General features: G+C 41.4%; 1 protein-coding gene across 1 annotated transcript; it reads left to right on the top strand.

Annotated features, from left to right (window-relative positions):
- The first annotated feature begins 16,611 nt into the window (after positions 1 to 16,611).
- On the top strand, positions 16,612 to 50,258 carry LOC122006095 (boron transporter 4-like). Its single transcript, XM_042561446.1, has 14 exons — positions 16,612 to 16,715; positions 16,778 to 16,860; positions 16,938 to 17,130; positions 17,218 to 17,356; positions 17,439 to 17,604; positions 17,692 to 17,858; positions 27,020 to 27,193; positions 27,285 to 27,380; positions 27,469 to 27,585; positions 27,656 to 27,978; positions 28,230 to 28,506; positions 28,597 to 28,731; positions 32,275 to 32,300; positions 50,114 to 50,258. Exons 1-14 carry the CDS (start codon positions 16,612 to 16,614, stop codon positions 50,256 to 50,258), a joined length of 2,145 nt encoding a protein of 714 aa, XP_042417380.1.
- The last annotated feature ends 13,973 nt before the right edge of the window (positions 50,259 to 64,231 follow it).

Raw genomic sequence — 64,231 nt, 5'->3', positions numbered from 1 at the left:
CATTTTCTTTATACCTTTCTGCAGTCCAGGTGGCCGTCCATGCACTCCATATCTCGGTTGGCACATACCCCGACTTATTCTATCCAACACATTCCTATTTGTCTTCTAAGTGTACTGAACTCGAGTTCAGGCAAGGGTTTTGTGAAAATGTCAGCTAGGTTTGATTTGGACTCAACATAGTTAAGTCCTATTTTACCTCTAGCCACATGATCCCTTACAAAATGGTGTTTCACCTCTATGTGTTTAGTTCTAGAGTGGTGAATCAGATTTTTGGTTAGATTGATTGAACTTATGTTATCAATAAAAAATTTTGTATCTTGATATTCTAGGTGATAGTCTTTTAGCGTATGCATCATCCACAAAAGTTGAGAAGCACATTCTCCTAGAGCTATGTATTCAGCTTCAGTAGTGGATAGAGCACCGCAGTGTTGCTTCTGCTTGACCAACTTACTAGGCACTGACCTAGAATTTGGCAGCTACCACTTGTGCTTTTTCTATCTAGTTTGCACCCGGCATAGTCTGAATCAGAATAGCCACAAAGGTCAAAGGTGCAGGTTCTAGGGTACCAGAGTCCCACATTTAGGGTGCCCTTAATGTACCTAAGTATTCTTTTAGCATATGTTAGATGTGACTCTTTTGCACAGGATTGGTATCTTGCGCACACACCTACTGCAAATAGTATGTCGGGTCGACTTGCAGTTAGGTAGAGTAAGCTGCATATTAAGCTTCTATAGTGTTTTGGATTTACTGATTTTCCTTCTGGGTCAGCATCAATGTTGATATTAGTTGCCATTGGTGTATTTATAATTTTTGAATTTTCCATGCCAAATTTTTTAATTAATTCCTTGGCATATTTGGTTTGGTATATGTAAATTCCATCCTTTGTTTGTTTAATTTGTAGACCTAAGAAAAAGTTAAGTTCCCCTACTAAACTCATTTCAAACTCACTTTCCATTAAGTTTATAAATTCTTTTAAAAATTTTGAGTTTGTTGATCTAAATATTATATCATCTACATAAATTTGGGCTATGAAGATGTCTTTTTCTAACGTTTTCACAAAAAGGGTTGGATCTAATTGTCCTTGGTGGAATCCTTTTTCTAAAAGATAATTAGACAGTCGTTCATACCAAGCCCTAGGTGCTTGTTTTAGTCCATATAGGGCCTTTTTTTAATCTAAGGACATGGTTTGGATGCTCTAAGTCTTCAAATCCAGGGAGTTGGCTAACATACACTTCTTCTTTAATGAACCCGTTTAGGAAGACGGATTTTACATCCATTTGGTAGAGCTTGAATCCTTTGTGTGCTGCATAGGCCAGCAACATCCTAATAGATTTAAGTCTAGCTACAGGAGCGTAGGTCTCATCATAGTCTAACCCTTCTACTTGATTAAACCCTTTAGCTACTAATCTTGCTTTGTTTCTAACTATTTCACCTTGATCGTTTAGTTTGTTTCTGAAAATCCATTTAGTATCAATTATAGTTTTGTCAGTGAGTTTTGGTACTAAATCCCAGACTTGGTTTCTTTCAAATTGGGCTAATTCTTCATGCATTGCCAGTGTCCAGTCTAGATCAGGTAAAGCTTCGTCTACAGTTTTAGGTTCAATTCCAGATATCAAGGCTATTTGGCTACTGTTTCTGTAGGATGACCTAGTTCTAACTCCTAGAGATGGGACACCCAGAATTTGGTCAGGTGGGTGAGAAGTGTAGGATCGAAAAGAATTTAGATATCTCCACAATGACATGATATTGTCCACTTTGGGTCTAAGCCCTCATGGTTTTGCTCTTGGACTCTACCCAAAAGGCCTCATGCCAATAGAGATATCTTTTTCTTATAAACCCATGATATTTTCCATGTGTTTTCAATATGGGACTATGTTTGCAACCTTGCAACCCCAACAAGAAGTACTTACTCTTGTTGGTCTTATATTTGGGTCAGTAGTTGGTTCTTCTGGTTTATTTGTCTTAGGTTGAATTTCATCATCTTCTATAATTCTTGGGTTAATGTCAACATTTTCATTTATCTTAGGTAGATTATTTTCTTCATCAAAGATTACATTAGTTGTTTCTTCAACTTTTAAGGTATTTTGATTATAGACTCTATGTCACGCCCCAGAGGAGTCTCTGTTCGAAGAAATTTCGGCAGCATCTCCCCTGTACGGCGGACAATATGAAACTTTCTACATATCACATATACATCAGCCACAGGCGGCTGGAATGATAACAAAAAAAAAAAAAACAAACACCACGCAGTTTATAAAGATATTCAGCCTCTGGCTGTCACAACCACGCAGTTAATAATAGTAAACAACAACAATAGGACTCTGACTCGAAATCCACCCTACTCCACTACACTCGTAAAGCTCAAATCCAACGAACTCACCTCTTCTGCCGTCCCGGCAGGCACGTAGTAGAATGAAATCCAATATCATATCAAAAATCCATCAAAAGGTACCACTCCATACAATATCCATAGTAAAAATCCAAAGACAATGCTAAAACAAAGTCTGATATAGAAAAAAAACAAAATAAAACAAATAACGAACTGGTAGAGAACTAGCTCTACGTGCAGATGGGGGGCCAGCGACTGGAACTGCTCCGGACAGCCTCAACCTGAAAATATCAACAATGGAGGCGGGGTGAGTCCAACACTCAGCAGGTACAACTGATATGCATAATAAAACAAATAACAGACAACACTAATCATGCGTACAGTCTCCTGAATACGAGAAGGAATAAATGCAACTGAAACGAAATCAGAAGATAACTGTACTAACCGGAATCAAGGTACAAAGGTAACAGGTCGTCAGACCGAAGAAAATCATAATCCTGTATGCATGTCAATCAAATGCATCCATATAAATGCAGCATATAAGTGCAACAATCACAAACAATAAAATGCAAATAATGCATATGGTGACCGTGCACTCGGACATCACTGCTCCTGACAGTGACTGAGTGGACGGTATGCTGTCGGAGTACTCCTGTCCTCTGGCCCCAAATCATAAATGGGGGAGCTCAATGCTCTCATCTCCCGGTACACAACGACGGGGAGGAAAAATCTCTGCCGGCTACCACGCTGAGTCTCCTGACCAACGGAGCCAAACAGAGTCCACCATCTGCCGGCTACCACGCTGCTACCCTAAATGCCAACGGAGCCAAACAGAGCGGAACTGACTGCCGGCTACTACGCTGAGTCACCTGACCAACGGAGCCAAACAGCAGAACCGCCACACTCCAACCAGATATACAACTAATCCATGGGTGGTGTGTGCAGTACATGTAACTGGCGATGAGCTCAACCAAAGTGGAGCCGACAATCGCACAGCATGCAATCATGATGCATGACACTAAAAACATGGCATAGTCCATATAACTAGATACAAGTGTGTACCACTGGAAGAAGTATCAAATAGAAGGTACACCAATCAAATAGGGTATCAAATAAACCCTAGATCCAGAACATATCATAGCATGTGGTTGGTTCACTACCTAAAGCATATGTGATCAGGTAGATATCATGCAGTGCAGCATAAATAAACAAACAAACATGTAACTAATCATGTAGCGACCAACCGAAACAAACAGATAACACAATTATTGTTATATGTTAAACATATTATCATGCATATCAAAAGACATAAGTCAAAGTACCCGCCTCCAATAAAGTGGTCCAATCCGGTAATCAAAATACTCGTCGAGATACCGTCCCGAATCAAAGTCCTGTGTCGAACATATAGATATATTTTATTTAGCTACAATTCAAATGAATTTAAATAGCTTAATAAAATCCACGAAACTAATATCAGGGAAAGCCCTAATTAACATCACCAATTGCCTACCCAAAATTAATTCTAACCATTGACTAAGGTTAATGGTCTTAACCCTAATCGTTCCATTAGATTCATTTAAAACCCAACTCAATCTACAATAAGGATCCGCCATCAATGTATCATCCTATAACCAAATTATGTATGTATCATTTCATACCTAAACAACATGTATCAAAAGCGTGCCAACTCAATCCATAAACTAAACCCTTACCTTACTGCCGCTGGACCAAGATGCTGCTGGAAAACAAAACTTATTGCTAACAAAGATAAATTGCTGCGGTAAATCAAAGGGTTGCTTAACCACAGTCGCTATGGCTCAATAACAAGGATCGTTGCTGCTGAAGCTTTAAAAGTTTTGCTGCTAAAATCCACTTCACTGATTCTGTCCAGAACAGAATCAAGAACGATCAACCATTAGTTGAGAATGATTTACACTATTCGAATCAAGAACAGAAAATGGAAAATTCGACATTCCAAACTTACCTCAACCGGAACCTAGGACACCGAAGAAGGCTCGGCCAAATTTAAACCAGACACGGCACAATAAAGGAAGAAATGGTGCTCTGCCGTGGGGAGAAAGGGAGGCTCGGTCGCCGGCACAGAGAATCGGAGAGGGGCGATGGCGCTAGGTTAAACCTAGTGGCCGGCGAGGTCTCGGGAAGAAGAAAAGAGGGAGTCGTGGTGGCCGGCGGATCGAGAGCGGCGGCCACAGCGGCTTCGGCAGGGCTCAACGGCGGCCGGCGGATCGTGTGCGGCGGCTAAACCGTGCGGCGTCGGTTAGGGCTCGAGAGGGTGCGGCGGCGTCGGGGAAATAGGGAAGAGATGCGGGGGATGGCTCGGGTTCGGCGACAAAAGAAAACGAAAGAAATAAAGAAAATAAAAAGGAAAAAGATATATATAAATATAATCTTTTCCTCGCTTAAATCGGGTAGCCTAAACAGGCTTTTCCGGACCCCGCTTTTATCCCCGTCAACTCGTTCGTACGAGCTCCGAAAAATTTCTGAAAAATCTCCAAAAATTCCGGAAAATTCCCTTATTAATAATCGTCATTTTTTCGGTATTTTACACTCTATAGGCTCTACTGGTTGTAGAGTACCCTAAAAATATTCCTTGGACTGATTTGGGTGTAAATTTTCCTAAGTAATCTTTAGTGTTTAAAATGTGAACTTTACATCCAAAGACTTTTAGATAGTTTAAATTTGGAATTTTATTATAGTATATCTCATAGGGGGTTTTATTGTGTAATTTGTTAATTAAAATTCTATTTTGAATGTAGTTTGCTGTATTTATGGCTTCAACCCAGAATTGATGATTTAAGTTATACTCGTTTAACATGGTTCTAGCGGCCTCCTGTAGAGTTCAATTTTTTCATTCCACTAGACTGTTCTATTGAGGGGTTCTGGGGCATGAAAATTCATGTTTGTATCCATTAATCTTACAAAATTGGGTAAACCTATGATTTTCAAACTCACCCCCATGATCACTTCTTATTCTTTTAATTTTGGTGTCTTTTTCATTTTCTATTAACTTGCAAAAATTATCAAAAACTTCAAAGGTTTCATCTTTTATTTTTAGAAATTTCACCCAAGTGAACCTAGAGTAATCATCAATTATAACTAAGCAGTACTGGTTCTTGCTTAGTGACTTGGCTCCATGTGAATCAAATAGGTCTAAATGTAGGAGCTCACGTAAGGAGTTAGTTCTATCTAGGTTGGTTGACTTATGTGTTGATTTGGTTTGCTTACCTTGCTGGCAAGCTTGACAAACTATATTTTCTAAGTTCCTTAATTTGGGTAGCCCTCTAACTAAGCCATTTTGACTCATTTTTGAAATGAGTTTACAATGAGTGTGACCCAGTCTTTTGTGCCACAGGTTGGTTTCCTTTTGTTGTGTCAAAAAGCACTTTATTGAGGTTATGGGTAGGTCAATTGTGTAGATGTTATTTTTCCTAAATCCCTTAAGTATAACTTCGGGGTTATCAATATTTTTAACTAAACACCCAGAATTATTAAAAACAACCAAGTAGCCACTATCACACAACTGACTAATACTTAGTAAGTTAAAGTTAAAGTTTTCAACTAATAAAATGTTTCGAATAATGAAATCGGAACTAAGTTTGATATTACTTTTTCTGATTACCTTACGTCTACCGTCGTTGTCAAATGCAACTGATCCTAGGTTCTTGAATTTGAGCTTAGTGAACTTCAACTTATTTCCAGTCATAAGTCTGGAGCATTCACTATCCAACATCCATTGATCCAATTCCTACACATAAGGTATTTGAATTGGATTCCTTTTGATGGATCAAAAGATAGTTTGATTGAAATAAGCTCTCTAATTTCCATCTCACCCATTCTAGTTTAGCAATCAGTTATTCCTATGGGTGATTGTGAGATGGTTGAATTTGTTTTAAGTAAATTTTTGGAAAATGATTAAGTTTGAATTACTTAAAGTTTGAAAATGTTACGTTAATTAAATTTCAAAAGTAATTAAGTTAATTGAATTTTGAAAAAGTATTAAGTTAATTAAACTTGCAGATGATCAAGTTAATTTAAATTTAACAAAATGTTAATTCAATTTAGTATTAATTTAATTTTAATTTAATTTATTTTTAATTTATAATTTAATTTTGATTTAATTAAATTTTAACTTTAATTTTGATTTAATTTAATTTTAATTTTAATTTTAATTTAATTTAATTTTGATTTAATTTAATTTAATTTTAATTTTAATTTAATTTTAATTTATAATTTAATTTTAATTTATAATTTAATTTTGATTTAATTTAAATTTAAATTTAATTTATAATTTATAATTTAATTTTGATTTATAATTTAATTTAATTTTAATTTTATCCTTAGTCATCTCACCCGATCTAAATTTTCAATCAGGGAATCCTATAAGGTTGTGAGATGAATTAGGTTCAATTTTAAGGTTTGGTTTAACTTTGTATTAGATTTAGGTTTAGCTTTGGGTTCAATAAATAGGCATTATTCGGAAAAACTTCTGGGCTATGGTGAGTCACCTGGACATCATTAAAGTAACCATGCCTTCGAAGTTTTCCAAATAGTCCTACCCATTGAACTTAGTACAAAACCTTGGTCTAACTAGTTAGGATCCATAATGGGTAGCTTCGGTCAGTTCCACTTAGCAAAATGCACTAGGTCGAAGCCATATCTTCCTAGACATGCGATGACTAAGCTTCTCTAATGTACTATGATCCAATACTTCACCAGTACCGTGAGTCAAGTTAAACCTAGCCCTTTTTATTCTAATCTTAATTACCCTGCCGGGTAGTCTACTCTTGGTTACCCTTGTCGGGTAGATTAAGTTTTGGAGGTGTCAGCTATTCTGGAGCCTTCCCTTGGATTTTTAAGATTTTGTAAGAATTTAATTTATAAATTTGATTTAAATTTAGAATTAATCTGAATTTTTTTGTTTGAATTTAATTTGATTTAATTTGAATTTTAAAAAGGGCAAAACACAACCACCCTTGTAATTTGTAATCTTGTAATTGACACAAAACATTATTAGGCAAAACACTAATTAAAATATCTATTACCTGTAACAACCACCCTTCTCACTGCTATACTACTCTCTAAGGGTGGCCGTTACTTAACTACTGACTCTACTTAACCGGTATGATCGAAACCACGAGGAGTCCTTACCGAAAAATTTCGACAGAGTTTCCCTTGTACCGGTGACCATAAACCAAGATACAAACATAGTATACATCAGCCACAGGTGGCTGAAATATATATCAAACACTCACGCAGTTAAATAAGTGACAAACATCAAAATATCTACTTATTAAACGGAACTCATCTCCATGCAATCTAAAACAAAAATAATCTCAAATGACATGAACTTAAAATACAACTTCAAATGTTTACTAATTACTAAAATGCGGAAACTTAAAAATGTCCCAAGTCTCTCCCATAGTCCTGGCATCACACATCGTCGAACACCTCCTTGTCGCCTTCTTTTGCTAAAACTTTTCCTTTCCTGTATCTGCAGTAAGAGGAAATGCAAACTATAAGCGAATGCTTAGTAAGCGCTATCTAACTCACAAAAACTCGAATATACATGTAAACATACCGAAACCCAAGAACTGAAAACTCTAAGGAAACTACTACACATGCTCATCTAATAGCAAAAGAATAATGCATACTGGAATGCTAAACATGTAAAGCTAATCAGAATAACATGCTAGCTGAAGGAAAAACTAAAACTTGCTGAGTTTTAAACACTTTCTAAATCTTATTTCACTTGCTTAAAAACTTATTCTTTCTTTTCTACTTGTTTAAAACTTATACTTTAATACTTCAAAATAATAATCAACTTTCTTCTTGGGCCCAGGCGTAGTACCATCTTATGCGCGTTCCCTAATAGGTTGGGGTAGCGAGCCACCAATCCTAAAAGAGCAGACCTCGGTTTACCAGGGCCAAGACCTCGGAATTTGACACCTGGATTTGTTTAACAACAACCTCGGAAGTCGGGTACTAGCTTCTTAAAAAGTAAAATACTTGTTATCTTTTATTACTTCTATTATATAATGCCTCGACATTTTAATAAGCACCTTGTGTGCCAAAATCCCTAAAGTCTCGACTTTGGGATCTACTTAAGGCCTTAGCCTTTCTCTTTCTTTTCTTTATCTTTCTTATACTTTGCTTAAACTCAAAATACTGTTAGGGTATTTTTCCATATGCATCTATAAGTAAAATCAACTAGGTAACACACAATCATGCATATTTAAGGGAAATCTAAAGCCTTGTTCTACAATGCTATCCATAAACTATCTATTAGCAAATCTGCACTACTAAAGAAACTAAATACTTAAAGCAAATCTACACTACAATGCTTAACAAAATTCTGTACTGCAATGCTTAACAGAAATCTGCATTGCAATGTTAAATAAAAATCTACACACTAATGCTTAATAAAATCTGCACACTAATACTTAATAAAAATCTGCACTAAAATTCTGCACTACAAGGAGATTTCAACTGCATTAAAATTCTGCACTTCAAGGAGATCTAAACTGCACTAAAATTCTCACATGGAAATTATAAACCTAGAATTTCAGATTCTAGTAACCGGCTGAGACCAAATGGAATCCTTGATATTGACACATCCAAGTACTTTAATTCTGAACATCAATTATACCATTAAACTTATGGTCAGAAATGAATTCTCAGTATAAAATCTATATTGATCAACATATAAATCTCTTTTCTCATCTTCTAAACTAAACTTCTACTCTGAAGTTACTACTTGCATATCTAAATTACTCACATACTTCTCACCTATTAATTTCATTACATCAATTCAAATCATCTTTAGTCTTAATACATGATACTCACTAAAACAACATATTACATATGCTCATCTTCACTCTTTCATCCACACTTCTGCACTAAAGAGATTACACTACCTACTTCATCATAAAATAAACCAAAATCACTGCCGGATCAACCTCCAATTAGCCTAATAAACCAATACTTAATCCAAGTCATTCTATGTTCATTGCCTAATAGCAGAACAAAGGAAAACTAAAAGCTTAAAGAAAAATCTAACTATATACTTGGAATAAAAGGCAGTTCGTTGCATAGATATACATATAAACTAAAACTGAAAATCTACATCTGAAATATTTTCATGAAATCTGAAACTAACATGCTAAACTTAAAACTATAACTGCAGGTTAAAGGATCACTAACAAAGAATCTAGTAGCATGTTAAACAATTGATAACAAAAGGGTCTAATTAAGCCACAGTAAACAAACAAAAGAAACCGAAGTGCTACTAATAAGTAGTAATTGTCACTGAAAACCTAAATTCGAATCTATTCTTCGTGCTTACTGCCTAGAACAACAAAAGACCGAAATCCAGCTACAAAGCTTGAGGTAACTACCCACATACTTGAACTTTATCATTCATGATCCTTCTTTGGAACTCACGGCAGCAAACCCATCACAATAACGTTCACAGTATAATTTGAAAACAAGAAGAAGCAAGGTCCAAAACCTAATCCAAACAAAAGCCCCTTCCATCTTCTTTAAAAACTCACGACAGAGGAAAAAGGAAACCAAATCCTTTGTATATCACAATTCTGTACAATTCATTCCGAAAACTCAAAGAAAACACTAAATCAACTCGAAACTACTCTTACCGCAGGTGAGTAGCAACTTACCTTTGTTTCCTTGACTCACAGCCGAAGGAGAAACCTTCTAGTGCTTCTAGGGTTCGGATAACTTGAAATCTCCGGCCCTTTTTCGTGCCAACAGCTCCTTCTTGACGAGGAATCGTGATGGCGTGGAGAAAATCCCTCGGAAAACCTTGGTCGACTGCCGAAAAACAAAGCCCTAGCTCAGCTTCGTTTCCGCTCGAGCAGAAACGCCGCCGTCGCACGCGAGGAAGGAGAAGGGAAAAGCTAGGGCACGAAAAAATAATCAAGCCCTAAGTTCTCCTCTTATAACTCAATATTCTGTTAATTTCTTTAAATAAATTTGCTACCCTTTTCTAAACAGGGCCGCGTGAACGCTTGGTCGACCGCGCATGGGTTAAGGCTTGGCTCGTGGGTTCAAATCTCGATTGCAACCCTTTTCCTTCCTATTATTTCCTGTTATTAACTTCTACTACATAAATACATTTCATTCTTCTTTTAATTAGTAACGCTCGCTGGAACACTTGGTCAGCCGGATTCGCTTAAGAGTTGGCTTGGCCGGAGGTAACGGGTTCGAATCTCGGCTTGGACATTTTTTTGTCGAAACTTCTTTCGTTTAGTAAAAATACCAAACGACCTCCAAAAATTGCATAAAAATACTCTAAAAATTTCTAAAAATCTCTAGAATATTTCTATAGCATTTTAAATATTTTTAAATTACTTTGGGTTGTTACATTACCCTTGTGTTTGCTTCTGAGTTTTGAGAAAATTGTCTCAGTGCGATTCAGTTGTCGAAATCGTTGCTTCCAATGATGCATTCCATCATTTGCCTCCAGGAATTGAAGTAGACTTGATTGTACAGCGGAGGGTCGTAGATACTTCTCCCTTCTTGATAAGATGTCAACATTCTTGCAAGAAAGAAAATAACAAACCGATTTCTAAGACTTTCGTCTTGGGATTAGTAGTGCTTGAAAAAAAAATTCTAAAAGAAAATAATTTGAAGAAAAGAAAAGTTTTAAAAAATGCTTTGAAAAACGGTTAAGTTATTTCAGAGCTAACGAGACTCTGATACCAATTGATAGATCGTTTGAAGCGATAGAGGGGGGGGTGAATATCGCGTTTTTTAAAACTAATCTTTTCGTATTTTGAAACCAAAGTCGTGCAGCGGAAATAAGAAAAAGAGACAAGGTATACTTCGTTCGGAGCCTAACTCGACTCCTACTCGAAGGCCCGCAGTCCTTGACCGCACCGATGGGCAAAGCACTAAAATCCTTCTTTCCGAAGTACTCGGAAAGAAGTGAATCGTACAACGGAGCAAGATAGTAACACCCTACTATCTTGCTTAAATGAAATTACAATGCAGGCTAAAATTAAATATACCGACAAGTAATTTAAAGACGAAGCTCGGTCGGTACTATCTGGTGAAGTAGCTTGCAGTGTTGATGGAGCTGTGTTGCACGAGCAGTTCTGCAGAGTAGCACCAGAATTGATTAGAAAAAGATTGTTTTTGGCCTCTGACTTTGAGCCTCAATTTATAGGTATGATGACTGTTCGGTCGACCGATCCCTCTATTCGGTTGACCGAACCAGCTCCGATTCCTTCCAGCTGGAGTCTGATGTTGGCTCGATATTCTGCATTAACTGGACTTCAAAGGTTCAGTCGACCGATCCCTCTGTTCGGTCGACCGAACAGGCTCCTTCCCTGTTCGTCGAGATTTGCCATGATCTGCATTTACTGCACCTTTAATATTGATGGTTCGGTCGACCGATCCTCAGGTTCGGTCGACCGATCAGTGTAGTTTCCTTCTGCATCTGATCGTTGCTGATTAAACTGATCTGTGCTGAGTCATCTTGGTTCGGTCGACCGATCCTCTGGTTCGGTCGACCGATCCGGCCAAACCTGTAACATAGTATTAAGTAAAGTATCCCTGCAACACAAAGGTTAGCACAGTAATATATAATGCATGAGTATGACAGTTAGCACTGTCTTGATCTCAACTTGGAAACCTTCCCGATTTCTTTAGTTGGATCAGCGACCTTAGGTTGTTCCCTTTAGGAACCCGACCTCACTGTCGCTCTTCCAGTTGCATACCTCAACTTACCTGCCAAACATGATCCTCCAGACATGTTTGGTCTTTTGTCTGCTCAGTGTTTGATCGCCTGATCCACTAAGTCTTTTCCTGCAATACCATATTAGCCAACAACAATAATAGTAATACAGAAAACAATGGTAAACCTAAACCTAGATTTACCGAGATCCGCTAGTCCGGTCGACCGCGCGCGGTCGACCGGAAACCATCCGATCAACTTTACTTGGAGTTCACTCCTCTAAGACTTTTTGTTACCTAAGGTTACCACCCCTAGGGTTTCTCAACCTAGCTTCACTCACCAGGACTCAGTATTCGGCTACCCAGGGATCAAGTCCTCCAGACCTATCCACCTGGCTTTCACGACATACCGAGATTTCCCTTACCTAGCCTACAACTAGGACTTAGTATTCGGCTACCCAGGGATCAAGTCCTCCAGACCTATCCACCTGGCTTCCACGATATACCGAGATTTCTCTCCTTGCCTAGCCTCCAATTAGGACTTTCCTTGTCTAGCTTACAATTAGGACTTTCCTATATCAAACTCCATATTTAAACATACTTAAATATACTTAAACATATTTGTATGACATTAAAACCTTAGAGGTCGATTGCACCAACACTTACGTGAAGTTGACCAGCGGAGAAAGACTTGGTTGGAACCTGACAACCCTTCCACTCGAGTTCCTCGCTTGGTGTGAGGACCCGTCAATCATGCAACTAGGTCGTTCGACAAAGAACACCCATCTACTACTTGTTGTTGTTACTCCAACCTCTGCATGCTTGGGTAGCTATTAGTAGCTCCAAATCTTCTTGTGACAAGATAACTGTAGTGAATTGTCCAGTCTCTTCCATCTCTTCATTTTAGATTCAGGAGAAGTTTCTACAGACGGTGACAAATTTAATCCTGTCTAAAATCGGGAGACATGATAAGCTGGGCAGGTGGCTTTGATGTTGACTGAGTGAAGACTCTGAGATGGAAGATAATGCTAGGCAATCCTCTCTGTGCAGACCAAAGAGAGAGCAAAGGGGAACGTTAGAGCGAGAACCAAGCAGAGGTTCTTAGCACAAGCACTCTGATGCTAAAGTTAGAACAACAGTCGACAAATAGTGGAGAAGATAAATAGTAGATGTGTGCATGTAATGTAAAGTCTATTAAAACATTCGTAAAATGTACCTGACCAATGGAGATGACTCCCTTTTACACTATCTCTCATAACCTCTGTAATAATGAGGTGATAAAAAATATTTGATGTTAGAATATGTTGGGTAAGGGCAGATGTATAGTCATCATCCGAGGAAGTTTTCGTTACATGTATATGAATTGTCTTTCATAGCCTATGCAATAATTGAGATGGCTGGGAATGTCTGATGTCAGGTAATGAAATATGTATAGTCATCATTATAAGAAAGTTCCGTTGCTTGTATATGTCAGAGTATCAGAATTCTATGATAGGTAGTCATTATTCTCTGATAGCTTATTGCAATCCTCTAATAATACTATGCCCTAGAGGCAGTCCGATCGACCCTGTATCCGACCGGCTGTATGATGGGAGACTTACATATGAGAAGTGGGGAATTGAGATTTGAAGGTTTGACCAGCGCCATGGTCGACCGATCGTATGCTAAGTGCCTCAGCGCTAAGAAATGGGGAGCCACGCCTCGTAAGTCCGACTGGCTCTTGGGCCGACCGACTGTATGCTGAGAGTTGTATTGTAAAAGTAGGGGGTTGGGCCTGGTATGCTCAGTCGGCTATACGACCGACCAGATTTATTCTATATATCTTGGTACTGAGGAGTGGAATGCTAAGTCCCTTAAGTCCGATCGGCTCTAGCACTGATCGACCATATACTAAGAGACTTGTGCTCACAAAATGGGAAACTAAGTCCCAAATCCGATCGGCACTGGGCCGACTGACTATATATTATATGCTTTGGCATTGGGGAGTGGAGAGCTAAGTCTCGATGAGTGACTCGTTCAATTACATCTACTCTAATTCTAACTATCACCTCACTTTAACTCTAACTGTCATCTCATTTTAATTTTAGCATCATCTTAACCCTTGATCACATATTATCTTTGAATCCGCTTACAACTCACCGTATCAATTCTTATTGGCCCATATCTTCTATCATTAAACTAAAATAAATGATTTACCATAACAGATTGATTTGAAATATATCACTAGTTCTCTCACAGCACAATTAACAGTGTCATTTAATGCAACAAATAATTGTGGGTTTGAAAAAAGGTATTATAATGGATAAGGACAGTTGGTCTATAGACATTTTTCATTAGCAAAAATGCACAACAAGTTTCAGTTTATCTTTTGTTTTTTCCCTATTATAAGAAAAATGATCCTCTTAATTTCCACAATCAATTTATTTTGTTTTATTTCTTGCTTATGATTTCCACAATTAACTTATTGCTACATAAAACCAATAATATTAAAGAAATGTAAAAAACGGCACAAACAAGTTTCAGTTCCTCATTTTTTTTCTTTACTCTTTCGATGAAAATTTCTATCACTTTTGTTCTCTCCTGCTCCAATTTTCCTTTTGTTCTTCATGTCTCACATCTTCCTCGTTAAATTAGCCGAATCAATAGCAATAGATTGTATATGTATCACCTTTAGTATTAGAAGAATCGTCCCTAGGGCATAGCACAGACGGTGGATGCATAGTATCTCTGGCGTAATGGTCAGGGGTCGATTCTCAGGAACTAATGACCTGGGATTTACCCCGCCATGCGCCTATAACCTGTGTACCTACATGAACAAGCACAATCTCTATGTATGTAATTTCCTAACACAAGGTCTTAGGAAAAGTTAGGTGTATTCTATTTAAATCTCATTCCTTGTGTAATTAAAGATTTTTCTTCTTAAAAAATTAATTTAAAATTATTGATAAAGGAAGAATACGCCAGTAAAAGGTCAAATTGTCCTACAAACAGACATGTCTTTTTCCTCAAAATACATTTTTCCTGATTAGGAGTGGGAAAAAATACCGAAATTTCAGTATACCGTACATATCGTATCGAAATTTATCGAACTATACCGATTTTATGGTATATCGAAAATTTTGGTAAGGTAAAATATCGTACCGAAATTTTCAGTATCGGTATCGATATATGATTTTTTGTGAAATTTTCGTACCGATATCGAAAATTTACTTATACAAGAAATTCGATATATCGAAATTTGGTATACTAAAATTCGGTATAGCGAAATTTTGGTACGGTATCGATATAAAAATTTTTTATACCGTTTTTTTTGGTACGATAATGATATGGGAGTTGATAGTTTAGTATACTGTACCAAACCACCCCTGCTCTGACAGTATTGGAAGTTACTAAAAATGCACATTTCTTAGAATTGTTGTTTCACATTGAGCGGCGGTATGTGGGGAGGTGATGCTCCGGACCCACAGGTGTCACCGCCTGAAGCGTCGATTCTGTTCGCCAGCCTCCTTCATCAACACTGTCCGTTTAAAACCTTTAAAATCTTAAATTGAGCGCTTCCCTTCCTCGCCCATCGCCGCACCATCATTACCACCGGTCTTTCTCCTTCCATCCTCCTCGCCCTCTCGGTCGTACGAAGCCGGCGAGTCGTTCACTCGTCAGTCGTCTCGCCCTTCTCTCGCCCATCCTCCTCCTCATTGGAGCTAAGAAATCAAGCAAGGGAGCGGATCGGATCCACAGATCCACGCATTCGTTCTGGGACTCTGGGTTTCTCCGTCTCTGGATGATCCCCTCGTTTCCTTACATAGGCGTTGGGTTATTGTGAAGTTTTCGCTGGGAAGGAGGAGAGAGAGAGAGAGGGGAGGGGCTACTCCGTTAGGTGTATTTTCGATTACTTTTTCCATTGGCGTTTTCGATTTTTTTTTTTTTGTATTGTATTGTTTGGTTTTGTTTTTGGTTTTCAATCCTTCTCTTCCTTTTTATTAATTTGTTACGTTTTCTCATTTTTGGGTCAGAAGGTGGGATTTTTTTCGTTTGCTTCGATCAATTTCAAATCGCGCAACGTGCCTCAAGAATCGTATTTATTTGTTGGTATCAACATCTTGCAGTATCGCTATATTCTAAGTTGGTTGTACTTTTTCCTTTCTAAAGTACTTTGACGTGTCTAACTTTTCATAACAAGATATCGGCAATAAATAATAATGTTTTTTTTTCAATATCAGATTTCCTGAACTTATAATTTTCTCGGTCTATTTCTCACCTTTTTTTCCCAAGATATTGTTTCTGCCAATGAATTTACTGCAAATCTAGCGCATTTCACCATCATTTTAGCTGTTGTTGTTTATGAAAAGAAGTTTTATAACGATTCCGCCGATTTTCTTGTTGCTAATCAATCCGTTTACGCGTTTTGACTGGCAAGTTTGGAAATGACGTAAAAGCTCACTTTTCTGATCTTTTGTTTTTGGATTTTGTGTTTTTCTTCTTTACTTTTTTTGGTGCTTCTTTCTTCACGTATCATGCAGGCAGGTGCTCGAGCCTTTTGCTGATCTTGTTATTTGTTGTGTCCAGGGATGGACCACAGCAACAATTTCTTGAGAGGGATCATCAACGATGTTAAAGGAAGAGCCTTATGCTACAGACAAGATTGGGAGGTTGGACTCCGTACTGGCATCAGGTATGACTACATCTTCTCCACTGGCTTAATCTAGAGTGAGAATTCACCTTTTTCATTTTCAGCATACTTGCTCCGACCATGTACATCTTTTTTGCTTCTGCGCTTCCAGTCATTGCTTTTGGAGAACAACTAAGTAGAAGCACTGGTAAGCACATCCTCCTTTTACTGGGATTCCTTGTTTCTGCGTTGCTTGTTCTGAACTTCTGAAGTGACCCGAGTCAGATGGTGCTCTAAGCACGGTTGAAACGTTAGCTTCAACAGCAATCTGTGGCATCCTACACTCGGTACTTGGCGGACAACCAATGTTAATTGTAGGAGTAGCAGAGCCCACTGTGATAATGTACACATATCTCTACAATTTTGCAAAAGAAAGAAAAGATTTAGGAGAGCGTTTGTACTTGGCTTGGGCAGGATGGTAACGCTGCACACACAAACTAATTTGTTTTACCATGTGCTTATGCTTTATCGGTGTTGACTTTTCATTAACTGGTTTACTTATTAGGGTCTGTATCTGGACTGCGATCATGCTAGTTCTTCTTGCAATTTTCAATGCTTCTGCTATTATTAGCAGATTCACAAGAGTCGCAGGAGAGCTGTTTGGGATGTTGATTACACTCCTCTTCTTCCAAGAAGCTATTAGGGCGTGTTTCAATTTAGCTCATGTTTTAATCTATATTCAAGAATCTATGTAGAAGCCTCATTTGATTAAGCGTATGAATACAGGGACTTATAAGTGAATTTGAAGTACCAGAAGGTGAAGATCATACTGGACCGATCTACCAATTTCAGTGGTTGTACACAAATGGACTACTGGGGATCATATTTACTACTGGACTTCTTTTTACTGCACTGAAGAGTAGAGGGGCAAGAGCGTGGAGATACGGCACAGGTATATCAAATTTCAATCGCTGATGAGAAAATGTAAACGATATATCGCTGGCATTCTGACGCAGGTATACTCTGCTCGTGCACCCAGGTGCGCTTCGAGGTTTTATTGCAGACTATGGGGTGCCACTGATGGTCGTGGTGTGGACAGCCATGTCTTATGCTCTCCCAAGCCAAGTTCCATCTGGAGTGCCAAGGAGGCTTTTCAGTCCTCTTCCATGGGAACCCAAGTCATTGGAGCACTGGAGTGTAGCTAAGGTAATTGTTTCTTCGTAGTGTTGTTGGTTATTATCTTAAATTGATAGATTTAATTATAAGTTGTGCATATGTGTACAAACTAAATCCATTAAAATGATTTAATTTATGTTTATTGGATTTCGGTTATTAATGTATACCCTTATATGTATGTAGAACTTATAGTCTCACATCTATTATTATCTATGGATTGATAATAGATGTTTACTATATATATATAGGGTATCATCTTGATACAACTCGTGGTTCCCTATTAGACCTAAATTTTTTTGGCCCTTAGAAGACTTTCCTTTTGCTTTCGTGGCACTTCTTTTTCCTCAGGGGTTTATTTCTGAACAACGTAAAAGAAAAGGATGTCTCTTCAATCAGATTTCTTTGTTTTTGGTTATTCTTTATGTTGTTATGTCATAATTAATTGTTAAAACTGCATCCATCCTCATATGTTTGTGTATTTTCTATATGTGAATTCTTATACGGTTCTTAAAATTTATGTGGCTTAGGTTTTATAAGAACTAACAATTGGTATCAAAACGAGATTTTGTTTCATCAATTTCATAGTTTAAAATTAGAGTTTTTGTCGATCTTTTTAGGTTTTATGTTGTATTAGGTTTTACTGGTATAAATTGTATTTGATCGTCAAAATCTTTTGCATAGAAAACCTAGGAAAGGCTATATCTTCCATGTAGTTTGTATATTTCACAGAGAACACGAAGAATAGCGATGAATCGTCGTAATTTTGGAAACAACCGTCGTGTTTAACCTAATGTTAGGTCAAATCATGATAGCTTAATCGATTGACTTGTTTGGCCAATCGATTATCAAACTTAAAATTACGAACAAAATGATATGCTCAAGGAAAAAAACTTAAGGAAAAGCTCAAGGATAGACACATAAAGTCATGGTCCACCATTTCACTTTTTGTGGATCCCATCATTTTATGTGTCTATCCTTGAGTTTTTCCTTGAGTTTTTTTCCTTGAGCATATCATTTTTCAAATTAATTGGAATCGATTGACTCAATTGATTAGTTGACCCTAATCAATTCCGAGATTTGATAATCGATTAGGACAATGAATCGAATGCGGGACTAATTTTAATCGATCAGATCAATCGATTCAATGCTACTAATCATGATAAATCTATTGAAATTGATCAACTTAATCAATTAATAAAAATAATCAATTAGGACAATCGATAAACCGTCTTAATTTTAGGATAAAAACGATTAACAATCGATTAAAAACCTTTAATAATCAATTTCAAGTTCTATGTATCATCATATGTAATCGATTAAAAGCTTTCTAAACATTCTAAAATTCAAACCGATTAAGATTATTTTTTTATCGATTAAGAGTGATTTGAATCGATTTCGGTGTTTCTACGTGTGAAACAGGGATCTACGTGTGAAACAATACTGCATGCATCAGAATGCATTAAATAATGTAATTCTCATTAAAAAAACCAAAAAAGAATTAAATAATGTTTTAATGCATGAACAAGATATTACAGGTATTTAATAATTCGATTATAGAATTGGAAGGGCGTTTCAATTTGTTAAGGGTGGATTTGATATATAATCATATAATTATTTACTCTAGATTTTTAGATGAATTGAAATAATCGATTATTATAAAATATCAAACAATTAATAAATTTAATTTTATATTATTAAAGTTGATTAAGTAATTTTTTTTAGATAAAGTTTCTAGGATTTTATTGAGTCTATCTACACAACGTGCTACTAAATTGAACTAATATGTCGACCCAAAGGAAGTCATCTTATGTATGTTTAGTGAATTTTATGTTGGTAGATGTATATCTATGTTAAAAGTAATCAGCTCAAAGGAAGGTTACTTTTATGCTAGATATATGCACAAGGTAACTTACAATTATGGAACAAAATATTATTTTATTTAAATCATGCACAAAATATGTCGGCCCAAAGGAAAACATATTATATGGCTGATTAAGGTTGTTGTGAGCTATGGATCAAAATATAACTTATATAAAGTATTATATTATGCGCACAATGGGTCGCCCTAAAGGAAGACACATTGTGTGGCCAATTAAAGTTCGACTTATATCAAAAAATATCACTAACAAATAATGTGTCGGTTCAAAGGAAGATACATTATGTTGTACTTAATATCTTATAAAGAGTCCATTTATGCTCATTTAAAATTTTATTTTATTTGCATAATCTTATACTTACTCTTGGCTTTAATTAAATCATGAGCTTAAATAAATTTCTCTATTTAATTTCAATGTAATCTGTAACTGCCAGTATTAATAACATCCCAATATTAACTGGTTCGAATTTTGCTGAATGGAAAGAATAAGTGATCATAGTCTTAGGTTGCATGGGCTTAGACTATGTATTAAGAAATGATCACCCCGCACCTCTGACCATTGCTTGCACTATAGAGTAGAGGGGTGAATTTTAGCTGTGGGAGAAATCAAATCGCATGTGTCTGAATATTATGAGACTTTCTATATCGGCACCAATAAAGGCCTCAATAACAGAGGGATGAGATGTTAGAAGTTTCTTGGACTAGTTGGAAGATCGATTCACCTCAAATGAAAATGTTAAGACTACTACACTTTTTACAAAGTTGGTAATCATGCGGTACAGTGGTAAAGGAATCATAAGGGAGTATATTATGGAGATGTCCAATATAACGACAAGTCTGAAAGCACTAAAACTTGATATGTCTGAGGGTATGTTAGTGCATTTCGTCTTGATGCCTCTGCCTGCACGGTTCACTCCTTTTAAGATATTACAAAACACTCAAAAGGAAAAGTGGGCATTGAATGAGCTCATTGTTCAATGCGTGCAAGAGGAGAGGAGACTAAGGATTAAGACATTTGAGAGTGCTCACTTAGCATCTAGTTCTCAAAGTACAAGCAAGAAGCGAAAGAGGATTAATAACAAAAGAAAAGGAAAACAAACTGCAGATTCTGAAAGCAATAACCATAAGGAGCACAAGAAGCAAGATAAGGAATCCACTTGTTTTTTTTACAAGAAGAAAGGTCATATGATGAAAGACTGCTTCAAGTACGCTACTGGCGTGTAAAGAAGGGTAAACTTCTCAACTTTATTAGTTCGGAAGTCAATTTAACTATTGTACCCACTGACACTTGATTGATAGATATTGGTGCTACTACTCACATAAATATCACTATGCAGAGTTATCTCAGGAGTCGACTTTCGCTTGATGGTGAAAGATACATCTATACAGGAAATGAAAAAAAGTCTAAAGTCGAGTCGATTGATGTTTTTAGACTTTGCATAGGAACCAATCTCTTTATGGATTTAGAAAATATATTTATTGTACCGTCTTTTCAACGGAATTTAATTTCAATTTCTTATTTGGACAAATCAAGTTATTCTTGTTCATTTAGAAATAAAATTTTCAGTATTTTCTTTAATTCAGTGTGGGTTGGCAATGGTTCCTTCGTAGATAAACTTTATAAATTAAACACTTTACTCCTATCAATGATAAGGTAATAATGCATAGTATAGGTACGAAACACAAATTGATTAACGAGAATTCTTTCATGTTGTGGCATAGGTGTTTATGACATATATCAAAATAATGCCTAGAAAGGTTAATATTACATGGAATTCTTTATTCCCTTGATATGTTATACTTTGATATCTACATAGAGTGTATTAAGGGAAAGACCACTAACAAAAGGAACAAGGGGCTAATCATTGTAGTAACATTTTGGAGCTAATACATACAGATATTTGTGGACCATTCCCTGAGACATCTTGGAATGGACACATATATTTTATTAGCTTCATAGATGACTATTCCAGATTTGGCTATCTGTACCTTATTCATGAGAAGTCGTAATCTTTGGACATGTTTAAAATTTTCAAACTTGAATTTAAACTTCAATTAGGTAAAAAAATTAAAGTTGTCTGATCTAACTGTAAAGGTGAATATTATGGTTAATATGATGGATCAGGTAAATAACCTCTTGGACCTTTTACGAATTACCTTACTGAGTGTGAGATTGCGCCTCAATATACTATGTTTGGTACTCCCAGTCAGAATGGTATAACTAAACGTCGCAATCGTACTCTACAAGACATGGTAAGAAGTATGATGACTTTCACTTCTCTACCAGAATCTTTGTAGGGTGAAATACTCAAGACTACAGTTTACCTACTTAATAGATTACCTAGTAAGGCAGTAACTAAAACTCCATTCGAGATGTGGACGAATAGAAAACCTAACATTAGACATTTACACGTCTAGGGTTGTTCAGTTGAAGCTAGACCTTACAGGCCTAATGAATGGAAACCGGAACTAAGAACAATTAGCTACAATTTTATAGGTTATTATGAAAAGTAGAGAGAGTATAAATTTTATGATCCCTCTAACAGATCCTTCTTCGAAATGGGAAATGGCAAGTTTATTGAGGACAGTGGAAGTGATAAGGTCATGGAAGTATCTTTTGAGGAATATGTTGACAATCCTCCTATGGTCACTACTAGTGTGATTAGTCACGGTGTGGTTACCATATACCACATATTATGAGTATCACACATCCAGTAAGTATAGTAAACCAAGATATTTTCATGAAACTTCAATGCAATTAGAGGAGCTTGCCATGAAATTGACATATTACCTCATATTGATGAGCAAGTACCTTAACCACCTCAAACACAAATGCCTTTAAGGCGATCCACAAGGGAAAGAAGAACCATGAATTCTCGTGATTATGTTTATCTCTAAGAGCATGATTTGATATAGGGTTGGAAAGTGATCCTATATCTTTCCAAGAAGTCAATTAATGTCATGCAAAAAGAGTTGAAGTCTATAGCAGATAATGATGTTTGGAAACTTATCGAATTGCTTGAAGGTAAAAAGCTCGTTGGTTGTAAATGGATATTTAAAATCAAGTGGGATTCAAGGGGCAATGTCGAAAAGTATAAGACTCATCTTGTTACCAAGGGATTCACTCAGAAAGAAGATATTAATTACAAAGAGACTTGCTCACCTGTGTCGTCGAAAGATTCTCTTAGAGTAATCATGGCACTTATAGCTCATTATGATTTTGAGGTACATCAAATAGACATAAAGACTGCATTCCTCAATGGAGACATAGAGGAGTTTATATATATGGTGCAACCATAGAACTTTGAATCTAATGACTTAAAGCACCTAGTATGTAGATTAAAGAAGTTAATTTATGGTTTAAAATATGCGTCCGATTAGTGGTACCAAAAATTTGATTAAGTAATTACCTCATATGGTTTTAAAGAAAACCCCATTGATTAGTGAATATATGTCAAGTTTAGTCAGAGCAAGTTTGTTATACTTGTTTTGTACGTGAGCGATATATTTCTTGCGAGCAATAATAAGAGTCTATTGCATCAAACCAATTCATTTTTATCTAATAATTTTGAAATGAAAGATCTTGATGAAACATCCTCTGTTTTAGGCATACAGATCTATCGTTATTGTTCAAGAGACATTCTTGGACTTTTACAACATACCTATATTGAAAAGGTACTTATAAGATATGGTATGCAGAATTGTACATCTAGTGACACACTTGTGTTAAGAGGTGACAAGTTCAGTTTGCAACAATGCTCATGGCTTGAATTTGAAATAAAGGAGATGGAACAATTCCTATATGCATCAACAGTGGGAAGTCTCATGTATGCACAAGTTTATACACGACCAGATATAATATTTATAGCGGGGATGTTAGGCAGATATGTTAGTAACCGAAGATCGTCATACTGGAAAGCAGTTAAGAGAAAAATGTGGTATTTGCAAAGAACTAAAGGATACATGCTCACGTATCGGAGATCAAATCGCCTGGAGGAGAAACTTTGGATGCGGAACTTTATCACAGCATTGCAAATCATTAATGATATTGACAGGCAACTAAGGATCTACTATAATAATAAAGTCGCAAGACTTTATACCAAGAACAACTGTAGTTCGTCAAAGTCCAAGCGCATTGATATTAAAATTCTAGCGGTTAAAGAAAGAGGTCAAAGTAAAGTTGTCAGATCATGATAGAGTACATCAGCACAGATTCCATGTTGTCCGATCAACTCACCAAAGGCTTGGTTCCTAAGGTGTTTCACATGCATGTTGTGGATATAGGAGTCCTTCTTATAGAAGAAGAACTCATCTAGTAGGAGTCTGTATTTATTTTATTGCTCTATGTTGATTAATAAAAGCAAACATTTGTTTTGATTATTGTACGTACTTAAAAGTTCAAAACATTAATGGGAATTTATATGTTTGTTTAACACTCTGAATATGATAGTATTATTTACTACTGTTGTTTAGCATTTGGTGTTTGTAAATATGATACAAATTTCTTTTGAAATCATAAAGACGATCATGATTTGCTATTGCAGTTTAGCATAAAGTATTTCACAAATATATTCTGATCTCTTTTAAGGTCATCTTAGAACCAGTTAAAAATTGACATGTACTGATCACATTTGATGTAATTTTCACTTTACACATCTATATCTTGATTTTTCATTAATGACATTGGTATTATGATTACTGTTGGGGCTTGTTATGATCATATATAGTAGCTATGACCTCTTTAGTCTTATACCAATGAGGTTAATGGACCAGATTATTTATAGAAGTATTTTGTACCAATAAAGTTTGTTATCAACTAAAATTTTACTTGTATTTCATATACAACCCACAAGTAGCCTAAATGGAAAAGTATTGGTTATTATCTCTAATTAGTAGGCTTAATTGTAAGTTGTGCATATGAGTACAAACCAAACCCATTATAGTGATCTAACTTAGGCTTATTAAATTTCGATTGTTGGATGAAGATCTTGTATGCTGATCCTGTCTGAAAGCTTGCGAGATGGAGCACTGAATGGCGATGGATGATGACAGACTATGATACTAGTGAACAAGAGAGGATCCGAGAAAACTACAGTGGACCTCGCGGATACCTGAAAACTGGATGATCGATCCGAGAAAATCAAGATTTTCTCGGATCGTATGAATGATACCTGACCGAAAGGGGCTCCGACGAGATGGCTACGGGGATCAACGGAAACTCTTTAGTCTGATGAATAAGATGATCTAGTCTCCTTGCACACACTAAGACCAACCGACAAAGCGTTAGTGACCTAAGACTGGGTTGGGAATCCCTGGCTAGGCCCTCCGACGCTCAAATTAATCGCCGACGAGAAGTAGACGAAGACGAAGAAATTGTATGAAGAATCAGGGTTTGATTGGATGCAATGCGTATGTTTGCGTACCTGGCCAGTGGAGAGGATTCCCCTTTTTATTCCACCTTTTCTAACCTCCACAGGCATGAGGTGGACCCCGGTTTGTTAAAGTTTGTTAAGAGGTGACGTAACCCAAAACTGCAATAGTAATAGTTTACGGAAACTTTTTCTTACCCCAGATGTACCTTCTTTGTCGTTTAGCATACCTACGAAGAATTCTAGAAGACATTTACCGCCAAATTGATTAAGTGGTCATATGATTGTATATTATTATGATTCACCTATTATGATTCACCTGTTACATATGCTTGGTCAGTCATATAAGCTTATTTGGCACATATGTGGAATATATTTTGTTCATACTAGTTTTTGTTCTATACTCAATCGGCTACTTATACACCACCAAGACTTCATTATAAATATGCCAAAAAACTATGTAAGGTTGGAGACTTTTATGCTCGATTTACTTTTCATACTCAACATGTCTATTAGAGTTGGGTGATCATAGCCTATTGACCAAGAATGATCGGTCAGACGTATGAAGATGCCTTTGCCCTTTAATTCTTCCTCTATTCGATCGTATGCTGTTAAACGCCTTTACGCTCGACCGGTCTATTCGGCCGACCCTACCGTATCGACCGAGACTAATCAGTCGGGTGTATATAGGCCTTTCAAGATAGCTTGATGCTAAGTGTTTCTACTTTCGATCGGTCTTTTATACTCGACCGATCTTGGTTTACCAAACTCATATGCTCGACCGGTCTTTTGAGCACGTTCGACCCTACATCATTGACTAAAATCATCCAGTTGAGTCTGTAGAGGCAACTTTAACCGATGACCCTTTCTTCCATCAGCCGTAGGTCAAGAGCTACATGAGATCAAATGTATCTGTGTTCGTCCGCCCTATAGAACCCGGTCCACCTTTACTCGCCAGGCTTATAGGCTTGATCGGTATATTACATTCGTTCGATCTCTGTCTATTATGTACAAAGTCAAGAACTTTTACATTCGGCCGCCTCTCTCTGTGGGGTTGGTCATATATATCCGGTTGAGTACCCATGCTCGACCGGTTTTTGCTTCCTAAACTCATGTATTTGAGCGACCCTACTATGTCCTGGACCACCCAAGGTTAGACTTTCTTTACATCGGATCGATCCTTTATATCCGGCCGACTAGATCTACTGGGTAGGTTTTTTCCAACCGATCTTAAACGCTTGGTCGGCTTTATCTGCTTGGTCAATTTTACATTCTCGATCGGTCTGTCATACCCGACCTATCCCTGTTTGCCATGCATGGAGCGACCCACCTTTGCCGGGTCTAAATTTTTCTGGACGGCCTCTCCTCTTGTCTTTTCTAGCCTCCCTTATCCCCGCTTCTCCCCTTCTCTCAAAAAAGGGGTCCTCCTATCACAACCCATATCATATGCGTAGAACCTATAGTCCCGCATCTATTATCATCTATGGGCTGATAATAGATGTTCACTATATATAGGATTGATTCCCAAGGGTTTAGGATATCATCTTGACACACTCGTGGTTTCCCATTAGACCTAGAGTTTTTCAGCGTTGTCAACTCTAAGCCCCTTGGAAGACTTTCCTTTTGCTTCCACACCACTTCTTCTTCTTCATCGGGGTTTATTTATGGATGATGTAAAAGAAAAGGATGTCTCTTCAATCAAGTTCCTTTATCTTTGGTTATTTTTTATGTTGTTATGTCATGATTAATTGTTGAAATTAGATCCATGCTCATATGTTCGTGTATTTTTTATATGTGAATTTTTATACGATTCTTATAATCTATGCGGCTTAGGTTTTACAAGAACTAACAGGTGTAACTTACGTTATGATCTAAAGTTGGTTAAAATTGTTTTATTAATTTGAGGCTTATGGAGTCTATAACTTGTGAGCTGAATTTTTGTGCAGGGTTTATTTTCTGTTCCTCCACTCTACATCTTTGCTGCCATCATACCTGCTTTGATGGTTGCAGGACTCTACTTCTTTGATCACAGTGTCGCTTCTCAGTTGGCACAGCAAAAGGAGTTCAATCTGAAGAATCCCTCAGCTTACCACTATGACATCTTGGTCCTCGGTTTTATGGTAAGTCAATCAGATTAAAGCTTCCTATGTTCAATAGTCTAATTAGCACAAACATTATATTTCATCATTTTTTTTTACGTTTCTATCTCAGGTTCTGGCATGCGGCTTGATTGGAATACCCCCGGCAAATGGTGTTCTGCCTCAGTCCCCGATGCACACAAAAAGCCTTGCTGTTCTCAAGAGGCAGGTTGGTACAAACATCATCTACGAGTTCAATGTGTTATTTTTTCCCCGCTTTTTTGAATAATAAGTTACTTAAATCTAATTTTGACTAGATAATCCGCAAGAAGATGGTTGAAAGTGCTAAAGAGGGCATAAGGAAACAAGCTAGCAGTTCGGAAATCTATGGGAAAATGCAAGAGGTGTTTGAAAAGATGGACAAGGGCCACACTGTAAGTTTTTGCATGCCAGAATAATTATCTTGGATGCAATTTGATTTGCTTGAAACCATATCCTCCGCAGACCATCTCAATTGATAAAGAACTGAAGAACTTGAAGGATGCTGTCATGAACGATGGACCTCGCGGACAGGATTCCAAAGTACAATTTGATCCAGAGAAGCACATTGATGCCCATTTGCCAGTCCGGGTCAATGAGCAAAGAGTAACCAATCTTTTGCAGTCTTTGCTGGTCGGTGCCTGCGTTGGAGCAATGCCTGTGATAAAAAAGATACCCACATCAGTTCTGTGGGGATATTTTGCTTACATGGCTGTTGACAGCCTGCCGGGGAACCAGTTTTGGGAGAGGACATTGCTCATGTTCATCTCTCCTGGCCGCCGATTCAAGTAAGTTTAAGTAAGATTGAGTTATCATTACTCCATGGTCTGCTTAATTTTAAGTTTAGAATACCATCACAACCTAAAAGCTTTAGTTCTTTAACCTACAGCCTACTTTGATCTATGGTACTTGCTAGATCATAATGTCGCCTTTTGGATTCTTACATTACATATACAAGTCCAGTGTTATTTCTAATATGTCATTTCTCTTATCTTTTATTTTTATTTTAAATTTTTGTTTTCAAAAAACAACATGATAGGGTTCTTGACGGCACTCATGCTTCCTTCGTGGAATCGGTTCCCTTCAAGCAAATTGCTGTATTCACCATCTTCCAGATTGTGTATCTGCTGGTATGCTTTGGCGTGACATGGATACCAATAGCAGGAATACTGTTCCCGTTGCCATTTTTCCTCCTCATTACCATTAGGCAGCATGTCCTGCCCAAGTTCTTCCATCCACACCACCTTCAGGAGTTGGATGCAGCGGAATATGATGAGATTGTCAGAGCACCTCGCCACGGTCGCAGCCTCTCATTCGCAGTATGCACTTTTAAGTTATATTGCATTGTTGGTATAGTTTTCTCCGAGTGCACATGCTTAACTCACATTATGTCAACTTGTCTGCAGGAAGGGGAAGGTTCTCCAACAGAAAACGATGATAACCAAATAGATGTTTGTGATGCTGAGATACTGGACGAGCTCACCACACATAGAGGGGAGCTCAAGCATAGAGCCATGAGTTTCAAAGAAGAGAGGTCTCAGGTAACAATACTCAAATGGAATGCATTTTCAATCAAACGAAGAAATCGTGGTTGCCCATGTTTGAGCTCCTTAATTAACTTTTAAATTTTGCTTGAAAAGGAATTTTAGCTCAAATCAAACAACATAAACCATGCGCTCATGAAGGATTAATGTTTGCTAATGCACTAGAAGTTGGAATAAAATGGATAATTTGAGAACTTGGTATTTATTTAAAATACATATCATTTGGGAAGATTCGGAGGATAAAATCAAGTGCATGCATCTTATATCTGATTAACTTCTGAATCTGTTTGTTTATGTGTCTAAAATTTGCCAATTTGTAAAGATTCTCACCGTTTACTCATTAACTGTTATTTTGTATAATATTGTGGTTTGATGATTGTCGCCTATTTGGTTGTAGATTCATCCTGATGCGATTACCCAGGTTGGTGCATGAGGAAGCAGGAAGCCAAAAAGAGACTGTAATTGATGAATTGAAGAAATGCAAGAATCATTACTCAGAAAATATAAAATTGAGGAGCAGACTAATCCACTTTTTGATATAAATATCCTTAATACGTCAGCAGGCATGAGCTGAAACGTCCAGGTCTAAACCACCTGTATTTGTTTTTACTAGTGTTGGCGATAAAGAGAACCTATTTTAATGAAATTATGTCTTCATCTGTAGAAGATAGCAAGGATTTTGGTAGGTCATGTGGAAATGTTTCTTCACTTTTATTAGCCCAGATGAAAAATTGGAAGACCAGTATAAACTGGAAATAAAGAATAAATGACAAACGAATAAAACCCATGTAATTAATCGTCGAGACTGCACAATGCTAATGGATACGACAAGCTCAATGAATTGAGATTGAGAAAGACAGCACAATGCTGGAAACTGGGGACGCCTCTGTCAAATCCGCCATGAACATTCGCGTCTCTGATGACTCACTCACCGCTGTGCCCCTGGGACACGGGCACCACCGACCACCGTCGCCATGCTCTGCCTAAGTTCCGGTCTGTCCTGTGTGCACCATGCACAAGACCACGTACCAACCTCCTCCACCTGTTACCCCGTTATCAGCCTCTCGTCCACCATTTCCATTACCTTCCGCTCCCTCACTTTCTTGCCGGCGTTCTTGGGGAAGTAGGCATCACCGCCATGCTGGCTGAACCTCGCGTTCCGCCTCCTCCCCACCAGCTCCAGCAGCGCCATTCCTTAGCTGTACACATTGCAGTTCTTGGAGACTTCGGCATCGAAGAACCACTCGGGCGCTGTCACACTACCATGCTCACGCTCGCGTTCATTAGCCTCGATCTCCCGGAGTTGGCGAGGTGCGCCTGGAAACCCTGGCGGAGGAGGATGTCTCTGGTTTGACGTCGAGGTGGAGGATTTTCACGCGGCAGTCGTAGTGGAGGTACACAAGCGCCCTGGCAACATCGACGGCGACTAAGTGCAGGAGAGATCATAAGACGTAACCTGGCGAAGATGCACGGCTCCAGCGATATCGTAGGAGTCGTAGAGCTTAGGGGCGAGGTGACTGTTGAAATTAAATTTGATTTTGAATAAAAATAATAATAAATTAATATGAAATTTGTGGATGGAGATATAATTTGATAAGATGATAAATATTGATAAGAATAAGAGTTCGTGGAATAGAATAAAGAAAAATAAAATTTAAATTTAATGTATCTGAGATTAACTTATCTAATAAGTCAATAAATATGTACTTTTTAAGTAAGTTGAATTATTTTATTTTATTCTTCTCATCTTCCATGTAGAGTAGTTTTTTTTCCTAATTTTTTTATTTTTTTTCTCCAATAATTTTTTTTCCAACAAAGTGATATCAGATCTATATCTAATAGCGGTATGATTCCCTTTCAAGTTTCAGTACTCAAGGCGAGTAATTATGAGAATTGAGGTATCAAGATGAAGGTGCTTCTTGGACCTAATGATGTTTGGACGGTGATCCTGTCCGGAATTTGAGTCAGATGGACCGTCGGGTTAGGTGGATGGAATGTTGACCGAATTGCGATGTCTCGGAGGAGGTTATGTTGAGACGACTTCTATGTTGACCAAATCGTCAGAAGTACTCTGGTCAACGCTACCTACAGCTAGCGATCGGGTCTCTCCGGTCTCTGGTACGTCGATGCTCGAGGCAGATCCAACGAGTATATAAATAATAGACTAATGCTAGAATAATAAAATGAATGGAGAGTGAGTACGGAAACGTACCTTGGCCCAGGGGGCGTCCTCGGGTGGATCGGTGAGCTGGTCGGGACGCTGCTCAAGTTGTTGTGACCAAGAAGAGTAGATGACTCTGAACAGGTTGGAGAGTTGGATCTGATGATGCGGAGCCGGATGCGATCTGGATCCGAAAGACGACATGTAGGTCGGGAACTCGCCGCGCCGCGCCATACCTGTCGGGATATGACATCGGCACGTAGGCCAAGATATGAGATCGACATATAGGCCGGGATAAGACATCGGTACGCAGGCCGGGATAAGACATTGGTGCGCACGCTGAGATAAGACATCAATGCGTAGGCCGGGATACAATGGAGGCACGAAGGTCAGAATATAAAAACATTACACAAGTCAGGTCAGAACATAATGACAGCGAGAGCTCGATCAACATCGGAGGCGTACGACAATGCGGATCAAGAGTCGGAGAACCGAACCTAAGGATCTGAGGTGCCGGCAGCAAGGCGGATGGTTGAGGAGTGCTTGTGAGGGGTTATAGAACAGCGCTGGTGAAAGGAGCTATGTTCCCTCGTGAGGTATAAGAGGATATCGCCGAGGAGGGAGAGATGACATACTGCGTGGCCGACTAGCAAAGGGCTAACCGACAAAGAGGGCTATGAAATGGACAAGTCTGATGCGGCAACATTGTGCCGACGATGGCCAACTGCAGGCGGAGGAGAGAAGGCTACCGGCAGGTAGCTACGGGTGCTGAAAGGTAGAGGGAGATAGTGTGCGAGTAGGGGAGGTGACTGTTGCGTCGTGAGAGGGAGCAGTCGCGGCGTTTGCGACGGGGTTCACAAGACGTACGTGAGGCAGCGGAGGCGTTGGAAGAAAAGGGCAGCTGACCTCGGAGGTGGCCGGCTTCGGAGGAGAGTAGAAGCGGCGACGTCGTCATTAACGTCGGCGATCGGCGTGGAGAAAGAGACCCCCTCCTTACCTGTGACCTTGGCGGTGTGTGTGAGAAGAGGTGGAGGTGATAGCGTGGTCATCGACGTGGAGAGGAGGTGGTCTCGAGCAGAAGGCGTCACAGTGGATATGGGGAAGGAAGGAGACGACTTAGAGGCGGTTGCCGCTCGACTGGCGGTGGCGTTAGCAACGGTGGTCGCGTGAGAGGCCACGGCGACAGAGAAGTGGAGGTGCGCTCCTTTGTCTACGGCGACAGTGTCGACGTTGAGGAAGCTTTCTCCCTAGTTCCCTTGGTGGCAGAGGAGAAAATCCAAGCAAAAGCCCCCCTTTTCCTTCCATGAACAGTAACCTAAAAAGAGGTGCTGTAGTCAAATGATCAAAGTGCCCTTCACTTTTTCCCTAATTCCTCCTAGGTCCTTAAGATATATCCACATCACAAGCCTCCCCTTCAAGTCTAATCGAATGAGGTGCAAGTCTGACTGACTAGATCCAACCAAACGAAAAGCGAAATCCATCCTGAATGTAGAGTCCGATCACTAGGTTTGTGGTATAACGTCAAACGAGTAACTATGGCGATGCCAAGTAAGTGACAGAAGTAATACCGAGTGAGTGATGAGAAAAAATGCTGAGTGTATGCTGAGTAAGCAATCGACCGAATGTCGAGGGAGACCGAGTGATATCAAGAAGAAGGTTGGACGATGTTGAGCAGAGAGATCGGGCAATTATGCAAATGCCAAGCGAGAAGTAAAAAATAGGTGTCGGCGGGGCAGCGAATGTGGAGCAAAGCTATGAGTGAGACACGAGCAGTAGGTGCATGGCAGAGCGACGAATGAGACGCGACCGACGAGTGCAAGGTAGAGCGACGAGTGAGTCGCGAATGATGAGTGCCAGGCAGAGCGGAGAATGAGACGTGAGCGATGAATGAGATGAATGTCGACCATGCTACCAGCTTCGAATAGAACGACAACTGAGACTAGCACTTAACCATGGAGAGAACCCGGCTGACTAGTTGTTGTGCCCTACCGAGAGGTCGTTGGCCATGATAGCCCTACTCGCTTATAACTCGCTCTTGGGAGAGAGTATGGAAAGTTGACTGAGAGAATTTGATCGAATGCCCGAATGGTACCTAGCGAATGCCCAGCGAATGTCGAGCGTGCGTAGTAGTGCTGAGAGGAAGATTGAAGAAATGCCGACCGAGCACTCGGGAAAATGTCGAGCCAATGGAAAGACAATGGGTGCACGGTATGGACCGAGCGGGTCGAAAGATGATGGGCGAGCTGTGTCAAGCGCATGATCGAGAAAATGTTGACCGAGCGACAGTAACCGCGATCGGGCGACCGAAAAATGTCGATCGGGCAATAGGGAGAATGCTGAGCGGGTCAAGCCAAGAGATCGATGGCGAACGAAAGCGAATCCCGTGAGTGGAAGCAGATCCCGTGAGCGGAGTGGGCGTAAAGCCTATGAAATCGAAGGCGAACGGGAGCAGAGCCCTTGAGTCGAGCAACGAGTGAGAATCGAGTATCAAGCAATGCGACGAGTGAGATGATTGCCGACCGAGTAACAACAATCAACGAAATGCGAATGGTGAGTGCTGGGTAGAGCGGCGAGTGAAGTGAGTGTGATGAGTGTCGGGCAGAGCAGCGAGTGAGCGGTGAGTGTCAACCGAGCAACAGCGGTGAGCAAAACGCGAATGGTGAATGTCGGGTACAACAACGAGTGAAGCAAGTGTCTGACACCAACTAGGAGGGAAACCTGACCGGCTAGTTGTGCGCGAGAGCCCTACTCGCTTATAACTTGCATTGGGGCGAGAATTTGAAATACAGACTAGGAGGTCATTAGTCATGAGAGCATGCTCACTTATAACTCGCACTAGGGCAACAGTTTGGAATCCCGATCGAGAGGTCGTTGGGGAGTGAGAGCATGCTCGCTTATAACTCGTGCTAGGGCGAGACTTGAATCCCAACCGAGAGGTCGTTGGGGTGTGAGAGTATGCTCACTTATAACTCGCGCTGGGACGAGAGTCTGGAGTCCCGACCAAGAGGTCATTGGGGTGCGAGAGCATGCTCACTTATAACTTGCGCTGGGGCGAGAGTCTGGAGTCCCGACCAAGAGTTCATTGGGGTGTGAGAGTATGCTCGCTTATAACTCGTGTTGGGACGAGAGTTTGGAGTCCTGACCGAGAGGTCGTTGGGGCGTGAGAGCATGCTTGCTTATAACTTGCACTGGGGTGAGAGTTTGGAGGTGCAAGAGCATGCTCACTTATAACTCGCGCTGAGTCTGGAGGCGTGAGAGCATGCTCATTTATAACTCGCGTTGGGGCGAGAGTCTGAAGACGTGAGAGCATGCTCACTTATAACTCACGTTAGGGCGAGAGTTTGGAGCCCGACCGGGAGGTCATTGGTCGCGAGAGCATGCTCGCTTATAACTCGCGCTGGGATGAGAGTCTGGAATCCAACTGGGAGGTCGTTGGTCGCGAGAGCATGCTCGCTTATAACTCATGTTGGGGCGAGAGTTTGGAGCCCGACCGGGAGGTCATTGGTCGCGAGAGCATGCTCGCTTATAACTCACACCAGGGCTATAGTTTGGAGCTTGACTGGGAGGACGTTGGTAATACTCCGGTCCGAGACCGATGGTGATATTCTGGTCTAGGACCAGTAGAGATACTTCAGTCCGAGACCAGTGGCGATAACTCAACCTTGAACGGGGGAGGCGAAGCCTTGAAGTCCATAGAAGAGGAGCCCGTAGCAATATAAGGGAGCAGAGCCTTTATCATACCTGATCGCGGAGTGGTATCGACCGGCGGCGGATCTGACTTGATCCCTCAACTCTGAAATCCCCGTGAAGTCAAGGAGAGAAATAGTATCGATCCCTTGACTCCCAAATGTCTGCAGAGTCAGGGAGAGAATAATCTGAGCTCTAACCGTTAAAGGGAGTGAAGCCCATAGCAATATAAGGGAACAGAGTCCATAACAATAGAAGGAAGTAGAGCCTATAGACGTAAGAGGATGCAAAATCCCCATAGATGGAGGGTACAAAGCATATAGTAGTAATAGAGTGCAGCACCTATAGCAGTAAGAGGATGTAGAGCCATATATTGAAGGGTGCAGAGCCTATAGTAGTAAGAGGATGCAGAGTCTCATGGTGAAGGGTGCAGAGCCTATAACAGTGAGAGAATGTAAAGCCCCATGGTGAAGGGTGCAGAGCCTATAACACATCTGACTAGGGAGCTAGGCCTCTAGTCCCTGATCGAAGAGTAAGGCCCCTAGCCTGTAATCAAAGAGCAAAGCCCCTAGACCCTGTATTGGATCGAGAAGCGCTAGAGAGGGGGGGGGGGTGAATAGCGCTCGTGACTATTTCGTTCGATTTAAAACTTGATCGAGATAACACAACGGAAAAATGAATAAAAGAAAACACAACATGCTAACACAGGTCGTTTACTTGGTTCGGAGCCTGTGGCGACTCCTACTCCAAGGCCCACGCTCGTTGAGCGTTTACGTTGGGCAACAACTATAATTTCGTTAAAGTGTTTACAAGATGAAGTACAATAATTAAAAAGAAATAACTAAATTATACCAACGCCAATAGAAAACTAAATATTCTGAGCTTCGGGTCGTCGGTGTCAAGTTGTGGCTTCGTCGGAATGTCTCGTTAGCAGCTCGTTGCATAAGGCTGGTTTAGAAGGTTATGTCTTTACTGCTGCCTCGAGACATCCTTATAAAGGGTGTTCAAGGCACCTCCATTAAGCTCTAAGGCGCCTCCAACCCAATATTTAATCCCGATTCAGCCGTTGTCGATCAGGCTTTGACCGTTATTCATTATCCACCTAAAGGCGCCTTTAATGCCACTCCAGGGAGCCTCCAAGCCGCGGTACAAGGCGCCTTCAGTCCCCATGAAGGCGCCTCCATCTCCTTCTCGTAGACAACCTCCACCTTGTACCTGAGGCGCCTCCAAGCTCCATGGAGGCGCCTCGGGTACTGTTCATTCGAGATGAAAAAATGCTCCTTTGTTCCTGCAAAATATGTTAGTCCCAAACACATACCCTGCAAAACAAAGTTAGCACATAATAATCATAGTGAATAAAATATTGATAGTCTCTGGACTATCTTGGGTTTGACTTCGGATTTCCAACTGGAAACCCTAGGTCGACCCGACGCCTATTGTTCCCTCTGCGGGGAACGCGTCCTCACCTACTCCTCTCAAGAGAACTACCTATTGCCAGTGTGATCTTCCAGATCGACTGGACTTTTGCTCGGCACTCGATGCTTCCGGACTTTCTGTTGGACGCCTGCTCCCCGACTCGTCTAGTCTTCCACCTGGTTCGTGACACCAAGATTTTCGCCTAGAGTTACCACCCCCTAGGACTTTTGCCTGAAGTCGTCGACCCACCAAGACTTTCAACATGGGGTTACCACCCCCTAGGATTTTCTACTTGCCTAATCGCAGCTAGGATTTTTGCCTAAGTATACTTAGGACTTTTCTGCAAGCTTATCCAAACTATTAAATCACACGTAATCTTAACTTTGAATCCCTTTTCTATTATCAAAACTTGGGTTCGATCATCGGATGTTTCCCACACTAACAATCTCCCCCTTTTTGATTATGGTAACCGAAATTCAAAGTTAAATAAAAAGACAATAAAGAAAGACAGTGATCGCGAAAAGAATAATTTAGCATGAAAAACATATACAAAGCTCCCCCTTAATCATAGCTCCCCTTTTAAATTATCAAAATTTTAATTTTGCTTTGAATTTCCTTTATACTCTCCTCCTTTGTCATACATCAAAATAATCAAGAGAGTTAGAGAAGAAAGAGTGATAAACAACCTTAGCTAGTATTGTGAACCTTTAACTTTTCATAATGAATTTTAATTTTTCAAAAAGATAAATAAAATAATGTTAGATAAACACTTAGCTAAGAAATACTTTGATAAGCACTTAGTCTTCTTAGAGGTTGTCTCGTAAAATTATTTAGCTAGGTGAAAGAAAAAATCTTCTTCCTTTAAAAATAAGGAATTGAAAGTTACTTTAGCTAAGAGAAGATGATATTGATTTGAAAAATAACTTAGCTAAAATATGAAAACCTTTATAAAAAGAAATACTTTTGTTAAATCCTTGGTTTTAAGGAGAGGAGTTAAAAAAAAACTTAACTAATTTTGAAAAGGCATTTTTTTGGAACAATACTTAGGAGAAGCTTTTGAGAAAAAGACTTAGTTATATTGAAACAGCCAAATTTGAAAAAAGTACTTAGGTAACTTTTGAAAAAAAAACTTTTTGAGAAAAGTTAGATTTATAGAATTTTTCTCAAAATTGGCTAAGTTTGAAGGCATTTGAAAATGGCTATAGAGGGCATTTAGCTAAAATTTTAAATAGGCCTTTTGAGAAGTTATTGGAAAATATAGCAAACGTTGAAATATTTAGTTTGAAAGACTTAGTTAAATTTAGCTGCAGAGAGGGAGGAGCTTAACTTGTAAACGTTTGAATTAAGGTCGTTCATTTAAATTCAAGTAGTCCTAATGTCCAAGCATGAGTATTTATTTTATCTCCTGGGTCAAATGTCTAACCATTAGTTACTAACTGTTTACCCAGAAGGTAACAACTTTCACTTGGCTAGTCAAGTTAAGTTGACACTCTACTTAGATTTGACTAAGTCAGGATTACTTAACTCGATTACTGTATTTTTGGTATTTAACGTCCAGACTTCCTGCGATGCGCAAAGATAAGCATACTGAAGTCTAGGTTGTACCCTATGCATCTCACGCCATTCTAAGTTTTACAAACACAAGCAAGTTATGCCTAGCGTGTTTGTGAGATGCTTTGGCTAAAACCTAGGGGAACATGATATCTAAAGGTAAGTTCCTAGGCTAAGTCCAATTTTGAAAATCTAATAAAGTTAGAATTTTGAAATCAACATTTTTCTTAGAAGTTTTATAAAAGAAACTAAGCAAGAGTTTAACTAGATGTGCCGAACTAAGTAACTTATAAAAAACTAGTAAGCAGAAAGTTAGGTGGTGTAACTAAACTCTAATCGACAAAAGTGTAACTAGATAATAGTAGCAAATGAAAGTGTCTATGTCTACAGTCCAAAGTACAATGCATGAAAAGATAGTATCAGTAAGTAGGATCATCAGCTAGAGGGTCGTCAGCTGGAGGTGGTGCAAGAGGCTGCTCAGGAGTAGGCTGTCCCTAACGAAGAGAGGCAAAGCCGGAAGCTACCTCTGTGCGAAGCATGCGAAACTCATCCAGCATAAGCCGTCGTGTCTGAGCGGAGTAAGCCTCGAGACGTGTGAGTTGGTCCTCGACAGATAAGGAGGTGAATCGTCGAGTCGAGGTTGAGGGCCCTGCCAAACTGGAGGGCTGTCCATGAAAATCCTCGATTGTGAACTCTAATACGTCCTCCCCCTCGGTTGGAGCAAAGAAGGCAAAGAACTCGGTGTCTGCCTCGGGCCCTCTCGGAGCAACTGGCTCATCCTCGGCTGGGTCGACTGGCGGAGGCCTGCCCACCCATGCTAGGACCCCCTGAGCAGTGACATCTATATGCGCTAGCCTAAGAGAACCCAACTCATACTCATCGTAACGGGTAAGGGGAAGGACCGCCCCCCGTGTCACATCTATGCCCTTAATCGTCGAAAATATAGATGTCAGTATATGACAGTAGGGCATATGAACTACTCTGGATGTGACAAGACTCGCTGCATGAACTAAGTTTGAGAAAATATGTAATGCAATGTTTATCTCTAAATGATGACATAATGCGTACAAAAAGAAGGAATGGGATGGTCGCATCTTTGGGACGTCCCGAGATGTGATGGGTAGTATGCATGCAGTGAGGACTCTATACATGATATAGTCCTCAACTCTGAGAGACATCGACCTAAAGTCAGAGACTCCAAGTGGTCTCTCCCCACCAAAAAAGTACTCGTAGAGTGTATCTAGAGTAATGTGGGAGTAGGGGTCGCCAAAGGGCAGATCCCTACTAGGGTAACACAGGAAAGAAGATGCTGACTGTCTAAGATCTAAGCTAGTGTGTAATAAGGCAGGTGTAAACTAGATGTCCTATCCACCAACCCGGGTGGAATAGACCAAATCATCAACCTTTTCAAGGTTGTTAAAAAACTAGGCACATAGATCTCTGTTTACTGCATGACTGCAGTAAACTAGTCTGTCCAACTGATAATGGGCAATCATCTCTATAACAGATGGACAATAAGTCATGAAACATGGTCTGTTTAGGTATCTACACTTAATGACAGAGTATGAATGCTGAGAAAAACTAATCCTATGCTGCTCAGTAGGGAATCTAACGTCGGTGGACGGGGTCGTACTCGAGGTGGACGCAACATTGCGTTGTTTCCTAATTTCAACCATATACATAAAGATTTTCAAAATAATCACTAAAACTATATAAAAGATGATTTCAGATAGTTTAGAGTATACCTAGGAAGCATTGTAGGGTATTTGAAAGAGTTGAAGGGTAGAATTTGAGGTTAAGGCGCCTTGAATCCAAGGTTTCGGCAAGAAGACAAACTGCAGCGAACTCTCTGTTCGCTGCCTATTTCTGTGTTGAAAGCGCCTCCAAGCACGTTGAAGACGCCTCCAATAAAGAGTTTAGGGCGCCTCGGACCAATCAGATGATTTTGGCGGGAGTTTTCCCGCCTATCGTAGAGGGCGCCTCTATCGCAGAGGCACCCTCATCAGGCGCCTTTTCATATTTTTTGTTTTTTTGTGTTTTTTGTTTTTTTTAAATATTTTAAATAAGTTTTAGAATAGGTTTTTAAAATATTTTTAAATAAGTTTTTAAAAGATTTTTAAAATAATTTTTTAGAAGATTTTTAAATAAGTTTTAAAAAGTTTTTTAAATAAGTTTTTAAAAGATTTTTTAAATACGTTTTTTAAAAGATTTTTAAAAGATTTTTTAAATAAGTTTTAAAAAATATTTATTAAATAAGTTTTTTAAAATATTTTTAAATAAGTTTTTAAAAGATTTATTAAATAAGTTTTTTAAAAGATTTTTTAAATAAGTTTTTAAAAGATTTTTAAATAAGTTTTTTAGAGATTTTTAAATAAGTTTTTAAAAGATTTTTAAATAAGTTTTTAAAAGATTTTAAAATAAGTTTTTAAAAGTTTTTAAAATAAGATTTTAAAAGATTTTTAAAATAAGTTTAAAAGATTTTTAAATAAGTTTTTAAAAGATTTTTAAATAAGTTTTTAAAAGATTTTTTAAATAAGTTTTAAAAATATTTTTAAATAAGTTTTTAAAAGATTTTTTAAATAAGTTTTTAAAAGATTAAATAAGGTTTTTAAAAAAATTTAAATAAGTTTTTTAAAAGATTTTTAAATAAGTTTTAAAAATATTTTTTAAATAAGTTTAAAATATTTTTAAATAAGTTTTTAAAAGATTTTTAAAAGATTTTTTAAATAAGTTTTTAAAAGATTTTTTAAATAAGTTTTTAAAAGATTTTTAAAATAAGTTTAAAAGATTTTTAATAAGTTTTTAATAGCTTTTTTAAGTAAGTTTAAAAGATTTTTAAATACGTTTTTAAAAGATTTTTAAATAAGTATTTAAAAGATTTTTTAAATAAGTTTAAAAGATTTTTAAATAAGTTTTTAGAATATTTTTAAATAAGTATTTAAAAGATTTTTTAATTAGGTTTTAAAAAGATTTTTAAATATTTTTTTAAAAGATTTTTTAAATAAGTATTTAACAGATTTTTAAATAAGTTTTTAAAAAGATTTTTAAATAAGTTTTTAAATGATTTTTAAAAGATTTTTTAAATAAGTTTTAAAAAAATTTTTAAATAATTTTTTTAAAGATTTTTTAAATAAGTTTTAAAAAAAATTTAAAATAAGTTTTAAAAATATTTTTTAAATAAGTTTTTAAAAGATTTTTAAATAAGTTTTTAAAATATGTTTAAAAGATTTTTAAATAAGTTTTTAAAATATTTTTAAATAAGTATTTAACAAATTTTTAAATAAGTTTTTTTTAAAGATTTTAATATTAATTTTAAATTTAATCCTTATTCATCTCACCCAATCTAAATTTTTCAATCAGAGGATCTTATAATTTTTGTGAGATGAATTTGGTTCAGTTATAGGGTTAGGTTTAACTTTGTGTTTGATTCAGGTTTGACTTTGGGCTCAGCAAATAGGTATTCTTTGGATAAACCTTTGAGCTATGGTGAGTCACTTGGACATCATTAAAGTAACCATGCCTTCGAAGTTTTCCAAATAGTCATATCCACTGAACTTAGTACAAAACATTGGTTTAACTAGTTAGGATCTGTAGAGGGTAGATTCGGTCAGTTCCACTTAGCCAAATGCACGAGGTCGAAGCCATATCTTCCTAGACATGCATAAACTAAGCTTCCCTAACATACTATCATTCAAAACTTCACCAGTACCGTAGGTCAAGTTAAACCTAGCCCTCTTAGTTCTAACCCTAATTACCCTGCTGGGTAGCTTGGTTTGGATTACCCTGCCGGGTAGGTTAGTTTTGGAGGTGCCAGCTATTCTGGAGTCTCCCTACATTATTAATTTATAGATTGGGTTAAAGTTTCTTAATTTAATTGTATTTTAATTATTTTCTTTTAATTATTTATCTATTTATTAATATGGTTTTTCTTTTGGTCCCCCTGGATCATAGCCTCGATATGGTCTATCAAGGTAATGTACTTGATCCTTGGGAACCCAATATTGACCAAGTCCAACTTGATTGACCAAGTTAGACTTGGGTACCCATGCTTGGACCACTTTTCTATTTGTTCTGTTGACTAATGATAAATATGATCTATACTTCTTTTTAGGCTTGAATCCAATTCCGGATCTGTTGTATACAGCCTTTTGTTTTTCAAGAATCAGGTCAAGATTCTTGGAACCCAAAGTGAACCGTTCCAACGCGATCTTCAAATCCTTGACTTGAATTTTCAGGTTGGAATTCTCTTCCTCAAGCTTTTGGACTTGAGTTGAGGTTCCAGTCTGAACGGATTCAGACAAGGATTTGGAGTTGGTCGCTTCTTTAAGGGTTGTCACCTTTTTCAAAAGTGACTTGATCCGAATATTGGATTTTTCTAATTTACGTAACAAATAATTAACTAAATTATTTAAGCGTGGAATACTTACAACGGGGTCAGACCCTTCGGAAATGGATACGGATCCGTGGCTTCTTTCCGATTCAGCTTCTGATTTGCTCTCGCTCTTGGACATATTGGTCTGGTCCCAGGCCATCGGTGCAAGGAGACTCGTCTGATCGAGTTCATCGTCGTCGTCTTTTGAGGAAGATTCTTCGAATGTTGCCTTCAAGACCTTTTTCCTTCTTTGTTTCTTTATCTCCTTTTGGTTGGGGCAGTTGGCTTTGATGTGTCCATTCTGGTTGCAGTCATAGCACGTCACTTCAAATTTTACCTTTGAGCTTGATTGTGCTTCCTTGGACTGGACTGCCTTCTTGAGGTCCCTTTTGTTGAACCCCTTCTTCTTCTTGTAGAGCCTTTTTACAAGGTTGATGAGTTTAGCCGTTAGTTCGTCATCTTCATCGTCTGAGTCAGGTTCTTCATCTGATTCTGGTTCGGTTCTACGCCTTGGTCTTGGTTCGCGTGTTCTGCTTGTACCTGCAACCAAAGGAATGCCCTTCTCGGTTGGTTGTGCATTAGTCTGCTCATGTAATTCGAACTTAGAGAATAATTTATCTAATTTTATAGAAGATAAGTCCTTGGAGACTTTGTAGGCATCTACCATTAATGCCCACAAGGTACTCCTCGGAAACGCGTTGAGAGCATACCTTATTATATCCCTGTTCTCGACCATTTGCCCGATCGCGTGGAGGGAGTTGAGAATGTCTTGAATACGTGCGTGGAGTTGACTTGCTGTCTCTCCTTCCTGCATTTTGAGATTGTATAGTTTATTAAACAACAAATCTCTTTTGCTTACCTTGGTGTCGGAGGTGCCCTCGTGCATTTCGATCAACTTATCCCATATCACTTTTGCGATTGAAAACGGACCAACTCTGTTGAGCTCCTCCTTGGTCAATCCACACTGGAGAGTGCAGGTCGATCTGGCATTGGCTTCCACCTTCTTGATTAGAGATGGTTCCCAGTTCTGCAGGGTGTAGGCTTGCTGTCTTCGTCGGTTGGCAGTTGAAACCCAGTCTTGACGATCATCCACATCTCCAACTGGATTTTTAGAAAAGTCTCCATTCGTCCTTTCCAGTACCTGAAATCTTCTCCAGTGAAGAGCGGGGGATGAACGGTGATGTAACCTTCTTGCTGGGCCATTTAATTAATATGCAAGAAAGGAAAGAAAAAAAAGGTGTCCCAAGACTAGGTCTTGAATTAGTAGTGTGGGAAAAAGTTAAAGTAACGAGCTCGAGTGATGTTGCACCAATTTCGAGCAAAAAGCGATTCGGAAAAAGAATTAGAATGTAGCTATTAAGCTAATTCTAATTGACTCCGTAAAACTGAAAATAACAACAAAAAAATACTTGATTGGTGGTTGCACCAAATCGAAGCGACTCCGCTCTGATACTAATTGTTGGATCGAGAAGCGATAGGGGGTGAATAGCGCTCGTGGATATTTCGTTCGATTTAAAACTTGATCGAGATAACACAGCGGAAATGAATAAAAGAAAACACAACACGCTAACACAGGTCGTTTACTTGGTTCGAAGCCTGTGGCAACTCCTACTCCAAGGTCCACGCTCGTTGAGCGTTTACGTTGGACAACAACTATAATTTCGTTAAAGTATTTACTGTTGGACCCCGTGGTAGTTTTGATGTGATCACCCAAGTTGGTTAGGTCCTGCGTTTTGTCTGATCCCTGTGTCTGAGTGTGCAGGAACTTAGGAGCACAGGAAGTCGAGCGGAAGACGCAGATAGCGAGAAGAATGACATGAGAAGGGAGCCGACGGGCTCGGTGCGTCCGAAGGACGAGAGAGCTGCGGAAGAGTACTCTGGTGGAGCGAGAAGAACGTGTGCGACGTTCGAGGGACGAGAAGTTGGACTGAAGCCTGCTCGAGGAGAAGGACGGGAACTGGGTTCGGGTGAGCCCTATTCCGGATGGCCGCAATCACCCAAGGAGCCGAACCGGAGCAAGTCAACTGGGAGTTGACTTGTCAACGGTTCGGTCGACCGAACCTATTGATCGGTCGACCGAACCCTTATTCAACCGAAGCCAACCGCAGTAGACACGTCGAATGCCACGTCAGAAGCTGACCGTTGGTGAAGCTGATCGGTCGACCGAACCTTCTGATCGGTCGACCGAACCCAAGTTTATCCAGAGACACGTCGAGCAGTTTGATCGGGCCAATTCAGCTGGAGACCGTTGACCGATCGGTCGACCGAACAAAAGGATCGGTCGACCGAACCTGAGCTTGATCCACAGAGACTGCACCTGGATGAAAAACTGGGCAGGTACAGCAGGTTCGGTCGACCGAACCTGGGGATCGGTCGACCGATCCCTCTCGAGTCAAACCTGATCCCGAAGGATCAGGTGATCTGATAAGCTCGAGAAACCCCTATATAAAGAGGGTCTCGGGCAGCTTCAAAGAACAACGAAATCATACGAAAAACCAACTCTTGTAATCTCTGTTTAAGCAACCTCTGTGCTCTCAAAGTGTAAAAGGCTTCTCCGCCTTCAAAGAAGGAGTTTCTTACTGCGACTTTCATTGCCCTGGATTAACAACCCTCTTGGTTGTAACCAGGTTAAAACTCTGAGTTCTATTTCTTTTCTGTCGTTTTATTTTGTTATTAAGTGTTGCTTTATTTTAAGAGTTGAAACGCTTTGAGGAGGGTTATTTTTACTTGCAGGCAATTCACCCCCCTCTTGTCGGTCCCCGCTGTACCAACAAGTGGTATCAGAGCCTGATCACCTCAGAATGACTAATCGCCAACTGAAGCACTACGATCAAGACAATGGCTGGCGTGAACATTCATCCCCCAAAGTTCGATGGAGATTTCGCTACTTGGAAGCGAAAAATGGAGGTATTCTTTAAAACAGACTTTGATATTTTAATTACTATGAAATATGGTTTTGCAGCTCCTAAAGACAAAGAAGAAAACACGTGGAGCAAGAAGGAGCAAGCTGATTTTGTCGCCAACGGAAAAGCTGAATTCCACCTCCTCAGCGTTCTGCCACCTCAGGAGGTAAGTAGGATCGTAAGCTACGTCTCAGCGAAAGATCTCTGGGAGAAATTCCTGGAGCTTCACGAAGGTACCTTTGAAGCGAAGCTGGCACGACGCGACATCCTCCGAACACAACTAACAAACCTCCGGATGAACAATGGTGAGAAGGTAGCGCAACTCCAAGCAAGAATCAAGGAGCTGATAACGCAACTAACGAACCTTGGAGAAGAAGTAACCAACCGGGATTCCATCAGATACGCACTCAATGCCTTCCCGAGGAATTCAGAATGGGCGTCCTTAGTAGATGCTTACTACATCTCTAAGGACTTTGAGGTAAGTAGCTTAGAAAACTTGTTTTCAACTTTCGAACTTCACGAGTCTCGACTTGCAGAAAAACCAGTAGAGAAGTCGAACCTCAACATTGCTCTACGAGCTGAAAAGGACGATCCCGACTCCGAAGCGTCAATCGACGAAAACGAAGCTGCGTTAATGGTAAGACGTTTTAATAAGTTTTTTAAATGTAACAAGTTTAGATCGCAGTCAAGTAAACGTCATCAAAAAGGAAGGACAGTCCGGTGCTACAATTGCAACGAAGAAGGGCACATCAAGGATGATTGCCCAAAATTGAAGAGCAAACAGAAAGATAAGGAAAGAAGCAAGAAACCAGCTCGACCAAAGCACAAAAATCTGAAGGCGACATGAGATGACTCTTCATCCTCTGAGTCAGAAGTCGAAGAATTCGCAGGATTAGCTCTACTAGCTAACCATCAGTCAGAAGAAGAGTCAAGCTCAAAGATGAGCATCGATGAAGGGGGAGGATCGGAACATCAGAAGAAGAAAGCAGTAGTGAAGGGGGAGCGTCACCAGATCAGGTAAGTAAGGTACGCAATCTAACCCCGACTCAATCTTTTAAATTTATTAAAGCTCTTTCTAAAGAATTAGATAAATTAGAAAAAGAAAATGAAGATTTGAAATCAGAAAATGAAAATTTAAAACTGCAAATTGAAAAATTGAAATCTGATGCATGCTTAAAGATAAATGTGTTTCCAAAATCAAAACTTAAAATTTATGGAAAATTAAACTGGTATATAAGGAAGCATCAGTGTCAACTTAGGAAAATTCCTAAGAATTATATACCCCCTAAGTTTTTGACTAATCCTGTAGGAAGGAACCTTTATTGGGTTCCAAAATCTGTGCTAAACTAATCTCTTAAAGTTAAAAGCTTACAGTGAGAAAATTAAACATTGAAATTCTTTATGGACGCTTTGTCTAAGGAAGTGGTTGTTGCTCCAATAACTAAGAAGGTCTAGTGCCTCGCCATGACCTGGAAGCTAAAATATTGAAAGAAAATGTTTAATTAACTTTCTGAAAAAGCATTAAAAATAAAAATTATATAATGCTTTGAAAGTTTATCAAACATTTTTTTTTAAATTCTAACTTAAATTTTTTTTTTTGTTAGAAATTAGAACTTTTCCTTTTTTTTAATTGACTTAGAATTTTTTTAAAAAAATTGAGTTTAACTTGGAAATTTTTTTTCAAACCTCATTCTTACTTAATTTTTTTTTAAAATTCAAATTTCTGCAAAATCATTTTTAATAATTTTTTTTTTCTTTCTCTAAAGTTAAAAATTTTTCTAAAATATTTTTGAGTTCTCACCCCGTTTTTGCTGTGATCAAAGAGGGAGATAAAAGTACAGTATAAGTTTAGGGGAGTTAGGAAATTGAAATTTTATTATTTTTCTCTAAACTGTGTTGTAATTTTAGTTATTGCAAATTTATGCTATACTTGTTAGTTTAGTAATTTTCTTAAAATTACGTTTGTCTATTTTTAACCCTAACTTGAACTTGGTTGATGCACATCAAAAAGAGGGAGATTGTTGGACCCCGTGGTAGTTTTGATGTGATCAACCAAGTTGGTTAGGTCCTGCGTTTTGTCTGATCCCAGGAAGTCGAGCAGAAGACGCAGCTAGCGAGAAGGACGACACGGGAAGGGAGCCGACGGGTTCGGTGCGTCCAAAGGACGAGAGAGCTGCGGAAGAGTACTCCGGTGGAGCGAGAAAAACGTGCGCGACGTTCGAGGGACGAGAAGCCGGACGGAAGCCTGCTCGAGGAGAAGGCCGGGAACTGGGTTCGGGTGAGCCCTATTACGGATGGCCGCAATCACCCAAGGAGCTGAACCGGAGCAAGTCAACTGGGAGTTGACTTGTCAACGGTTCGGTCGACCGAACCTATTGATCGGTCGACCGAACCCTTATTCAACTGAAGTCAACCGCAGCAAACACGTCGAATGCCACGTCAGAAGCTAACCGTTGGTGAAGCCGATTAGTCGACCGAACCTTCTGATCGGTCGACCGAACCCAAGTTTATCCAGAGACACGTCGAGCAGTTTGATGGGGCCAACTCAGCTGGAGACTGTTGGCCGATCGGTCGACCGAACAAAAGGATCGGTCGACCGAACCTGAGCTCGATCCACAGAGACTGCACCTGGACGGAAAACTGGGCAGGTACAGTAGGTTCGGTCGACCGAACCTGGGGATCAGTCGACCGATCTCTCTCGAGTCAAACCTGATCCCGAAGGATCAGGTGATCTGATAAGCTCGAGAACCCCTATATAAAGAGGGTCTCGGGCAGCTTCAAAGAACAACGAAATCATACGAAAAAGCAACTCTTGTAATCTCTGTTTAAGCAACCTCTGTGTTCTCAAAGTGTAAAAGGCTTCTCCGCCTTCAAAGAAGGAGTTTCTTACTGCGCCTTTCATCGCCCTGGATTAACAACCCTCTTGGTTGTAACCAGGTTAAAACTCTGAGTTTTATTTCTTTTCTGTCGTTTTATTTTGTTATTAAGTGTTGCTTTATTTTAAGAGTTGAAACGCTTTGAGGAGGGTTATTTTTACTTGCAGGCAATTCACCCCCCTCTTGCCGGTCCTCGTTGTACCAACATTTATAAGATGAAGTACAATAATTAAAAAGAAATAACTAAATTATACCAACGATAATAGAAAACTGAAGATTCTGAGCTCCGGGTCGTCGGTGTCAAGTTGTGGCTTCGTCGGAACGTCTTGTTAGCAGCTCATTGCAAGGCTGGTTTAGAAGGTTATGTCTTTACTGTTGCCTCAGGACATTCTTATAAAGGGTGTTCAAGGCGCCTCCATTAAGCTCCAAGGCGCCTCCAACCCAAGATTTTATCCCGATTCAGCCGCTGTCGATCAGGCTTTGACCGCTGCTCGTTATCCACAAGAAGACCCCTTCAACGCCACTCTAGGGCGCCTCCAAACCGCGGTTCAAGGCACCTTCAGTCCCCATGAAGGCGCCTCCAGCTCCTTCTCGTAGATAGCCTCCACCTTGTACCTGAGGTGCCTCTAAGCTCCCTGGAGGTGCCTCGGGTACTGTTCATCCAAGGTGAAAAAATGCTTCTTTGTTCCTGCAAAGTGTGTTAATCCCAAATACATATCCTGCAAAACAAAGTTAACACATAATAATCATAGTGAATAAAATATTGATAGTCTCCGGATTATCCTAGGTTTGACTTCGGATTTCCAACCGGAAACCCTAGGTTAACCCGATGCCTACTGTTCCCTATGCGGGGAACGCGTCCTCACCTACTCCTCTCAGGAGAGTTACCTATTGCCAGTGTGAATCTCCAGATCGACTGGACTTTTGCTCGGCGCTCGATGCTTTCGGACTTTCTGCTGGACGCCCGCTCTCCAAACCGTCCAATCTTCCACCTGGTTCGCGATACCAGGATTTTCACCTAGGGTTACCACTCCCTAGGACTTTTGCCTAAAGCCGTCGACCTGCCAAGACTTTTCGCATAGGGTTACCATCCCCTATGACCTAGGGTTACCACCCCCTAGGATTTTCTACTTGTCTAACCGCATCTAGGACTTTTGCCTAAGTATACTTAGGACTTTTCTACAAGCTTATCCAAACTGTTAGATCACATGTAATCTTAACTTTGAATTCCTTTGCCATTATCAAAACTTGGATTCGATCATCGGATGCTTCCCGCACCAACACCCTGATCGGGAAGCTGTACTGCGAATCTTTGATCGGGGAGTTGTGTCCCTAGTGTCTGATCGGGGAGTTGTGCCCGTAATGTCTGATCGGGTAGCTGTGCACCTAGTGTCCACTCAAATATCTAAGGCCTTAGTCTTTGATCAAGGAACTAGGATCTTACTCTCTTATCAGGGAGCTATAGCAGATATTGTAATCGTAAAAAGGGAGCAGAGCCCATAACGTACTTGATGGAGGAGCTGTGCCAACCAACTGAGGATCTGTCTCGGTCCTTAGACTCCCAAATACCCATGGAGTCGGGGAAAAAATATAATGGAAAAATTAACTTGTCAGCCAGCTGAAGCTCCAAGTCAATCCCTCGACTCCCAAATACCCATGGAGAGAGGGGAGAAGATAATATGTTCGTCAGGATCCTCCGGAACTGTGATAATGGTAGAGAACCTTCCAACGTCATCAACGTTCCAGAACAGGTGAAGAAGATTCCCACAGACGACACCAAATTGATCCTGTCTGGAATCTGAGTCAGACAGACTGCCGGGTGAGGTGGATGTAATGTTGACCGAATCGCGATGTCCCGGAGGGGGGGGGGGTTATGCTAAGACAACTTCTATATTGACCAAGTCGTCAGAAGTCCTCTGGTCAACGCTACATGCAGCTAGCGACCGGGTCACCTCAGTATTTGGTACCCCGATGCTCGAGGCAGATCTAATGAGTATATAAGTAATAGACTAATGCTAGAATAATAAAATGAATGGAGAGTGAGTACGGAAACATACCCTGCCCTAGGGAGGCACCCTTGGGTGGATCGGTGAGCTGGTCGGGACGCTGCTCGAGTTGTCGTGACCCGGAAGAGTAGATGACTCCGAATAGGTTGGAGAGCTTGATTTGACGATGCAGATCCTGATGCGGTCTGGATCTAAAAGACGACATGCAGGTCGGGACCTCACCGCGCCACGCCGACCAGGATATGACATCGACACACAGGCCGAGATATGAGATCGACACGTAGGTTGGGATAAGACATCGGCACGTAGGCTGAGATAAGATATCAGTGCGTAGGCTGGGATACAATGGCGGCACGAAGGTTGGAACATAAAAACATCACACAAGTCAGGTTAGAACATAATGACAGTAAGAGCTCGAGGGCCCAATCGACATTGGAGGTGCACGACAATGCGGATCGAGAGCTAGAGAACCAGACCTACAAATTTGAGGTGCCGGCACCGGGGCTGACGGTTGAGGAGTGCTTGCCGGGAGTTATGGAACATTGCTGGTGAACGGAGGGATAAGAGAATATCGTCGAGGAGGGATATGTTCCCTCGCGAGGGATAAGAGGATATCGCCGAGGAGGGAGAGATGCCATACTGCATGGCCAACTAGCAAAGGGCTAACCAGTAGAGAGGGCTATGAGATGGACGAGTCTGCTGTGGCAACATTGTGCCGACGATGGCCAACTACAGGCGGAGGAGAGAAGGCTACCGGCGGGTAGCTGCGGATGTCGGAAGGGAGAGGGAGACGACGTGCGAGTAAGGGAGGTGACTTCTGCGTCGCAAGAGGGAGTAGTGGTGGCATCCGCGACGGGGGTTGCATGGCGGACATGAGGCAGCAGAGGTGCTGGAGGAAAGGGGCAGCCGACCTCGGAGGTGGCTGGCTTTGGAGGAGAGCAGAAGCGACGACATTGGCATCAACGTCAGCGATTAGCATGGAGAAAGAGACCCCCTCCTTACCTGTGACCTTGGCGGTGTGCGTGAGAAGAAGTGGAGGTGATAGCGTGGTCGTCGATGTGGAGAGGAGGTGGCGTGGAGGAGAAGTCGTCACAGTGGCTATGGGGAAGGAAGGATACGACTCAGAGGTGGTCGCAACGGGGGTCGCGTGAGAGGCCATAACGATAGAGAAGAGGAGGTGTGCCCCTTTGTCTACAGCGATAGTGTCGACGTTGAAGAAGAAGCTTTCTTCCTGGTTCCCTTGGCGGCGGAGGAGAAACCCCAAGCAAAAGCCCCCCCCCTGTCCTTCCATGAACAGTTACCTAAAAAGAGGTGCTATAGTCAAATGACCAAAGTGCCCCTTTCTTTTTTCCTAATTCCTCCTAGGTCCTTAAGATATATCCACATCAGGCAATTATAGAAAAATATTGCGTTGAGCCGCGTGATGACTCGACACTATCTCTGCTTGAAAATGATAGTCTGCAAGATTTAAGAAAGAGAGACAAGAATGCTCTCTTCCTCATTTATCAAGCTTTAGATGAGGATGATTTTCAGAAGATCTCAAGTGCTACTTCATCCAAGCAACCATGGGAAAAGCTCCAAGTCTCATATCATGGAGAAGTAAAGGTAAAAAAGGTATGACTTCAGACATTAAAAAGTCAATTTGATGCTCTTCGTATGAAAGAAGGTGAGTTGGCATCTGATTATTTTTCTAGAGTCTCAACCATTTCCAATCAACTAAAGAGAAATGGTGAGAAACTAGAAGAAGTAACTATCATTGAGAAAATTATTCGATCATTGGATTCAAAATTTGATAGCATCACAACCATCATCGAAGAGACCAAGAACCTACAGGCCATGATGATAGAGCAACTCCTAGGTTCATTACAAGCCCATGAAGAAAAGAAGAAGATAAATGAAGAAATTATTGAACAACTCTTGAAGACGAATCTTCAACCGATAAAGAAAGATGAAAATTTCAATAACAATAGAAGTTAAGGTGGAAGAGGTCGTAGATACAACCGAGGTCGTCCTAATGAGCAAGGATGGGTTTCCAACAACAACACTGAAAGAGGAGAACATTCAACAAGAGGACGTGGAAGAGGGTACACAAACTCGAGGTACGATAAGTCTCAAGTTAAGTGCTATAATTGTGACAAATTTGGGGATTATGCGTAGATCGCCCGAGAATAAAGTATATGAAAGAGAAAACTATATGAAAGAAAGGAAAGAGGAAGATGACACCTTACTGCTAGCATATCAAAATAATGAAAGAGGCGAAGATACAATCTGGTATCTCGACACTGGTGCAAGCAATCATATGTGTGGAAAAAAAAACATGTTTGCAGAGCTTAATGAATCAGTTGATAGTAATATATTCTTCGGAAATGAATCAAAGATCGAGGTGAAAGGCAAAGGTAACATTTTCATGCATTTGAAGAATGAAAAACGTGAATATATTTCAAATGTTTTCTTTGTGCCAAATATAAAGAGTAACATTTTGAGCTCAGGACAACTTTTGGAAAAAGGATGTGATATTCATTTAAAGATAATATGCTTATTTTGAAAGATGGTGATCCCGTCCGGAGGCTGAGTCGGACGGAGGCTGGTCGAGGTGGGCCGGTGGTTGACGGAAAGTCGTAGGTGATTCAGCTCCCACGGGTGGCTGACGCTACTGCAGGACCCTGCGCACACTCAGACAATCTCCCCCTTCACGTTAGAGACCGAAACCCAGGGAAAAAGTCCCCGGATCAGGCCCTCCGACTCTCAAGTCAGGTCCTTTTTCCCCAGAATAAATAGAGAGAAGAAGAAGCAAAACAGTTGTGGAAAAAAGTGACCAGAGAGTGTGTGCCCGTACCTGCATATGGGGGATTTCTCGCCTTTTATGCCTCCCCCTTTTGGAGCTTGCCATCCTGTCAGAAAAAACATTAGACGCTGGGTTTTGTCACCTAGTTCTGGACACCTGTCGCGCTGCTATTTGTCGCGCAAGCATCTTTCCGTTTGGGAACCTCCGCCTTCGTACATGGATGTTGTCTTGTAGTGGGGGACAGCTGGCAGGCTACTACTGGTTATGAGGACATCTTTTCGTTTTAGGAACCTCTGCTTTCGCCCGCATTGTTGATGTGTAATGACTCTCCTCGACGGACCGTTGAGATTCTCTGCACCCGTGTTACTTAGCTTCTCCGATCCATTGTGTCCTTGCACCTGCCTGCACCTGTGATTCGCATTTCCAAGCCTCCAACTCGCAGACCTGCAGTCCAAGCTGTCTAGACACAGCTACGCTGATCTTCAACCTGCATCCATCACTTTGTACTTTCTGGCCCCCAACTGCAGGTCTGTAGATCGGGTTGTTTCTGATCAGCTCTGCCGATTCCGACCCACTGGCCTATACTTCCAGTTCTTGGTCTTAGCTCTGTCGATCCCGACTTGCATCCTGCGCTTTCTACTTCCTGGCCCCCAACCGCAGGTCTGTAGATCGGGCTGCTTTGCCGACCCGACCTCTGACTACCACACCTGCTTGCCTTTGACCACCCCGTCAGCCTGACCATTGACTGCCACATCACCTTGACTATTGACCACCACGTCCTCTTGACTTTTGACCGCCATATGACCTTGACTTTTCCAACCCTTTCCTCATGGGCCCCTCCATTACCAACCGTATCACAAGCCTCCCTCACAAGTCTAGTCGAAGGAGGACGACAGTCTGACTGACTAGACCTTCGCATCTCTCTACGACGTCAGCATATCTCTGAGACCTCATCATATCTCCGTGCTCCTGCCTCAGCACATCTTTGTGACCTCAGCATATCTCTGCACACTTCTACTTCCTGCGTCACGCACCGACTTTTGTGTCGAGTCGCCTGGGATACCATGCCTCCTTTATTGCGTCGCCAGCCGCTTGGGGCACCGCGCCCACGCAGTTGCCTTGACCTAGCTGTTACTCCTCTTTATAAGGAGCCTTAAGGTCGCTGCTCCATGTTATCCCTTCTTCTTTACGCTGTCTTACCCGCATTCCGCCACCCGCTTCCCCACACGATGCATTCCCCTCCCTCTTCTCAGGAAGTTGACCAACCACCCTCCCGAACGCTGGTGAACGAACTCAACACGCTACTTGTCTCGAGAGAGCGCGAGCTAAACAGCGTGTCTCAGGATCGAGATCGCCAGGTAGCTGCTCTGCGTTCCATGGAAGACCAGTATCGCCTTGCAAAGTACTGCGTGGATGTGGAGAAGACAAGGAAGGAGCAGTGCCAGGCTAGCCTGCAGCGTCAACTTGGTCTCCAGGAACAGTTGCGTCGAGAGCATGAAAAGGAGCTATCCCTCCTCCGCGCGGGCCTTGAGGATAAGCAACGCACCATCACTCAGCAGCAAACGGTCATCAGATCTTTACGCGCGGAGCTGGCTCGAGCTGTGAACGCCCCTGAATCTCCCGGCAGGTCTTCACACGGAAGTGTTCACTCCCCAGGGCCAATTCCTTCCCCGAGTCAAAGCTGGCCTGGGGAATATTTGTCTCAGTGGCTCCTTTGCCATACGGCGTTCCTGCTTGTGGCCTTGGCTGTATCGCCTTCTTATTGGATTGTGTTGCAATGCTTGTACATCCGTCCCCTTTTGGCTAAGTTTCTCCTGCTCAATTTTCATCTAGCAAGTATTTTCTTAGAAACAGGCCCGTATGTAAGAGCCCAGAATTGTTTCATGATTCCTTTTCATGTATGAATTTTGGGATAGTAAAACTGATATAAAGCTTAAAAACTGTAGTAGACGTGGAAAACCTGATTTCATAGTTAATATCGACGCTGTAGGAGTGGGCAGATGGCCTCTCGCATCCTTTGCCCTGCGCATTTGCTGCATATTTGGAATTTGCGTAAAGCAAAGCCAGATGTAGCTGACCTGATTATAGAAAATGTTCCGCTCAATGTGAGGCGCATCCCTCAGAAATGTAGTCAGGCATAGGCACCGAGCTCGCTTATGATTTTCGCAGAGGAGTTGCTTTTTGATCCCCGCGTGGGGGCCGACTTATAACTCGCACTGAGGCGAGAGTCTGAGGTTACCGACCTAAAAAGGTCGTTGGGCGTGAGCACAGTGCTCACTTATAATTCTCGCATGGGAGCCGACCGGAAAGGTCGTTGGGCGTGAGAGCAGAGCTCACTTATAACTCGCACTGAAGCGAGAGTCTGGGACTACCGACCTAAAAAGGTCGTTGAGCGTGAGCACAGGGCTCACTTTTAATTCTCGCATGGGAGCCGACCTGAAAGGTCGTTGGGCGTGAGAGCAGAGCTCACTTATAACTCGCACTGGGGCGAGAGTCTGGGACTACCGACCTAAAAGGTCGTTGGGCGTGAGCACAGGGCTCACTTTTAATTCTCGCATGGGAGCCGACCTGAAAGGTCGTTGGGCGTGAGAGCAGAGCTCACTTATAACTTGCACTGAGGCGAGAGTCTGGGACTACCGACCTAAAAGGTCGTTGGGCGTGAGCACGAGGCTCACTTTTAATTCTCGCATGGGAGCCGACCTGAAAGGTCGTTGGGCGTGAGAGCAGAGCTCACTTATAACTCGCACTGAGGCGAGAGTCTGGGACTACCGACCTAAAAGGTCGTTGGGCGTGAGCACAGGGCTCACTTTTAATTCTCGCATGGGAGCCGACCTGAAAGGTCGTTGGGCGTGAGAGCAGAGCTCACTTATAACTCGCACTGAGGCGAGAGTCTGGGACTACCGACCTAAAAAGGTCGTTGGGCGTGAGCACAAGGCTCACTTTTAATTCTCGCATGGGAGCCGACCTGAAAGGTCGTTGGGCGTGAGAGCAGAGCTCACTTATAACTCGCACTGAGGCGAGAGTCTGGGACTACCGACCTAAAAAGGTCGTTGAGCGTGAGCACAGGGCTCACTTTTAATTCTCGCATGGGAGCCGACCTGAAAGGTCGTTGGGCGTGAGAGCAGAGCTCACTTATAACTCGCACTGAGGCGAGAGTCTGGGGCTACTCCGGTCCGAGACCGGTGGAGATGGCGCTGGTCCGAGACCAGTAAGAATACTCCGGTCCGAGACCGGTGGCGATGGCGCTGGTCCGAGACCAGTAAGAATACTCCGGTCCGAGACCGGTGGCGATGGCGCTGGTCCGAAACCAGTAATAATACTCCCAAACGGCAAAGGCCTAGACGCATCACTCTTCTTCGCCTCCATTCGTGCCGAATACGCCGGCCTTATTGCTTTAGTTAATCTGGTCACTATTGCTAGCTTTGGGCGTACTCATTTGTGTCTCGTTTCTTCCTGCAATTGCATTACGCATAGTATAGAATTAAGAACGGAAGAGGGAGCGTAAAAACCCTTACTCAACCCCTGGGCCACAGTGCCCTTGCATCTTATGGTGACCCCGCAGTCCTCGCGACGCGTCCGGTTAGTTGCTCAGATCGGGGCTACCCACGCAGAGCTACTCGCTCGGCCAATCCGCACGAGGAACACCCCCGCAGACCTGCTTGCTACTTTTCTGGTCTGACAATCGCTTCCACTGCCCCGTCTTACCCGCGACCCCTTTTGAATTGCTTGGCTTCTGTAGCTTCATGAAACTTCCTGCCTAGCCTCGAGCCTTTCACAAAGAATGCTTCTTTTTTTAGGCCACGCCTCTTCATGATTACCTTGCCTTGTCGACCTTTAATGCGTTCCTTCTCGCGATGACACCTGTCCGGCGCCTTTATTGCGCACGCCCGTGACGCCAGCATCTGACCCCCTTTGCACCTTTCGACGCTTATTTCCCATCCGACGGTGTTAAGGCACGTTGCCCCAAAAAGATATGCGGCTCAACTCTCGATGTTTCCTAGGAATGAATGGGCTTTATAAATCCTAAAGGCAGTCCGCTTTCCTTACCCCAACGCTTCGCCATCCTCCTCCTCCCTTCGTTCGCGGCCGTTTCTAGCAGTGCAGCTCCTCGTCTTCCTGCTTACGCCTGACCTGTGACCCTTCTTGTCTTCATCCCCCTCGCCTGCTTGCTCATCACAGCCATGGATGGTAAGGACCCCCTCTGGTATTCACATTACATTTCTGATTTAGACCACCATGACCTGTCTGCACTGCAATCCAACCTGGGGGTAGGCCCGGCATATGAGTTTCGCCTTCCCACGATAGACGAACATCCTTCTTCTCCCCCCGAAGGGTTTATCACTGTCTTTAAGGATCAGGTCGTAGGCGGTCTTCGCTTCCCGCTACATCCTTTTCTTTCTGAGTTGAGTCAGTATTGCGGGATTGGTATCTCTCAGTTTGCCCCCAATGTATTCCGCGTAGTCTGCGGAACCATCATCTTGTGCCACATTTATCGAATCCCCTTGACTGCTAGACTGTTCCATCACTTCTATTCCTTCCGGCGAGTTGAGGCGGGGGTATTCAACGTTCAGTCCAAGCCGGGCCTTAAGTTTTTTGATGACCTCCCTTCTTCCAATAAAGGCTGGAGGTCTCGCTTCTTCTTCCTTAAGCCCCCTGCCCCCTTACCGGGGCCTTCTCAATGGCGTTCTTTCCTTGCTTCGGACTTCCCTTCGCATGTCCATGAACCTGCCTGCTCCGCAGCTGTGGACAAGCTAAGAGGTGTTCTTGTTCACCTGTCCGTGCTGATGCTGGAAGGCATTCTGCACGCTTTCGGTCTTAGTCCTGTCTCCACAGAAATCGGAGCTCCTTTTGGTAAGATATTACTTTTTATATGCCGCTCTTCGCTAACTGAGGTGCTTTTTCCCCCTTATTCTTGTAGTGGCCGCCCTACTCCGCTCCTTTGCTAGCAAAGAGACACCTGCGGTGGCCGTTCTGCAAGCTCTGAACGAAGAGCTGACGCAAGGTCTACCTTCTGATCCCGCCGTCGCCTCCGGTCCGCAACTGTCGGAAACCCGGCCTTCTGATGCGGAGGAGGCTCCGCTGCTTGTTGAGCTGCCTGCACTTAATCCAGCGGACTCACCCCTACCTTGTACCTCTGACCAACCTACGGCCGAGCCATCGCCTGCAGAACAAGTCTCTTCTCTTCCTCCGACTATGAAGCTGCGCCTGACCTGCAAGGGCAAACGGACGGCCCCAGCCACTGCAACTTCTCCTCCACCTCCTCGCCGCCAGCGTGTAGTGAGCTTTTCTTCCCGCGCCGGGTCCTCGGACAAGAGCTTGCCTCAGGAGACAAGCTTGGCCCGGGAAAAGGCCTCCGATCCGGAGGTGACAGACCAGCCCTCGGACCTGCTCGCTCCACTGCCCATTCAGAGTACACTGCCTGCTCCGCCCTTGTCCCCTGACGATCAGCCCCTGGGCCTACCGATGCCCTCCGCATCTCCTCTCATAGCGCCTCCGAGCCCAGCCATGCCGCTTCCGAACCTACCCTCTACAAATCCGGCCTTTGAAGCGTCATGGCGGCTCCCTTCGGAGACTGATCCGGCCTACACGCCCGCTGCCGATTCGTCGTCCATCTTCGGTAGGGTTGATTTCTATGGGGACCTGGCCATCTCCTGGCAATCGGCCAGTGACCAATTCTGGGAGAGCCGTTCCCCTATGGGGGAGTTTGATCAAATTGCTCATTCTCTGGTGGCGGTAAGCTTTTTCTCTTCTTTTTCCTGGTGTCCGTGTGTCTTTGTAACCCCTTTTCTCTTCTTCCGGCTATTTACAGACCTGCCCCGCGAGTCTGAGCGTCGTGCAACGTGCGGCCGAGCTTCAGCGAGAGAACGCGGCACTCAAGGCACACCTTCAGGAACTGGAGCACCCTACTGCCTCCTCCGCTCCTCCCGAGCCTTCTCTGGGAAGCTTGGATGCTTATCTGCACGCTGCCGGGGAGTCGACAAGCTCTGCTCGGACCATTTCCCATGCCGCCTTCGATAAACTTCAACAGCTGGAGGCGGCTTTGAAAACAAGTGAGTCTTCCCTGGCTTCTGAAGTGGCTCGGCATCAAGCGACAGCTTCTGAACTGAAAGCCAAAGAGGCAGAGCTGCTCTCCCAATCGGAGGAGCTGACGCGGCTACGGCAAGGTCAAGAGCTCTTGCAGATGGGTTTGGCCGATGCCCAGGCCCTGGCCAGTGCTGCCGCTGGCCGGGAAACAACCATGCAGACTCAAGGAAGCGTGCCAAGCTACCCTCCAATCCCTACAAACAGAGATATCGAAGGCCCAGGAACTAGTGTCTCAGGGCCAGAGCGATTTGTCCTTGGCCCGCGTCGAAGCTGAGGAGAATCGGAACAATTTGGCGGTGTACCGGGCTGGCGAATCAGAGCGGCTAAAGGCGTACAGACTGGCCTACGTTCGCTCTTCCTTCTTTCTCCACAAGCTGGGACGCTGGATGGTCTTGTTGCTCTGCCATGGGGCCGCTGGTGGGGTCAGACAAGCCTTTGAGCAGGGCTTCCTACGCTCGGCACCTCCCGCCACGTTCTTGGACACAGCCCGCCTGACCAGGGAATTGCCGCAGGACACCTTCCCTTCTTTTGAAGCGGATGAGGGACTTTTCCTCTTGGAGGCTCCTCCTCCTGCGGCCGATCCAGCTCTCGGGGATATCTCTGCCCAGGCCCTTTCCGTTGCTGCCTCTGACACGTCTGCTGATCACGCATCTCCCGACACAACACCAGCCGACCCTGAGCTCCTTCCTTCGGCTTCCGTTGACTCAGTGCCTTCTCCCCCGGATGTAGTATGATGAGTGATGTACTGCCATATTCTCCTTCTATGTGTCGGCGTCGACCCTTCTATGATTGTAATTATTGCTATGGTCGTTCTGAACTCCGGAAAATTATCTCGTCTCCCGTTTATACATCCTTAGCTTATTTCTTTCTTTAGTAGGTCGCCTTTGGCCTTGTTAGATCTCCGCTAATTTGTTTGCCCTTGCTCATTTTGCTTGCTTTGTTCGGCTACGTAGCTCTTTCTCCGATAGCTGCCTTTGTACCTAGCCCGGCCCGGGCCAACTCTTGCCTCGTATGTCCTTGAAACCTGCTGACCTGCACTTCCTGTCTCTTTACTGGCTCTCCCGTACACTTTTGTCTTGATTGGAGCGACTCCTTTAGGAGACGCTTCGTATTTCGAGCCCTCACCTTTCCCATAATGCCCTCTGGTTATATTTCCGAGGCTCATCACAGAGCGCTCCCTGCCTGCCTCCGTCCCTGCGTCTACTGTCCGTTGTTGACTTACGAAAATATCCTTCCTCCACCATACCTATAAGTATCTTCTTCCTCTCTCCCTTTTGTTATGATTCGCTATCGCCACGAAGTACTCAAACGTCGCCGCCGCCGACTGATCATTTCTGGGACTGCGCCGCGCTCCTTCTTTTTTTCCCCAAGTTTCCCCCTTTTCGTCTGTTCCTTCTGCCGCCTGAGATAATCTTCCTCGCAATGGCTTCTCCTTCTTGGGCTTCCTTGCTAGCGGAGCATTTCCCAGGCGCTTCAACTTTCGATGACCTACGGTACACTTATGAAATCCCTACCAGCTTTCGCCCCATCATCCCTACCGGTGTGAACTTGTATTTCGATCCCCCGCCGGGTTCTTGTACTTTCTTTACTGAGCAATTTGTATCTGGCCTTCGTCTACCCCCGCATCCTTTTTTATCTGGAGTGTGCTGCTACTTTAAGATTCCCATAGGTCAGCTAACCCCCAACTCCATAAAGATTTTATGTGGCTTTGTAATACTCTGAGAAGTTTGTGAGGTTTCCTGGTCAGCTCCCCTTTTTCATTGCTTCTTCGCTCTAGTTCGGCGCGCCGATGGTATTTTTGATTTCCAAGCCCGCAGCCAGACTACTTTCTTTTCTCCTCTTCCTCCTCCCAGTGCTAACTGGAAGAAAAAGTTCTTTTTTTCTCCGTTTTCTGGGGGGAACAGACTGGCCCATGCATTGGCAACCTGAACTGCCTATGACTCCAGCGCTGGACGAATTCCACATGGACCTCTCTTATGCCACGGCTGCTGCTCGAATGGAGGATTGGCGTTTGAATCTGACGAGGTTGCTGTCTGAAGGCCTACTTTCTTTTTTCAGGCTGAGCCGCTGTACCTCTGACACACCGCGCTCCTTAGGTAAGTTCGTGTTGAATGCCTCCTTTTCGATCACTTTCCCTGTGAGAGTGACTTCTCGTGTTGATGCCTTCAGCTGAAGTTTTGCATCGTGCATCGGAGGTTCTGCCTCTGCCCCTTGATGACCTGGAGATAATGCGGTACGGTCGGGCGATCTTGGACAGGAGGCTGCTCCCTCACCTTGGGTCTACCTCAGTCGGGGCAGCGGCTCGGCCTGCTCCCAGCCCTGCCTCACACATCGCCTCTCCTTCCCCCGCCGCCTCGAGCCGAGGTCGGGGTCGGGGTCTGTTGGTTGCTACTCGAAAAACCTATAGGTTCCACTGTACAAAAATTTTGTACAAAGGTCTGAACCTTTTCCTAGCTACCATGTGTTCTTTTAAATTAAATTTTGGATCGCCTGCGGAACTTAACACGTTTGATCCAAAACTTAATCTATTTGTTCTTTTAGGTTTTGACTTGGATCTCCTGCGGAACTTTACACGTTCGACCCAAGTCTCCTTAAGTTATTAATTCCATTAAATATTAATTTTCATAATTGGTTCCCAGTACTGACGTGGCGAGGCACATGACCTTCTTGGATATGGGAGCAACCACCACCGACTAGACAAAACCTTTTATAGAAAGCTAATATTTAATTTCCTAAAATAACTTTAGGTTAACCAAAGAGAACAATCAAATCACAAGGAAAAGAAAAAACAAAAGAACACAGCATCGAAAAACATATTCGAAATTCTAGAGCATAAGCCTCTTGTATTTGGTATTATTTCCATAAATAACTAGCATGATCACGGAAAGAAAAATTATTAGTTATACCTTGTAGAAAACCTCTTGATCTTCTACCGTATTCCTCTTCTAACCTCGGACGTTGTGTGGGCAGCGATCTTCCGAGATGAAACCACCAACCACCTTCTTCTCCTCCTAGCTAGGTTCGGCCAACAAAGAGGAAGCTTCACCAAAAAAATCAACACAACCAAGCTCCAAGAGATGCTAGCTTTCTCTCCTTCTTCTTCTTCCAGTAGTATCCGGCCACCACAAGAGCTCCAATGGAAGAGGAGATTAAGCCACCACAAGAGGAAGAGAGAGGAGAGGATGGTGGCCACACCAAGAAACAAAAGAGGGAGAGAAATAATAGATGTTGTGTATCATGAAGGCACCCTCACCCTTCTTTTATATTCCTTGGCCTAGGCAAATTAGGAAATTTAATTACAATAAAATTTCCTCAATTTCCTTAACATGATTTAATTGAGAAAAATAAAATAAAATTTCCCAATTAAATCTACATTGGCAAACCACATCATTGGAGAACAAATTGGACAAGTTTCAATCAACAATTAAAACTTCCTAATTTATTTCCAGAAATTTTAAAATTAAAATTTCTCTTTAAAATCTCTACATGGTTAATAAAAGAAATTTCTATAATTTTAATTTTATCAATATGTGAATAATTTTTAATGAGAAAATAAAATATCTCACCAATCTACAAATAAGGAAAGAGATCTAATCTCTTTCTTTAATCTTTGTAAATTTTACAAGAGAGATAATTTAATTTTAATTCTCTTTAATAAATTATTTCTTCCACATAATAAAAATTAAAATTAAAATTCTTTTTAATTTATTTTGGATTCAAGCTAGTCGGCCACCCAATTTTATACCTAGGCCGGCCTAGCTTGTTTCCCAAGCTAGCTTGGCCGCCCCTAATAGTGGGTATAGAAGGTGGGTATAGGTGGGTATAGAACTCTACAAATAAGAGGCTACGATAGGGACCGAGAGGAGGAATTGGTTTTGGTCTCGATAAAATTAAGCATCCGTGTTAGCCCCAACACACAACTTAATTTTATCAATAATAATTCATTCCACTAGAGAACTATTATTGAACTACCGCACCAATCCCAAATTACATTTTTGGGCTCCTTCTTATTATGAGCATGTTAGTCTCCCTGTGTTTAAGATATCGAATGTCCACTAATTAAGTGAGTTACTGACAACTCATTTAATTAATATCTAAGTCCAAGAGTAGTACCACTCAACCTTATCGTCATGTCGGACTAAGTCCACCTGCAGAGTTTAACATGACAATCCTTATGAGCTTCTCTTGGGGACATTATCAACCTAGTATCTCTAGGACACAGTTTCCTTCTATAATCAACAACACACACTATAAGTGATATCATTTCCCAACTTATCAGGTTTATTGATTCATCGAACTAAATCTCACCCATTGATAAATTAAAGAAATAAATATCAAATATATATGCTTGTTATTATATTAAGATTAAGAGCACACACTTCCATAATAGCGAGGTCTTTGTTCCTTTATAAAGTCGGTATAAAAGCGACCTCAAATGGTCCTACTCGATACACTCTAAGTGTACTAGTGTATTATACTCTGTCAAGATAAGCGATACCTAATTACACTCGACCTTCTAATGATTTGTTCCTTTCCATTTTGGTCGTGAGCTCTTTTTATAATTTATAAAGTCTTGATAACATTATCTTACGTGACACCACATGCTATGTTATCTTCAATATAAATTAATTGAACAACTAAAACAAATGTAGATAATTTGACCAATGTGATTCTTTATTCAAAACTAATGTTTACAAAAGCTTAGGCTAGTATACACCTCAACAATCTCCCACTTATACTAATCACTAGTTGCCATATCTTCTACCACATCGATTCCATTCCCTCACATGCCGATCAGCTTTGTGGGAAGGGCCTTAGTGAAAGGATGCCGGGTTATCCGATGTAATCTTGGCGATGACAACTTCTTCGCTTCACGATATCTGGTACTTGCGCTCTATATGTTTACTTGCCTTATGAGCTCGTGGTTCCTTTGAGTTTGCAACGCTATTATCACAATAAATTGTGATGATTTTGGGCAAACTAGGAATCACAAGTCCATTAGAAAGTTCACGAGCCATCTGCTTCTTTAGGTGCCTCGGAGGCTGCTACATACTCAACTTCCATGGTTGAGTCGAAAGCATTCGCTTAACACTCCTCCATGAAATGGCTCCACCTCCTAAAGTAAACACATGGCCTGATGTAGACTTCTGTTGTATCGATTAGAAATCAGAATCCGTGTAACCCACAGGGAGCGATCGTCGCTTGGTAAACTAGCATATAATCTCTAGTCCTTCTCGGTACTTTAATATATGCTTTACAGCGGTCAATGTCTTTGTCGAGGTTACTCGATATCTGACCCGACAAAGCGGATATCGGTCGTCACGTAGCATTGCATACATTAGGCTTCCTACAGTAGAAGCATGGAACTGCTTTCATGTCTTCTATCTCTTTCGACGTCTTTGACATCTCTTTAGACAGAGCTACTCCATGTCTAAAGGTAAGAAACCTTTCTTGGAATCTGCATGCTAAAACGAGCAAGGATTGTATCTATATATGAAGCTTGGGACGGACACAACATTCTTTTCTTACGATCCCTTATAACTTTGATCCCAAGAATGTGTGCCTAAGTCCTTCATATCAAATTGTTTGGACAACCATACCCTACGTCCGATAATATCTTGACATTGTTGCCAATTAACAAAATATCATCTCGTAT

Source organism: Zingiber officinale, chromosome 1A (genome assembly GCF_018446385.1).
Source record: "Zingiber officinale cultivar Zhangliang chromosome 1A, Zo_v1.1, whole genome shotgun sequence".
Taxonomy (NCBI): domain Eukaryota; kingdom Viridiplantae; phylum Streptophyta; class Magnoliopsida; order Zingiberales; family Zingiberaceae; genus Zingiber; species Zingiber officinale.
This window is presented reverse-complemented; position numbering and strand designations above follow the sequence as displayed.

What these genes read in the sequence shown, in the direction of transcription:
- LOC122006095 (XM_042561446.1), top strand. Translation starts at nt 16,612, where the DNA reads ATGGACCACAGCAACAATTTCTTGAGAGGGATCATCAACGATGTTAAA. An exon ending in AGATGGACAAGGGCCACACT is followed by an intron (nt 27,586 to 27,655) that starts GTAAGTTTTTGC and finishes TATCCTCCGCAG; the next exon opens with ACCATCTCAATTGATAAAGA. An exon ending in TCAAAGAAGAGAGGTCTCAG is followed by an intron (nt 28,732 to 32,274) that starts GTAACAATACTC and finishes AATTCCTCCTAG; the next exon opens with GTCCTTAAGATATATCCACA.